Below are 72089 nucleotides of genomic sequence, written 5' to 3'. Positions count from 1 at the left end.
AAAGCATCTTAAAACTAGAAGTATTTAGAAAAATAATAATTTAGAATACAGATATAAGTCAATAAATGGTACACAATTAAAATCAACATAGTATTCTTCAGGTATTTCAATTTGAAAATAGTAAATTAATACACTCATATGTCATATTAAATATATCTATATCATTTAAGTATTCAATTGCAAACGCATGAATTCTCCATATTGGCAAGTGTGTACTGTAGTTTGTTGTAGATACATTTACATAGAAGAGTTTACAGAGAAATCGGGTATAAAGTTACGCCTTGGCGTAGTGACAGACACACATAGGTTTTATGGTTTGTACATATTATTTTTATTATATTTAGTAACAATTAAACGTAGTTACACAAAAAGCCACCAGTCCACATTTTAAAAAAAAGATTAGATCTTGGTGTTATTGGGTGAAGTAAGGTCAATTATTATATTTTCTGCTAAAAACATCCAGGCCGCTTTCCTACAAAAAACTTTAGTAATTACCTCCTGATAATAATGTTAATTACAAAAACGGCACTTTTCAATTTGCAGAAAGCACCCACAGCACTAGAACAATCTTACTTTATGGATGATGATGGGAAGATTAATGCCTCAAGAAATCTAGTTTGAACAAATTAAAGTGGATTAATTTTTTTGATTTTATAAATGCATTATTTTAAAAATACCAGTAATAAAAAAAATATGTTTAATACAAAATTATATACATTCAATGTTTGAATGAGGTATCATTCAATATTAGATCTGGCTGTTTCCTGCAAAATGCATATTTTAGGATGTGTGGTCAGAATTAAAAAAATCGACGAAATTTCTAAAACACAAAGTTAAATTATTTTTTAAGTTATTAAAAACCCTAATATATATATTGAAAATATGTTCAATACTTATTTATACAACATACATCCGAGTTTTATACCCGTATTCACTCATACTTAAGGTGAGGAAAGTACATTCTATTGTCTTCACCTTCGGGTTATTCTCTGCATCTGAGATTAGAATGTACTTTCCTCACCTTAAGTATCGTCTCTTAATACAAGTATTAATAAGGCTGCCTGTTTTCTGCAAAATGCTCATGTTACGTTGTGTAGTCAGCCAGACTTTCAAAATTATTATAACTTGTCAAATACACAAAACATTTTTTTTTGTATTATAAAAAACTGAATGAATGCAATGTTCACCATTTTTCAAAGTAAAAACCATTCTAACTGTTGTAAAGATTTGATTATTTCGTCTTTTCACAAAAGTGCTATTATCTTAGTTACACCTTTCTATGGCCGGCTGCTTTTTGCATAACTACATTCAATTGACATGCTGTGTTTTAACTTATGACTCATTGCCGTTTTTGCTAAAAAGGGTCATATATAAAAATATGACTTGTGCAAATAACTGCCTTTTTCTTATGACGGCCGTTTGCTGAAATACAAGTTTCATCAGAATTAAAATAAGTAAAAAAACAAACCTTTAAAACCGTAACTGAGTTTTGCGCGTTAGTTTTAACTCTTAATTCAGTAGAAAAGCGCACATGTTGTTAGTTTTTGTGTTCCCATGTGCGTTGTAAAATAAAAACCTCAAAACCGAGTGCGGATTTTTTGTAGAATTTACTCCGGCAAGCTACTTTAGGCAATGCCACGAAAGAAATAAACCCCCCCTCAAATTCTAGTATCCAAATTTAGAAAAACGACCTATTACTTACAAATTCTCAATATCCCTATATTCCTCGCGTTGCTCCCACGCCAATTAAGAGCAGAGACAACAAAAAAATACGTTTAAGTCGTTTTTTAGAAGTGCTCGTGCACACCCTAAAGTTGTAAATAGTGCATTGTCCTATAATATCATGTAATATGAGTACAGAATTACAGAATACAAAATGGTTACATCTGAATTAAAAACATAAATTAAGATACGGCGTTATTAACAATAATCATACCCCGTAGCTTGTTTACTTGTATATCAAAATATTTTACAATAGAAAAGTGACTTAAGTCAAAATTACTAGCGACAAAAAGAAAAAAATGCTTTCTTCTTCTTCTTCGTCACTTAAGATAACTACATATTGAATTATGCAATTGAGTATTTTTTATTGTTATTATAAAACAAAAGTTTTAATTGAGCACCTAGAGAATTTCAAAAAAACTATAAAATATAAACATTTATGTACTTCAAGTTTTTTTTCTCATAGTATATGGTACCCATACGTCCTAGACCAGTGGTTATTAACCGGTGGTCGGTGAATCACTGGTGGTTCCTGAAAGCACCCGAAGTGGTCCGCGAAGTAATTATATAATTCTCTCAAGACAACAGATCTAAATAGGTGCGAAGGTTTTCACGGTGTTTACCTCAAGGTTTACCCTGAAGATAGCTCCTGCAATGGTAGCCGAAATGTCGAAACAAATCAGTATCACCCAAAAAAAATCAAAATAGATTTATTATCAAAAAAATTGATAAAAAATCTAATTGAATTAAAAAAAACAATTATGGAGATTAATAAATTATAAAACAGGTGTAAAAATTACTTTCTAAGCTGAAACACATGCAAATTTATGTTCGGGCTTAAAAATCAGCACATGGATAGTGTGCTGAATAGAAATGTTAAAAAAAAGATAATGGTACTTTAAACTTTTGAAAATTTATTAATTGAAAATAAATTTGTACATAAATTTTATTCCTAAGAAATAAAAACGTTCAAAAAACATGTCTTCTTTTGTATACTTTTCAATGTGATGAGTTCCGCTTTTAATATCACAGATATTTCTAAAACAGGTATAAAAGACACGACAAATCTTTATTGTACGTAATACCAAAATGGCAAAGGATATTATATTTACAGTTAGCTGAACAGCATAATACGAACATTGTCTATGGGAGCATATTGGATTTCATACATTACTCTTCATAACTGTTGTTTTATTTTTGACAGATAAGCTTTCTATAAAGTGAACCCTTCACGAGAAAGGGCAAAAAATGAAATTGCATCCAATGTGCCAAGTTATCGCTGCGCAAGAGGAACAAAGGAGGATTTATTGAATGGTGTCAGATAAGCACAAAAGGACGCCAGTTTATTTTCATTTGGTGCGCAATATTACAGTGGCGAGGTTAGAAAGTTTAACGCAAATTAATATTTTAGGGAGAATCGAACGCAGATATCTATATATATTTAAATCATCTTTCGGCAGCCATGAAAAACTCCACGAGTGCCAACATTAAAAAAAATAATATTTGCAATTGGCTGCTGCACATCGATAGAAACGAGGTCGTAAATCCTTTTAAAGTTCGAGTTTCATATCTTTATTTGCTTATTATATCTGTGACTCGGATCTATAAGAGTCGATGTTGTTAATCATAATATTACAGGAGAGTAATTATTTAGCCATATTATTGTAGCGTTATACTGAATCGTTTGACTTCTTTGATAACAGATGTTTATAGCACGTGTATGTGCATATAAAATAGTGAAATACCCAAGTTTTTTGACTAACATCGACCCTCTACTAAATGGTAACAAGAAAAATACTCGTATGAAATCTTGACATTGGCCTTTCAAGACCCAAACCACAGATATATCTTTATATTTTTTTGATTATTTAATTTAGTATTCACGGTTATTTGGTCATTTTATTTATTACTTCAATTATTTTAATTTCTTACTTTATTTATTTTATAAGGCAATTCAACAAAGATTCATACTGAAAACATACAATTTAAGGGTATTCGTCGATACAAGTTTACATGCATATTATATATCTTTAATTATACACAATAACACAATAAAAAATAATTTGTACGTGTGTACTTAGTAACTAGGATTTATTCTTAATAGATTATTCGTCAAAAAAGCTTGAAGAGTATCATGAAAAACGACAATTCAACCATATCTCATTTCAATTATGTTTTAGCATTATTTTATTTTGCTTTCAATAATTCTTTTATTTTGTATATTTTAATATGTCTGTAACTAAATTACGATAATTTATATAGTTTTTATTTTTATTGATATTCTTTATTCTTTTATTCTTATTCTTTATTATTTATACTTCATTTTTCTAGATTGTTATTCTATTCCATCACATGTTATTAAAATTTAATTTATTTTGCTGCGTATTTTATTATTATTGTTTTTTATGGCTAAACACAGCCTAAAACGAAATAATAAGTTTTCTGAATCTGTAATCATTTAACAAATGTAATTTTAAATGAATAAATAAATTTATATCACCAGAACTTTTTGCCTATGGCGTAGTGACACACATGCAATTGAAGTTAGTTGAAATTTTTTTGACTAATGAGTGCAAAATATGCAATCACTACTTAGGTAAAACGCGCATAAACTGGTAGAATAACAGCCCCATTTCAACTGATTTTACGATGATTTTGAAAATGATTGTTAAATTCAAAATAAAAAAAACAGATTGATGCTAAATTTATGTTTTCGGTATGTAATTTATGATTATAGTCAGGTGTATCGAATGCTCAAAGGCACTCACAAATGTGTAATTTTTATATATTATAAAGAAATTCCAGAGTCCTACCAGCAGGATTTTGCGACCTAGCGGTAGGACGCAGATTTTTTCGTTTTAAATATAAGGATTACTAAACCTGCTGGCAGGATGTAGATCTGAAAAAAAAGTAGTGCGTCTCTTCCTCTCTCAAGTATTTTTTACATGTGGACAGTACAATATTGTCTTGTCCCAGCTCCGTGAACAGCCTCAAACGCGCGGGACAGAACGCCGGGACAAGGCGAAAATTCGGCGGCAGGTCACACGTGAGCACTGCGAAAATGAATGCCCGACGGTGCTAATTACGAGCGAGTTCACAAATTACTATTTATTTTATTAAAATATTTTGGAATTGTTGAAGAACGAACTAAACAGCAAAAAGCAAGTCTTAAAATTAGTCTTTAACACTCCTGGCTACCGTACTCTACACACATCTAACGGTTTATTTCATGTACCATCCGCTCGTACAAACTAGGCCCAGAACTCTCCACTTGTTCGCTTCGCTAGAAAGTATATTTCAAACTTTCATTGTATTGGCCCTTTTGAATTGAAATGACTTTTAGAATGCGAGCTCTAAAATTAATTCCTAATGCTAGTCTTTAAATCTGGTGATATTTCACATTGTTTATGTTCGTTTACCTACCCGACTCTATTTAAACATTATTCTAACATGTTTAATTTTGCAATTTAATAATGTTTACAAATAATAACTTATGCACTATAATTTTTCGGGAGCAAAATTGATACTTATTTACATATACACACACCCTCAACTTTACTTTCACACTAATACATAGCCTAATACACACTAAAAGACCCTCACCCACCCTCTTTCTCTCTCTCTCACACAAATAATTGTATACCTACTTGTTTACGTCTAATGTATTTTTGTGGATATCTGTTATTTGTTTCATTTTCCGTTTTTTCATTTGTACAAGTGTTAATGCTAAATTGCTGTTGATATTTTAAATAAATAAATAAAACAATTCTGCCTCTATTTTAGGTAGAAAAAATGTGCGGGAGCGACACGTTCACATCGAGAAAATCGCTTTTGTCACAAGGTCTTGTCTGTGCGTGCTCACACAAGGACAATAATCACTGTTCCGCGAAGACAACCTGCCCGTCTATCTCCGTGGCAATGTCTCGGAAATATAGTACGAGGTTGTCAATTTTTTCAAAGTTCGAGATTAGCAATTAGCGAAAAATGACAAATCTGCTTTCCTTCCATTCTTTTACTTTTATTTGCTTTTTTAAGTCTTGATGTTTTTATCTTTTTTCATTGTGTATTTTTGTATTATTTAATTTAGTGATAACTCTTATTTGGCATATTATTTAGTACTCCTATTTCGTACTATAGTATAGAGTGAGCTTCTAGAAACCACCTATCAACTATCATTTCAATTATGTTTGTACATATATTATTTTTCTATTGATTTCAATGATACTATAATTTTGTATATTTTATTATTTATGAATCTAAAGTTGTATAAATTATATTTTAATATTTATATCCGATTATCTTTTTAAAATTTTATTCTTTCAAATTTTATTATACCTTGTTTTTCTGGATGGTTATTTTATTGCATCACATGTCATTATAATTTAATCTAATTAATTTTCATCATCATTCCCTTTCCGCACCTAATAGTGCATAGGGAACTGTATTGGTACACCAATCGCGGCGTATCGTGATCATTTTTGTTACATGAAAGTAAGATGATTAGTCTTACGCTTCAGGTACCAATCCAGGGACAATAAAATATTCTGGTGTGAAAACAACCCTTAAAATAAATATTTCAAATCAACCATGTCGGGAATCGAACCCGAGACCTCTTGAATGGTAGGCAAACGCGCTGCCCATTACACCACGAGGCCGAATTTATTTTACCATTCTAGTATTTTTTGTTGTTAAATATTATGGCTTGACACGGGTACCGCCTAAAAATCCTTAATAAGTGCATTAATATATAAACGAGTGTAATTTTGAATGAATAAATAATTCAATTGTGAATCAGAAATTTTATGATTTTAACATAGATTTCTTAAAAGACAAGCCTTGGAATAAAGATCGATTTTTTTCGTAGGTAAACAAGAATAAAATAATTTTAAAAAAAATATATATTTCACGAGGCGTCTCATTCGTATTATCGTCCCAAGTGCATGTCCGGTGGATTTCTTCACAGACCATTGCTCCCTTCTGCTGTGGTAGAAAGGGGTAGGAGCGGAGGGAGAAGAGAAATCGCATCCCTTTACCTAGTTGAAGGTTTTCTGTAGGAAGTTAGTATCTACTAGGTACCTTTTATGGCACTATCACTATAGTTTCGGTTTCACGCCCCATTATGGGATTGTCAAAATATCCGATATTGGCCATGTGAATTGATGCGAAAAGTGTTTGGTATTAAATTCGTAGCATAGGGCATAATAGGCAAACACATGTTACGTAATGTCGGTACCAACATTAAGGGGTATGGGCAGTTTAGGGTATTTTGTATTGACTTTATGGGGTTTCGAAAGGACTAGCAATTCGCAATAAACCGTTTATGTTATACAATTTTATTGCATTTAAACAACCCTTCATTTCAGGTATTATTTTATTATTTGTATTTTTATTGAATTAAGTAAATATATTTTTTGCTTGTTTTGAGAAGATACTTACTCTTTAACTCCTTACTATGATATCGAGGTTTTACTGATATAATGCATCATTAAAACAAGTTACGGGATAATCGCATTTAAAGTTTTTTATTCTTTCAACGCATTAATTTTCCGATTTTTTTATTTTTCTTAAGCTTTAAAAGAGTAATCTTTATTTTAGGTATATAAAAAAATTTGAAATAAAAAGCTTCCATCTATATTTTAAAATATTTGAAATATACAAAGACTGTTATGCATTCTGTCAGTATAGCCTCGATAAAACATATTTCAAATATTTTTTAATATAGGTGCAAGATATTGATTTAAAATTATACTTTGCCTAGAATAAAGATTACTCTTTTAAAGCTTTAAAAAAAATTAATAAAAGGAAATTATAGGAGAAATAATGCGTTGAAATAATAAAAAAGCTTTAAAGGCGATTATCCCGGAACTGGTTTTAATGACTTAATGCATTATGTCAGTAAAGTCTCGATATTTATATATTTTAAATATCTTAAAGTCATCAGTTTTAATTCAATGATAATAAACATACTTGTAAGCATGTGGTTTTTATGCATATGGACAACTTGCCCACCACATACCGCACACCGCATCTGAGGACATAAGTCTCCTTGGCGGTGCCCACATACACGGAAATACTGCTCGAAGGCGTTCTCTATAATCTGGTAGCCTTAGCATATTTGTGTTGAATGACGGTAATCTAGATGTACATAATATGCATTTCATTGGATTGAAAAAAGAGGGAAGTGAATTCTTCACTGACTGGGATTAAATTGATTGGACATGATCAATTCGCCGAAATGATTACAAAAAACTTTTTAAAAGCCTTGCAATGTTTTTTTGGAAGCCACCAGATCTGTATATCCGACAAGACCTATAACAGGGCCACGGATAGTAGCGAGAAGCTCCATTTGGTTATCATAAAGAGGAGGAAAGGGACCACAGGATGTATTCAGAAAATTGATTAGGATATTCGCAGCAGCTCGAAGGCGAATCAACAATATTAAAAACAAATAATTTGTCATTAAATTTACCACGACCTGATAAAAACTGCGTAGTCCAGTGATCGGGGATATCCCAAAAAGATTTTAAGCGCATCTAGACATTCGTATTTTATATAAATCATATTTAGTCATCGTATAAATCATATAAAAATCGGCCTCGTGGTCCAATGGTCGACGCGTTTGTCTACCATGCAAGAGGTCTCGGGTTCGATTCCCGTCATTGTTGAAATGAAATATTTATATGAAAAAGTGTTTTTACAATATAATATTTCATAGTCTCAAGACTGGTATCAAGATACGCGGCAATCGGTGGACCAATCCAGTGGAGATTATTTCATGTTAGGTGTTTTTATTATTTTAGGTTTTTTATATTGCAAGGCTTGCTAAAAAATGATTTACGATACGAATGTTCATGGATGCAGAGAACGAGGAAGACCGAGAAAGACATTGCACAACTAAATTCAACAATTACCCATTAATATTATTGTTTAGTTGTAAACCTTTTAAAATCATTTTAAAGTTGCTAGAATTCCACTCGTCCATGCATTGTGTAGCTGCAAAACTTGGTGATGGTAACTTACATTCGTATTATTTAAATTACATTAACATAAAATTCATTATAACTAAAGCTTCAACTGTATACTTTCACAATACTTTTATAATCAACTATGAGCTCGTCCAGAGTACTTTCATATCTTCAGTTTAGAATTCAGAAGGATTTTAGCTGGTTTGATATTCTTGCTCAAAATAATATCTAACAGTATATATGCTCATAATATCCTTGCTCAGATTAACCTTAATGTACCTCACCCTAACTTGCGTACCAATGCTGTCTTTGCTGTGGGAAATTATAAAATTGACATCGGATTCTTTTCCCCTCTGCCGAGGATCCTCAGAACAGTGAATGAAATATCATTAAACGGTACGGTATGTGTTCCTACAGCAAGGGCAAGTATTCAAGAAGCAAGCGGTGTTGTCACTCCTGACTCGCGATGACACACAGATTTTTCCATAATTATACCTTTTGTTAATTTAAATAGATTTTATTATTGTTTAGATTAAGTGTTATTATATATGATAATGCCAATCTGTTAGGGTTTTCATAAGCCCGTTGCTTGGCTTAAAAAAAAAAACTGTAACATGGTCTATATTTTCTACTGCCCACGCGCTGCAGGACATGTTATCTAGATTCTATTCATAAACTATTATTTATGAATTAAAAACTTTTCTTATTATTTTTTTTGTACGGTTTAAACGGGTGCTAAATTTCCAAACGTGCTTGCGCTCTGTAGCAGCAAGATGTGTTGTAATCTACCTCCTATGAAATTATTAAAAATAAATGATTTGAAATGAGCAATTAGGATCCCAACCGCTTATTCCTCTGAAGCTGCAAGACCTGTCGGGGTGATTATTGTATGGCGCCCTTGAGGCGAATTTTTACAAAAATTGCGCTCTACAAATTATCCTAAACAAATGTCGTAATAATCGGAGTGCGTGCATGAGAATATGTATGAATGTAGAGGAAGCGAGGTCAATATTCGCATCGTTAATTTTTTTATCCGTTCTTCCTCCGTCCATTCGCTCTACATGTCAAAACCAACGTAGAACTCCTTTCTCGATTTTGTTCAAAATGCTTATCTGAGCCTAAGATAATGCGGATGTCATGTTATCGATTTTAGAGTCCATTTGCTTAAATTGACTAATATTCTTACAGCAAAACAAACACCTAATTCAATTGCGTATTATAGTAATACAAATACATCTACTATATTAGCAATTACGTATGTATATAGTATGAAATGACATGATTGTACAGTGTGTCTAATATCCAGAATTACCGATACACATTTGTAAAGTCGACAGTAAAATCAATCAATACGTTACCAGTACAAAAAGTATCTACACGCACACACATTAGATACAAGAGTTTCGATGGACATTCAAAAAAGTTCACCCCAGTAGTTATGTCCCTCGTAATTACATATTCTGTTGGATTCGTCCACTTTTCTAGGCCTGGGAAAATTGCCAAAACGCCATTAGGGCAGTTTTCTTTCGGATATTTTAGGCTGGATTGGTGGGTCATTATTGACATATCGGATTCTGATGTACAAAATGGACTGGACTAGTATCGATGAAGTTTGGACACGTACCTACTCGTACAACTATGTACTGAATAATTATACTGCGCAGAAGATACAAAAATAGTCATAAAATATCGTATTTTTTTATTTGTTTACTGATGTATACGTATATTTACCTACGCCAATAAGGGTATAAATATTTTCTTTTCTTTTTTCAGACATTTTCTTTGTTTTTTTATTGTTTTTGAACTACTTTCATTTCATTTTAAACTTTATTTTCCATTTTACGAAATGAAATTACTATTAGTAGCAAAATTCATGCTGTGAATTATATTATTCAGAAGATGCACCAGGGCCCCGATTACAATGGGAAATTAACATTTATCTTCAATTTTATCTACAAAGTAAAATTAAGTTTTCTGTATGAAAAGCGGAATATGCATACAGTTTTTTTCTTCTAAACATGTTCAATTATAGGTTTCCGACGAAGATACTTAAAATGTTTATGCAAATATGCTCATTTTCGTACACAAATATCCGTCTTTCTTTATAGACAGTCGAAGATAGCTCTGTTGACTTCCTATTTTAACCGGGGCCCAGAACGGCTTCAGTATAGCCATTGACAAGGTTTGCAAATCTAATTTCTTTCAAAAACTTATTCGACTAGGAACAAGAAATTTTTCATCAAAATATTTCATTGGTTATTTATATATTAGAAAAATAGCAGTTTAAACTAATTCCCGTATCTCCTTTAGTTTTTTAGCAACAAGTGGCGTACTCCAAAGATCGCATTTAGGATCTATTTTATTTTTATTCTGGATAAATGATATTGTTCAAATTTTTATCTAACATATTTACTTTTTGCTGATGACCTCAAATTTTATCGAGTTGTATTACTGATGATTGCAATACCTTACAGATGAATTTCAACAAAATTCATGAGTGGTACAATAAAAATAACCTGTTTCTCAATGTAGATAAATGCCAGGTTATTTACTATTTTAAAAGTAAGAAACCTTTAATTTTTAACTATTTTTTAACCGCGCAACAATTGAAAGAGTTAATTTTATTAGGAGTCAATGCATAATTTTCGATGATAAACAAACATATTGACAATATGTCAAATAAGGCGCTAAGTATGTTGGGATTTATCTGTAAGGTTACTAGCAAATTTAAAAGTATCACACTAATCAAGTCACTTTGTTGTTCCCTGGTTAGAAGTCGACTAGGATATATTTCTCCAGTCTGGTCGTTCCATTATAGTGTATATTCAGATTCACTTGAGGGCGTCCAGAAGAAAGTTCGATAATACATAAATTTTAAACTACACATTCCAGTATTTATTATTATTTGATTATTTGCAAATCTTTTAAAACTTTCCGATAGCAGAATTCTAACAGATCTAATATTACTTTGGAACGTAATCAATTCATTAATTAATTGTCTAGATTTGCTGTAGTTGGTGCGTTTTTAAGTACCTCGGCTGGTATTCTGAACGGAATTGCGTGCAAGGAGATCGCTCTGTTAGCGTGTATTTAGTACGTAAATACGCGTTAGAAATGCGTTTTTTACGAGCGAGAGTTTTCAGAATACCACCCCTGGTTGACATACCCACCACAGATTTCCTTATTGTTCTGCAAGTTCCAGGACCAACTATTACATGCACTCGCCTATCCCTAGGCTCCACAGATATGGTAATCAGTATGAGGATAAGGCTGCTATATTTAGTTTGGGACTTTATAGTTATAAAATGAGTCTGATTTCTTCATTTTTCTCACAATATAATTCTTAAACTGTTCTCTATGTTTGAAAATGTTTTTCTCTTTAGCTTTTTCATATTTATGTACTCGTATATATTTTAGTAAACAACTTGTTACTATTGTTACAGTTATGCAATTTTATCATTTTTATTATGTTAATTTTAATTGATTTTTTCCGCATAAATATTTTAAATGTGTATTGAAATACATACGTGAGCCAACCTTCCTTACGCACGTAGATGCTCATAAGATCACCGACATGGTATGGGTTGCTAGTTGCTATAAATTGTCCATAAAATAACCCACAAATACAAAATTATATATTTATAAAGGTTGCCTACTAGCGGACTATACAAGAAATATATATTCGAGAAATCCCAGAAAAGGGGGACTATAATTAAATAAATAAATACAGCATAAAGTTTTTAAGGCTAGAAGGTGAGATAAATACAAACAAAATATAGGAACATTGCTATTAGCTGATCCTTGCCCTTGTCTTTATCGTCTAGCTCAATCAAAAGCAACTAAGACCCCACTAGGAGAAGTTGCCTAGGAGTAGGCAAATAAATAAAGGAATGACTTAAGTAAAATTCTAACTTGGAGCTTGAGCTTAAGCTTGGCAATAGCCGGTCTGGCAACATTGCATGTGCGCGCGGCAAAATAACGGAGCTAATTGACATACAATACCCACTACCTACCCAAATTAATTAATTCAATATAATATTATATGAAAGGCAATAATAAAATAAAGTCGCTTATGTAAAAATGAATAATAAATTAATATGTATGTATCTCTAGTTGTCTGTAATGAATTGTTCCTGAATATTTTTTATTTTTTTAAAATTACAGTGCATATCCAAACATTAAAATGAGTGTATTACATGTACAGGTGGCCCTCGACTTTCGCATTAATCATTAATTCTTCTTTTGCATTAATCGCTATTTTGTACATTTTAAAGATGATGTTTTTTTACAGATTTTTATCGATAATGCAAACATTGTTCGCTTCTATGCAGTTGTTCCCGCGGTCAAATAGTGATAGCTATGTTTAAACTATATTATACGAGGAAAACAATGGATCAGGCCATCAAGGAAACAGACAGGGAAGGTATTCTTGAAGAACTTTAATATATTACGGTACACTGTAAGCCATATTTGAGACTCATGGGCTGAAATAAACCTTTATATGCATAAATAAATACGAAAAAAATAGAAGTGTCAATAATGAATGGTTCGCAAGACGATTGTCTAACATCGGACCTTAAACCTTTTTTAAAACCCAAATTAAAAGTAAAATAATAAGTTAACTGTGAAAAAAAAATATTCTTCACATTTATTTTATTATTATTGTTTATTTTATTATTAATTCGTACAATTTTTGCAATTTTATTTTCATTTTTACAATAATTTAAATTCAATTTAATAATTTATTTTGCTAATTTTATATAAATATGTATTTAGTTAGTGTTTACATGTAATTGATGAAAAATAAGTATTGTTTATTTTTTTTGTTTCAATATTAATGTGTATTATGTTTTTTTTTTTCATTGTTTGTAAAACAAATAAATAAATAAAATACATGCAGTAAAGATTTTCAATTAAAAAATAGTCGTTATTTTTAGCAAACAATAAAGTGTCATGGGTCTGAAAAATAATATTTTTGTCAATTTGCTTTTTTGCTATCGAGATCGGGTCCCACCAAATAAGGTAGATCAATTAGGTTTCCGTAGTCCAAAAAAGTTGGAGACCGCTGATGTATAGAACTTTTATAATTCTGATGGATCTTCGACAGCGTAGGCATAAACTGTTTTACCTTGCGGCATCCAGAACCAATCGCCTCATAATATCGAGCCATTGCTCAAGGATCTCTGGCCATTATGTTGTCCCAATTGCACGTCTAAAACATGTTGTATTATTTGTATTGTTATTTTGGTGCAATAAAAACAAAATTGATTTCGAATTTCATCAAAAATATTGGTTTATAGATCTTTTAAATATGTTTATATAACGGGTTTGTAGTTAACGGAATGGGTAGGAATCTACACGTGGGATTTTGATGTTGTTAAGCTCAAGTAACATGAAACTTAATACTTTACTGCTCTTTAAATTTATTATTTAATAAATAAACACATATATCTAAGATTAGAATTGGCAAGAAAAGGTAATTTTTTTTTAATATCCCGAATAAAAATAATATATATATATATAGGTACCTAGTAAAACCTAGATTAAATTAAATATAAATAAAATTACTTGTAGATAGATTTATTTCAATTAAAAAAAAATGTGTTATAAATAATCGCCATTTCGTAGTAATTTATTTAATAAAAGATTATAAAATTTTAAACAAAAAAAGTAATTATTGAGAATTACTTTCGGGCTTCATTTGGTCGGTGCCCCGGCCCTAGTTATGTTGGCCCACCTGTATTTACACCTGATGTTGGGTAATTTAGAATAGCTGAAACTATTAGTGTTCTCATAATATTAAACTCTTATGTGGTAAAAATTACAAAGTGTTTTATTTTTTTTAATGTTTTGAATATGTCTTAATCGGGTCATAAGCCCTATAAATGCCTAGACTTCCATAATCCCTTCTCAAATAGGTATTTCCTATCTGTTGCAACAAATTTAGATCTAAATAACTCCTTAGGGAGGAAATCCAGCCAGTCCGCAAACATTTGGAGATATTTAAAACATTGTTGAATTAATCGGAAAAATTTCAACTACTTTGATGTGATATATAATTTTGTTTTAAAAAAACTATTGGGTTGCTTCATGTAAATCTGTTGGCGATAAGTTTTTTTTTTACGTAGTTAACAAAAATCTTGTACACATATTCTACTTTTCATACAGAAAACTATATTTTACTTTGTAGATAAAATTGAAGAAAAATGTCAACTTCCCATTGTAATCGGGGCCCTGGTGCGGTGTGCGGTATGTGGTGGACAAGCTGTTATTATTATTTTGATGACATGTCATTAGTATTCCCTCTTCCGCACCCAATGGTAAATAGGGCACTAAATTTGTAAACCAAATGCAGAGAATTCCTATCATATTACATGAAGGTGAGGTGATCAATATCACGCTTTAGGCGGCAGTCCAGGAACAATGAAATATTGCTGTTTAAACAACCTAAAAAATCAATATTAAGTCTACTCTGCAGGGAGTCGAACTGACAATCGCATGAATGGTAGGCGAATGAACTTACCACTTCATAACAAGGCGGACTTGTATCTATGTTTATGATTTTTATTTGAAAGCAGCCAACAAGTCGAAAACACATATTTGCAGGTTTTCTGGTTCTATTTTATTTATTTATTTTTTTTTGTCTTAAAATAGTACAAACGTAATAAATGAATGTTCTTATATAAACTTATATCAAATTATTATTAAAAGATGTACTAATTATAAACATTTCTAAGCAATAAACGTACACTTAAAAAGAAAACTTCTGTAAAGCTAACACGAATAAGATTACTTTTTAAAAACTAACTTATCTGCTAAACACATGTTTTTTTTAACTGACATTTAAATGAAATAATATTTTTTTGCTCTCTTATTTCTAATGGTATTTCCTAATAATATAACTGTACAGCTCGGTGCATCAACGAGTTCTGTGTATTTGTTTTCCTACGAAATAGTAGTCTTTCTTATTTCGCAAAAAGAAATGTATTCTTCATCCGCCTAGACACTGAGTTTTTTTCTAGTAAATGTATGCAAAATTTGAAAAATGAAACAGTTTGAAAAAGTTTTTTATACACGTTATAGATGTATAAAAAATCAATAGATAAGTCAAATGTCCGCCCACTTTATACTTTTTGTTCGCCAGCAGAATTTATGGTCAGTTTGTTGTCCTGTAAGTGTCGCCGATAATGTCCTGCGGTATAAAGCACGCACTTTGTAGTAATTTCTCCCCTCGATATCGACCCGCGATGGCCAGCGATAAGCTCTCCTCAACTCCTCGCCATTCACCTTTCCCACCCCCTTTCCCAACCCTCCCCAACTCCGCCCCCTCGCAACTACTCGCCAAACTACCCCCGAATTAGGCCACTGAATGAATTAAGAAGCAATTAATTTCTGAGTAGGCACCTTCGCTCACAATTTACTGAGGGAAATAAATTGTATCATTGTGGTATAATGTAGTACATATGTATATTATTTTACTAATAGAACGTACTTATTTGTAATCATTTTATGTAAACTAGAATTGCATTAAGCCTTCGCTCCTTGGTGTAACAAATTTGTCCAGGGCCGCAATTACAAACGCTATCTTCATCGGTCGAGACGGTATATTTAACATTTTTACTACCTGTACCTTCCTCGGTATCGCGAATTTTGGTCTACCGACATGTCGATACGCGTTTTCATTGCGTCATCATCTATCATATGATCTAATTCAACCAATAAGAGACGCTGAAACATTACTCCGCGTTCGATGCTAAATTAAAAATTAAAATATTTCTCTTTCGTATTTTAAAAAGACCTTTAAGAAAAAAAGTAGCAGCCCCAGAACGTTTTTTTTTATAAATCGTAATTAAAGCAAAAATTAACTTTTGAAATTAAATTGTGAATCCAGTTTCAAAGGTCATCAATATAAACTTTTTTAAAAATGCCTTACAGATCTCAGAGTGATTTCCTATTTAAGCAATTCACAGTGATTGGTATCAGAAAGCAATATTTATTGCAGGCAGTGGTGGTTATTTATACTAACAGAGACGCGCACCCATCAGCCTCTCTGAAATTCGAAGTTTCAAAAGCGATCTGATTTTTTGACAAATAGTTAGAAATTCTTTAGCACAAACTAAAACAAAAAAGATAATAATAGGAGATAATTAAAAAGGGAGAATTGAAATAATTTTGCCGTAGAAACATATTCATTTTTCAAAAATGGTTTCCTTCGCAATTAATTGAATAATTTCATAAATCTAATCGATCCAAAATTAATTAATACGTTATTAATATGACTGTCCTTTGGAAACTTTAAAAAAGATCTACAACAAACTTTATTAAATTTAGTAAAAAAGTATGGTAAAATGTCAATATTTGTTCAAAATATGACGCGGATATAAATATTTCGACAATGCTCCATCTTGCCCGCTTTCTCTAGCCTCTAGCACCAGTCAGGGTTAGGTTAAGCGCTACTTCTGAAAGTAATGATATTCTGGACTGGTCGTCCTTGGCCCCCAAGATCCTCCCCTCCCCTCCCACGCTAATCCACTGGACCACTATCAAACCACAAATTCCACAACGCAACAATAAAGAAAAAATCGAGCAAGAAACACACCAAGAATTAAAAAGACCAACAGATTTACAATGCGCTCCCAATAAGCATATAAAATAACACGATCTTTTGACAAATACACTCGAAACTACATGGATAATTTTGGTTTTTCTACCTCACAAAATATAAGCCAAAGTTAAAAACGTCTTAAATAACGTTAGAGCTCTCGAAAACAAGTCAAATAAGTACTCGGAATAAAAAGAGTAAGACATACAGTAAGAATGTATCGAAAAATTAAAGTATTTTTTAAATGTACCTTTAGCTATTCAGATTTTTACTGTTTTTCAAAATATAAGCGTGTAAAATAGAATTATTTAATAATGACGGTATTTCATAAAAATGATTGAGCTTATTCTATGATCGTAGAATAGAGGCACGCTGTTAAGATGTTTTTTTTACTAATTTGAATGGTATTTCTGATTTTGTTGACTGCGTGCGGATATAATGATTGAACTTTTTGATGATAAAGCTGGCGACAAATGTTATAAAGTTTGCCGCTGTTTTGAATTTTAAATTCGTTTATGAGCAGGCTTACTAAAAATTGAGGTCAAATGCACGCTGCTCTTGAGTGCATGTGCAGTAGAAATATGTGCATCGAGAAATTACCGTTGCATCAAAGAGTACCTACCTGATTTTAGAGACACGTACGAGGACGGTGCTCGTAGGTGGAATTAGAGGTGTTTATTTACTTATGGGTATGTCGTGGAGAATACTATCATACATTTTCATGACAAAGATAAAATAATTATAGATATTATCTTGGATAGAGTTCAATTGGTATGAGGAAATTAAGTAGTGCACTTAAGTGTTTTTATGGAAAAGTAACTTAAAATACCATTTACTCCATATTTTTTTTACCCCATATTTTAACCGTTTTATTGAGAATACATTGAGTGTCTAAATCTTTGTTGATAAGTAGGTATTAGATTTAGTCTGCTAAAGGATGTATATCAAGATTATTGATAGATCTTCGGCACAGATAAAAAATCTCCCTAAGAGAAAATAATGTAAAAATAAAAAAATACATAAAATGCTCGTGAACTGTCGTTAGTAATTTTAAGTGATCACTATTTTATTTTATTAGTATTTTATATATTTTACAGAAAAAAACAGTCGACAGTGATATAATAACATAAAAAAGATACGGTTTAAAGACGGACCAGCGAAGTTTCTAAATAAAAAGTATACATATTAAATTGTGGTACAACAAAAGGGTGTGTTTATGTTTATTTGTATGAGAGTAAGTGTAGAGGTGTGTTTGTGTGGGATTAAGGGTTCAGGTTTGTGTAAGTGTGCGCATCATTAAATAGCAAGTGGGATTGTATCGCAGACAGAAAGAATGAGTCTTAATTTATTTTTAAATAAATTAAGGGGCGTGTTAAATATATCAATATATGAAAAAAAAGCATTATAGTTAGAGCAAGAATATACTTTACTAAAAATAATAATTTTAAATATTTTGTTCATGTCGAAATGTTCATAGATTTTTGCTATGTATTATTTTTGCGATTCTGGTGATTTTAAAGTAAACTTTTTTAAAAAGTAAGATATTTTTATTAAAACTTTCATAATTTTCAAGTAGTCTTAAATTAATGCTACATATTACAACATTTAAATATAAATAAATATTTGAAAAAACACATGAGACTCACCCTATTCTAAATTCAATACAGTAGAAAATTACGTTTGTTTAAGAATATAAAATTTAATTTTCAGGAACTTGTTTAGAAAATAAAAATGAATGCAAAACGAACTCCCTTTCTAAACAATAGTTTTTACTTAATTAGATAGGTAGAAACGTTATTTTAAATTATGTTTTTACCTACCCCATGCAATTTTATTCTTATTTTATAGAACAATTTTGATAAAAAAATAAGATTTAAAAAAAAAATTCCTTCAAATTTTAAAAACAGAAAAAAAGGCTCATGACGCGTTTTTACTCAAAATTATGACATTGTGGATCAGTTCTTTTTACCACTAAGACAACGTAATATTCTCTGACTTCCTTGCTAATTTGACTTTGATTAATATCAGATTACACCATCAAACCTCAGATCGGTGCATAATAATTCACAGTTAATACCGGCGTAAAATGAAAAGGGGATCTCCCCTTCGGTGCGAGAAGGGCGGACTCTCCACTCTATCTATTTAGGTATTAAGGTACCCTACAGCCTCCCCACAGGACCGCCAATTACACAATAATAATCATATAATATACCCGTTATTTGTAAACTATTCCTTACTCAGGACTGGTATGCAAATTCGACAAGAGGGACACAGAACGCGCGGTATTTGAAACGATCGTATTAATTTATCACTAGTTATTAAAATTTAACAAATACACTTAATCAATTTGATATTCCAATACATCATTTTGTTATATAAAATACAGGGATGCTTTTCTGAATCTTCTCGCGGGGGTAGAGAGTGGTTAGTTTGGGGATTTTTATTCTTTGCATGCGAAGGCCACACCGGTGATTAAACGTCTAATGACGTAAAATAAACAGTTTTATAGTTGACATTTCATACTTTGACATTTTAGAACTTTAAAAAAACGGAAAAAAACGGAAAAAAACTAATACGGCTTGGTCAATTCCAGCTAATGGGGAACTTCAGCTCTACAGGAAATTAGATAAAAAAAATATTTTCTTACGCGCGGTAAAAAAAAATTACGGCAAAGTTTCTTAAAAACGTAGATTTTTATTTTTTGATAGTGTAAAACAAAACACTTAATAATCTCATTAAATGTTTAAGATCGCAATAATGTTCTAAATAAAATTTGTCATGTTTGATTCCATGTTTTCGTATTTATTTGACGTTAATTCATCAGTGTGGCAAAGTACTAAGCAAAGTGTAGTCGCATGCAAAAAATAAAAATCCACAAATGTATTTATTCTCTACCCACGCGAGGAGATTCAGAATAGAACCACAGGAGGTGAAATCCAGTCCTTATCCAGAAAAATTTGGACAAACTCGAAACATTGTTCATTAAACAACTGGTCCAAGAAATATAAAATTTAAAAAATTTTCATGCGAAAAAATTCGGACAGATGAATCTCACCCGCATCCCGCGGCAATAAACGATTTAGCTCTTTAACTTCACAAAAGTCAACAGGAGGAAATAATTGAAATAATATGGATGTTCAAACAAAGTCAGAATGGGGAATGTTACATAGTGTGTAAAGTGTCCGTTTAAACCAGCCAATGGCAGATTACAGGCCCTGTAAATGCCTAGACTTTCAAATTTCCTAATAAAACATGTTTTCCTTGTCTGTTGCAATATATCTCTGTTTAAATCACGTCGGAAGAAACATCTCCTTTTTCTTCTTTAATATCTCCTACTTTTTCCTCTTTTTTTCCTTTTTCTCATTGAGTAATAGTTTTGATTTAAGGAAATTAAAAACAAATGCGTTAATTTCTATTTTTATATATCTTTAGCTTTTTAATCTTTTTTTATTGAATATGTTCTGTAACTTGAATTATAAAAATAAAACTGTTATTTTATTGGTTGGTTGGAAAAAATTTCCATTTGGCAATAAACCCGCCAATGTACAAATAACATTATGTACGAAAAGATAAATAAAATAAAACAAATTAAAAAAATATACTTCGATCTTGATATAGTTTGATTTTCTTTTCGCTTTGGTTTTGTCAAAGGATTTTGAATTAGTGAACAGAATAAGGATGCAACGTCGTCATAAACTAACGTATTATCGTATTTTTTTCATAGCGATAGTTGGAGGATCGACAATCTATGCAGGCTACTTTTTATCCCGAAAAAATGTTTATAATTGCATCTCAGAGGTGAAAATGTTGCCAATCTCTACGATTGCACGGTCTTCCGGAATCTGGCAGCTTTTGTTAATAATCAACACTTCAGAACTACCCTTGGCACAACAGTTCTCGCGAAGGGGAGACTGGAGTCGGGGGCCACAATGAGGGCCGACTTGGAACCGGGGGGCCATCTCTCCGGAACTATTTTGCATTCAAACTAGTTATTGTTATCACGACAAATTGCCATTCAAACCAACCTCAGGAGACTTGTGGTTTTAAAATGCAAATTTCCCTCGGAAGAATCTAGGGGTCTTAGTAGAAATATTATTTAACACGAGGACTTAATTACTTACACTTGGATTAACTCAGAAGAATAGTAGAAAATAGCGGTTAAGTACCTATGCCGTATTTCTTTACTTTATTTTATGTTTTAAAAAAATATATTTATGCTTTGTTAAGTTAGTTCATAATATCTTTTGAACTAATATAAACTTTAAATAATATTAAAATTTGGTATGAAAATTCTTCAATAACACTTTTTTCAAATTAATTTGAAATATTGAAGGTTTTCCATTTCTTTAGGCAACTCATTGTACAGATTTAATCCCCTTTACAATGAGTTTTGGGACTCTGTTTTTCTCCTCATTGGTAATCTTACCTTTTATTTATCCCTAGTTTCGTATGTATGACATTGTTGGTTGCATTTGATTATATATATTTTTTTATTTATCCCCTCAACCATTTTTTTTGTTTATTTTTTTTTTATGGAAATGTTTGCGTTCTTGTGATTTTTACTTTTAAAGAGTTGTAAATAACTGACAATTACAAAATTAGAAAAAAGTTGTGGTGGAGTGAGGTATGAACCTAGAACCTCAGATCTATGAGTCGACACTAGGCGCGGGACCACAAACTGGTTCTTTTAGTTATAACCTCAGAGTAATAATGCGCCAAGCTATAGAGGAGCCCAAACATAAAAAAACATTATGTGACTATTGGGTATTAAGTTAGCTACAGTTCACAGCAAAACAATGGGCCGTACTCAGGTCGAGAATTGCCAAATGGATATTAATTTGCATTGTTCAAACTTTTAAATATTTATTTAGAACATTACAGAAAATCCAATTAATTCTCAACCCATTACAAAATATGCACATCAGATTTATAAAATAGAAAAGAGAAAAAAAATGTAAATTGACCAATTTCGTTATTTTTATACCATGCGCCCGAAGACAGAGATATAATATACAATATAACAGAATAACTGAGTGTTTTCATGGGACTTTCAATAAGCTATTTATAAAACAAAAACAAAACATTAGGGACACGCCAAAAGTAAATATCTAAAGTGTGTAAAAAAATCAATGTTCTAGTGCTATAATCTAAAAAGAAAAAACGGGAATACGTTTGTATGAAGAAAAGTCATAGAGTATTTCCTCTTAAGATAAAACATTATTAAGTATACTTAAAAAACAATGTTTGATTATGTCCAAATGCTTGCAGACTGGCTGGATTTCCTCCCTAGGGAGTTGTTCATATTTAAATTTATTTCAACAGAGAGGGAAAAATTTTTGAGAAGGGAATATGGAAGTCTAGGCATTTACAGGGCTTATGACCTGTCATTGGCTGGTTTAAGTGGCCACTTTACACACTGTGTAACATTCACCATTCTGCCTATGTTTGAACATCCACATTTCCTCAACTCTTCCATCTGTTGACTTTTGTGAAGTAAAAGAGCTGAAACCTTTATCACGTGGGTGAGAATTATTGTTGAATTACTACCTGGTAAAAGAAGAAGTATAAAAATTGAAAAATTGTTTTCAGGCGTTGCCTAGTAGGTGATTTGGTTCAGCCGGATAAATCTCACCCACGTGATAAAGGTTTCAGCTCTTTTACTTCACAAAAGTCAACAGATGGAAGAGTTGAGGAAATGTGGATGTTCAAACATAGGCAGAATGGTGAATGTTACACAGTGTGTAAAGTGGCCACTTAAACCAGCCAATGACAGGTCATAAGCCCTGTAAATGCCTAGACTTCCATATTCCCTTCTCAAAAATTTTTCCCTCTCTGTTGAAATAAATTTAAATACTTAAAAAACTTTGCTTTATAATGCTTTTACGTAACCATAGAAACAGGTTCGGTTTTCTTAAATAAAACCATCGACCTATTAATACACATTATGCACCATGAGCCCTTTAAAATTATAACACTTAACTCATGCCCAAACGATCAGTCATTCCCAATGCGTACTTAGTCGTCCTTTAACTGCCAGCCAGGTTTTGATGTGAGCTTGACATTTAATTCGAAACCAAAATGCCTGATTGTGTCTACGTAAAAAATATTACGTTACTTTTAATTTATAAGTAGTTACCAAGGCACTGGTTTATGATTGAATTCCATAAATTAATATAATAAATATTCAAATTTAGAATTATTTGTGTAAATGTCAAACTCTGCACCCACAGGGGTGCACTGCGGGTTTCAAAAATGTATTAAATGTCAGTTAATATTATTTTAGCATTACCGAAAATCAAATCGGGTAGAAAATATAAGCACCATGTGAAGTTCGTGCGGTAGTAGTACTTTAAAAATCGGTCACAAACACAGAATGATAATTCTGTAGAGAAGCACTATGTGGAAGATAATTCGGCATTTTATGTTTTTTATAGAATTCAACGCCTTTCGTAAAAAAAGGCCTTTGGCAACACTATTGGTGCATATTGACATTATGACATACCGATATAGATATGATAAATTCTTTCTTACCTCAGTTTACTTAATTGCATACATAGTTAGCATACCGATAAGTTAAATGTTGCTCTAAACATTGTGCGATAAGCGTTTATTGCGCAATATTATGACAATTTAATAACAAAATCAATATTGTATTTAAGTGATAGACGTGATTCTAGAAACGCAGTCTCCATCGACGCAATAAGCGTTATTGCTATTATATTATATTCCTTGACAAAATTAAAGTACAATACAATCACAAAGTATTAGCTTAATTTCTAAGGACAGTAATTCTCATGTATGTTTTTAATATCTTTTTGTAGAATTTCAAATTGCATTTATTTACTTAGTTTTAATTTTTTTTTTCATTTGTATTAATCAATATCTTATTTATTAACTCTTTATATTTCTAATTCAATTTTCCCCCTTGAATAATTGACATATTATGTATTTCATGTATATTTAGATGTAACATTATAACTTTAATACAAAGTTGCTTTGACTGTCTAACTAGGGTTAATCTTATACAATAAACAGAAAAAAGTGATTTTTCTTCAATACCTCTCCGCACCTAATGGTGCATAGGGCATTGTATTGGTACTCCAATCGCAGTGTATCTTGATCATTTTTGTTACATGACGGTCTTACGCTTGAGGTACCATTCAAGGGACTATGAAATATTCTGGCGTGAAAACATTCTTCTGAATAAATATTCCATTTTAACCATGTCGGAATATGAATCCGAGACCTCTTGCATGGTAGGCAAACGAGCTGACCATTACACCACAAGGCCGAAAAAGGTGGTTACATAGTAAAAATAATAAATATCTGCAAAATTTCAATAACAAAAAATATTAATTTAAACAAGATCGTGTGTTGGCCATTTATCAGCCATCATTAACTCCTCAGACTCTCCCCAACGACCGCAACCAATTTCGCTAAGGAAAACAGTCAACAGAAAACACAGAAAACAGTGGCTTATTTCGTCTGTGGCTCTTACAACATTTCCACGATTCTGGGATTATATTATTGCAGAGTTTTTGTGATTGGGGGAGTACCTTTCGTCTCTGTGCTTAAGAAGTTCTATCCATTTGTCGGGAAATCAGATCGCTATTGGAATTCCGAATCTCATGCTGATGAGAAACTCACAGGCGTGTATCTCTGTTAATATGAGTAACTACCACGGTCTTCAGTAAATATTGCTGTCTGATATCAAACACTGCAAATTAAAATCAATGTTTTATTAGGAATTCTTCGGTAATGCAAAACCCAGTTCTAACATTGTATATGCGTAGATATGTCTATGGCTACTAAGAATAATGTTTATACCGTCACTTCTGACAACGAATATCAATAAATGCATATATCAATGTTTAATTTTGTAATATTTGTATCGCCATAAATTCGCGGAATGTCACCATGATAATACGCTAACCTATCAACGGGGCCGACAAAAGTTCTCACATTAATCACTGAAAAATATGAATGGAATAAATAAACAATAAAAAGTACATTATAAAAAATCATAGAGTAATTATGATTAATGGAACCGGGCGAATAATTCGCCACGTTTGTCTGTGTCCCACTTATTACGAGAACTATCAACTCATCTTTCAAACAACAATAAAAGTGAAACTCGATAGTTTTTTATTCGGATGCAATATGACATGTCATAAAACATTGTGTGTTCGCGTGCCGTATTAATCAACCCTTGTATGGGGGCTGAGGGCACTTTCTGTCTTTTTCGGTTCTTAGATAAATATCCGATGGCGCGAAAATTTATACCGCAAAGAAAAACCATAGACAAACAAATATTATTTTATTAAATTTAAGGTCCGCTACGTTGCGTGCATGCAATTCGTCAATAGGTTATAATTAAATATGTTTATTATAATAAAAATAGATATGAGAAATTTAGAGGCCTATTTTTGCCGTGATAAATATTATGAAAATATTGAGAAAAAGTTTTTTTCTTAAAATTTTATTTCACATAATATTTAACATTTATGTAAACAAAAAATCAGTGTTTAATAGTAAATATAATTTTGTATTGATGCAATACAACAGCAGCTTTATATCATTATACATATATGGAGAAAATAACTTTAATAATCTTCCATAAATCTTAAAATCAATATAAAATATTAAAACATTTCAATTTAAATTTTTAAAAAACACATGATACTCATCCAATCCTGAACTCCATACAGTAAAAAAAGGTTTCTTTTAGAATATAATATCTATATTTAATTTTGGGTGTTGCTATTGTTTTGTAAGTTTGGAGTGTGGAACATAAAGTGTGATGAAAATTATGTGTGTGAAATGAGGTGTGTCTGTTATGGGAGTAGATTTGTTTTTTTATAGTTTATTTTAACCTCAGAGTAATAATTATCTAGAGAAGCCCTTAAGTTCTATTGCATAGAACAAAAGAGTTCCAAATTTTTTGTTTGGTTTTTGGTTTAACGTGCAAAGGGCGGTTTCAGTTAGCGCTCGCAATTCTCAACCCAAGTACCTACAGGCCGTTTTATTTCTGTAATCTGTAACTAAGTTCGTGGTCAATAATCATATAATGTAAATGCCTAGACTTCCATATTCCCTTATTTAAGGTATTCTCCATCCCTGTTGTAATTTGTTAATCTTAATGACTCCCGAGGGGGTGAAATCCAGTCTTTTATCTGCGAACATTTGGACAAACTCAAATATTGTAATGAAACCAACTGGTCCAAGAAGAAGTTTAAAAATTGAAAAAATATTTTTAAGCGTTGCCTAGTATATGAAATAATTCAGTCAGATTAATATTTTCATTACAATAAAGGTTTCGGCTCTTTAACTTCACTAAAATCAACAAATGGAAGAATTGAAGAAATATGGATGTTTAAACATAGGCAAAATGGTGAATGTTACACAGTGTGTAAAGTGGCCACTTAAATCAGCCAATGACAGGTCATAAGCCCTGTAAGTGCCTAGACTTACATATTCCCTTGTTTAAGGTATTCTCCATTCCTGTTGTAATTTGTTAATCATATAATGGTTTATTATATAAATAAAACACGAGTGATACTTTAATCCAAACATTTGGAATATCCAGTGACCGGTTTCATCGCTTTCGCGACATCTTCGAGACCGGTCACTGGATATTCCAAATTCGTGGATTAAAGTATCACTCGTGTTTTATTTATTTAATAAATTACAATGAACTTCCATCAATAATTTTCATTTACAAACTTAAATGTTTTATATAATGGTTTTTTAACCCATTTTGTGTACCTTTGAGATTTGTGGTACCGTGTACAGTTCTGTACCAATTGACCAATATTCCCCTTTCGCAGCATCCGTCCCCCATCACCCCCATGATGGGCGCGCCAGGGCGGCTGCGGGGGGCGGGGGCAAGACAGGGGACCACTAACAGTCACCTCATTGCGATAATTATGTCTTTATGGAGCGTTTTATTCAATAATTTATGTACGCAAAGTAACAATTGACCCCGGTTGCGGAAGGCATTTGTCTGGATAAGGGTTAGGGAAAATGAAAGTATTTATTGCAATTACGATAAGGGAGTTGTTGCCGTATGGGTAAGCAGAGAGGATGGAATGCCACACTCGTGTTTTGGAATGCGATTGGTAGGCACTAGTTTCTTCCACTTATGTACATCAAACATACAAATTTACACCAAGAAGTAAAAATAAGAATAATAATACAATCGTGTAAGAAGATATTAATAATAATAAATATTATTAAGGATAACTTATATAGCGCCATTTTCGTAACATAATACCTCCAGGGCGCTTTAAAAAGTGATTATATAAAGATATAAATTTAATTTTAACTTATAAATTTAAGAAAAATAATGTACTTTGTCCCCACACGCTAAGAATTTATTCAAATGATTTAGAGAACAAGTGGGTTTTAAGTTTCTTCCGAAACATCAATTCAAGAGCATTCTTAAAACATATTATTAAAACTAATTATTAAAATCAAACATCAACAGATGAAAGAATTGAAGGAGTGTAGATGTTCAAATATGGGCAGAACGGTGAATATTACACAGTGTGTAAAGTGGCCACTTAAACCAGCCAATGACAGGTCATAAGTCCCGTAGATACCTAGACTTCTATATTACCTTCTCTAAAATGTTCTTTGTCTCTGTTGTAATATGTTAACTAAAACATATTATTAAAACTAATGAATTAAAAAACAGTTGTAATACCTAAATATGTAAATAAAAATTAATCGCCGTTATTAGCCTCACAAACACTCAAAAATAGCTTAACAGATTTACGTGCGTTTATTGGCAATTCTTTTTTAATTTACGTCCTCAAGGTGTATTAATGATAACATCTTAATATGTTTTTACAAATATAAATTATTATGGGAACTAGACACAGTTTTATCTGCTGTCTTTGGCCCAGGGAATACAAAATATTTTCCAAAAACGCAAAACGTACCGATACAGAAAATTTTATTCTGATAATCTAAACTACTGATGTCTAAAAATAATTTTAATGAATAAATAATAAATAAGTCTAATTTTAATTTTTTTAATGACTTTTGAGTTGCGGAAAACGGGATAACGAAACATCGGTTCTAACAGAAGGTCTGACATGCAATTGTCTTTTTCGCACAGTATCGGGGAGGCATCGCCAGACAGTGACAGGAAAATAATGTTCGAAGACTTGTTTATCAATATTCTCTGTCCTCACAATTTATGTAAAACGAAACAAAAAAATTATAATGTAAACGTACATATTTAATTTAACAATGTTTTGAGTTTGTCCAAATTTTTGCACACAAGAACTGGATTCAACTCCCTGGGGAGCTGTTTATATTAACATATTACAACAGAGATGAAGAACATTTAAGAGAAGGTAATATAGAAGTCTAGGCATCTACAGGGCTTATGACCTGTCAATGGCTGGTTTAAGTGGCCACTTTACACACTGTGTAACATTCACCATCCTGCCTATGTTTGAACATCTATATTCCTTCAATTCTTTCATCTGTTGATGTTTGTGAAGTTAAAGAGCTAAAACCTTTATTTATGCGAGTGAGATTCATCTAATTGAATTATTTCACCTGCATACTAGGCAACGCCTGAAAATGTTATTTTTTTCAATTTCTATACTTCTTCATGGACCAGGTAATTTATACCAAATAATTACACCAGCCATTGACAGGTCATAAGCCCTGTAGATGCCTAGACTTTTATATTACCTTCTCTTAAATGTTCTTCATCTCTGTTGTAATATGTTAATATTTAATTAAGACTAAATACAATAATTGATTTCAAACTTTCGATTGAGTTAATTTTAAATATATACGAGTATGTACTCAAATCTAGCAATAGCAAAGCTTTGCCGGGTTCAGCTCGTAATAAATAAATTAATGAATTAAATTACAAATCTTCCTCATTTTCTTTCCGCACCTAACGGTGCATAGGGCACTGCATTGAAACACCAATCGCAGCGTATCTTGATCATTTTTCTTACACGAAGGTAAGATGATCAGTAGTACGCTTCAGGAACCAGTCCGGGGATTATGAAATATTCTGGCGTAAAAACACATTATTAAATAAATATGTTATATTAACCATGCCGGGAATCGAACTCGAGACCTCTTGCCTGGCAGGCAAACGCGCTGATCACTACACCACGGCCGACGAATATATTACAATTCTTACGACGATAAAATCAAAATAACCTCTCATTCGTCAAACCCTTCAAACATCACTGTGAGTTTTTCTATTTTGCTTACCTACTCTTTTTTTAAAATTGGTTAAGGCAACCCACCCTAACAAAGATGATGAGGTTTTGGGTTACGCATAAGGTATTAATAATATTCTAAATGAAATCATTACATTTGGTTTCACATGTTCGCATTTTTGTCCTTTGATTTTCAGTTTGACCATATATGAAGCAAAGTGTTGTGGCATGCAAAAAAAAAAAACTCCTTTTTTTTTCTCTACTCCGCGATAAGATTTATAATTGGACGAAGTTATGCAGACAGAAGTAAAACTGAGATATTAGCACTTTTGTGAAAACGGTGAATAATCAAATCCACACAACAGAGTGTTTTTTACTTTGAAAAATGATAAATCGTGCAAACCTTCAATCGTTTTTTTTTTATATAATAAAGAATTAAGTTATGAACTTTACTTAGGATTTCTTAAAAGAAGAAGAAGAAGCCGAAATATTAATGTTATTGTGTTGTAAATAACTTCCTATTAGAAAACGGGAATCAAGTTGTAGTAAAGTGGGGTTCTAACCCCGAACCTCTGATCTGTGAGTCTGCGACACTAGCTACGGGACCACAACTCGATTTAAATTTGAACAAGTCACTATCAAGTTGGATTTCATGTTGCTATTCATAAAAATCATGAATAGCCGATAGCTACCTACTTCAAATGCCGATCGATTGCACGATTTTATCGATTGACTTGCAAATGCAATGGGGAACAATAGATCCACAGTCGAATAACAAAAAAACCATCGATAATTCGGCATATCATAGGGGTAATTTATTATTTTCAACTCAGAGGGAGGTCCTTGAGTGCTACCGATATACTTTTCTTCTAAATTTGATTCTAAATTCAAACGAATTCGCAAACAAATGATCTCTGTTTTATAGTCAGCGCGAAATTTAGTACAATTTATTAAGTGACGTTTTAAAACACGTTTCATGTTTTTTTAAATTTTCGCAATAATTTAAGACAATACACGTGTTAAAGATTAGTTTATTAATTGAGTAAGTTAGTGAAGTTTTTTATGGATTATTATTTTTTTTTTTTTCATTTCAACGTCATTGATTGCTGTCAGAAATCGAACTCTATTAGTGTCAAATCGACGAATCTGTGGTAATAGAAAACATTTTACTATTTATTGTGTTTCATAATAATTATGATCACCGATATTATTTATTTATTTATTTAAAATAAAAACTGAACATTTTCGTTTCTTTGATTTACCTAAAATGGGAATCAAGTTGTGGTAGAGCGGGGTTCGAAACTCGGATTTCTGATCAGTGAGTCCTCCACACTAGCCACAGGACCACAACCCGGTATTATCTTCAACATATTACAACAGACACGAAGAACATTTTACAGAAGGGAATATAGAATTCTAGGTATCCACAGGATTTATGGCCTGTCATTGGCTGGTTTAAGTGGTCACTTTACACACGGTGTAACATCCACCATTATGCCTATATTTGAACATCTGTATTTCTTCGACTATTCCATCTGTTGGCGTTTTAGAAGTTAAAGAGCTGAAACCTTTTTTGTTGCGGGTGAGATTCATATGATTGAATTATTTCACCTACAAACTAATAAATAAATATTTTTCAATTTTTATACTTTTTCTTGGACAAGGTGGATTCATCAACAATATTTTGAGTTTGTCCAAATATTCTTATTCTTCTGTAAAGTGTTCTTCGTGTCTGTTGTAATATGTTAAAATTGAGAACTCTCTAGGAGGTTGAATCCAGTCCTTGTCTACAAAAAATTGGACAAACTCGAAACATATTATTATTTTTTACTCGCATTAATTGTTTTAACAAAAAAAACTTTACAATGTTATACCTAGATATAAAAAAATTGTACACTATTTTCGTTTTGCACATTATATATCTTCTCTTCACGACCGTCGAAATAAATCCGACCTTCTCCTATTCAAAATTTTCAACTCACTCTTTGATGCGCCTGAACTACTGAGCTCAATCAAATTAAATATCCCAACCAGAAACCTCAGACAAAACTTACTCTTTCATACCGATAACCTTAGAATTAACTATGGTTTTCATTCCGCTATGCCCAGAAACTCTGCCAACAAACATGCCAGTCTTGATTTCTTTGATAACAAGTTGTCTTATTTCAAACGATCACTGAATCAAATTCAATTATAAACACCTCTCTCCCGCTTCCACTCCCACAAAGTCTACTATATACCATTGAGTCTTTCTACTTTTTAAATAATAATTTGCTATTTATAAATATATACTTAAAAATGCCCATTGGGCGTATTTATAAATAAATATATAATGCCTATTAGGTTGATATATATATTTTTTAATAATGTTTTTTTTCCCCGTTTTAAGCATTTACAAAGTCGAACATCTGCACTTGAGTTAGGAAAAAGTTATTCTGGGATCGCAATTTGGCACCCTCGCAGTTTTTTTTGTCCTGGGAAGGTATGCTAAGACGCTCTAGTTCAGACTTCTTGGGCATTGACCTGCTCAAGGACCCAACTGGTATCTAGTAGGTACCTATTTATCTACCACATACTGAAAGAGTGGGCTAAGTAAATCGCTAAAAGAAAAGTTACCATTTATTTAAAATAATGGTTTAAATTAACCCCGTAAAAAGGATTTATTAATTAATATTATATTTATTTAAATGACTCGTAAACTAATGAGGAAGCTCAATTTTTTATTTATTAATTTTTATTTGTATTAAGACTATTAAACCAAACAAATTACAATAGGGATGGAGAATACCTTAAAGAAGGGAATATAGAAATCTAGGCATTTACAGGGCTTATGAACTGCCAATAGCTAGTTTAAGTGGCCACTTAACTCATTGTTTAACAATCACCATTTTATCTATGTTTGAACATCCATATTTAATTCTTCATCCACTTCAATTCTTCCATTTGTTGATTTTAGTGAAGTAAAAAGGTGAAACTTTTTTTGTTGTGAAGAGATTCTTATTACAATATTTGTTACTACCGAGGGGGTGAAATCCAGTGTTTTGTCTTCAAACATTTGGACAAACTCAAATATTGTATTAAACTAAACGATTTAAAAAAATAAAATGTGTCGTACTATGAGCGCTATGATTTTTAAAGTTATTTATTTCTGAAACAACTCCACGTATGACGTCTCAAGTTCTATTTCGCTTCTTCTTAGTCAGTTCTGCCGATTGGTCCGTCGACAGTAAGTAAACCGAAAATCTTTCACAGCTCTCTTATCATTGGTTGATTCGTATGAACTAGTGATGTCGTTCAAAGTAGTTCGTTTTTATTGAAATATATTTTTCTAACATTTTCAAGTAGCTTTGCCGTATATTTTAATAGTCAAATTTTTACCGCGCGTAAGAAATCATTTTTGTCTATATCCCGTAGGGCTGAAGTTCCTCATTATGAGTATATGAGAAAAACATCGGAAACATTAGAGATTATGCAGGTACTTTTAATTCTAATACCCCTGTTTGCACTCGATAGTGCATAGGGCACTGCATTGGTACAGTAAATGCAGCGTATATCGATCATCTGTTAGTTGAAGGTAAGGCGGTCAGCATTACGCCTCAGGTGCCAGTCCAGGAACATGAAATATTGCAGAACCACCTTATTATTTCATTCTTGTACACCACAACAAAACAGAAAACCTAGGCTAAAGAAAAATCAGTTACAATGTTCAAATTATTTATTTATTTATTAAGGAAATCATACAGTCTTTATATAAAACAAGGTACAAAAGAACAATTAAAAAAAGTAAGACCAATTACAGATTTCACACTAATTTATTATGAATTCAGGAGGAGAGGGGAAAATAATCGAATTCTAAAAAAAAAAATATTAATTAAAAAGTACATATGTACCCATTCCTCATAGCGCTCTTCCAACGCATATCCTTTAAAGGGCTGATTTACGCCAGTCCAATAAAAAACATTAACAGTATTTCAAAAGCCTTTAAGGTTAAAAGAAAGTTTTTTTTTAATGTTTAATTTTCTAGGTATTGCAGGCGTTATAAATATGACTAAAATTAATTAATTTCAGTCATTTTCACGTGGTCAATATAATACGCGGATTAGGATTTAGGGTTTTTTTTATAATAGGTCCTACCTAGATCAATGATGTTTCCAAAATAATCAAATGAAACGACTGTGTACAGTACGATTCAAATAAGAATCTAAATATATATATTGAAAAACTCTCCAAGTCTAACTAGAAAATTAAAATTCAAGATTTAAATAAGTTAAATCTATTAACAATAATTTAGACATAGGTACTCCAAGAAAATAATACAACCTTGTACATCTTTTTTTCAATCTTTCTTTTATTCAAAATCCGCAATTATGCGTACGTTGGATTACCTACGTATTATTGCCATGTTATGATATATAAAAATACCAATGTATGTAAACGTAAATTTCTTTTTCTTGAAAATTCAGGGTTGCCGCTTGTGAAAACGGAGTTTTCAAATGCTTTCAGAGCTGTCTCTCGCGAGAGTTATAACATATTTTTTCAACAATAAATTAATGCAATTTTAAAACATGTATTAGTGTAGATAACTATCCGCGCCCAGGCAAGCGGGGGAGGCTACGAATTAACGAAATAGGAATGTCCCTATCATAATTCGGCGGGGCAATGGCGGCCGCGGTCAGAGGACGGCGGGAGGAACGACGCGGGGAAGGTGGAGCGGGGCACCACTACCACCAAGATAACCCTTCACACACACGCGCCCGCCGCTTGCAATTCGTCGATAGGAGAAAGAGATACCATAGGATTGCATTTTGTTGCGCGCGTAAAAAATATTTTTGTGCGCGCGCGGGGTGCGCGAGGGGGGGAGGCGGGCGGCGGGCACGCAGTCGCGCATCGCGCATCGCGCAGTCAGCGACTGGCGGCCGCGAATGACGGACGTGAGTGCGTAGTGCGAACTTTGCGGTGTGTTTTTCCGATCGCGGTGCATCATAGTTTTTCTCTAGTTTTTATCGCCTGCGTGTTCCCAGAATTGGCGACGCGATGGTGTGATACGAACTGACCGCTACTGAATTACTCACATTGGATTGATCGAAATATATTTGTGGAATAACGGTGAGTTTGCTTGTATATTTTACTATTTTTTAAAAATTTAATTTACCATTTTTTTCTAATGTAATGACTTACGCTTAAAAATTACTAAATGCTATTTAAATTGCAAGGGTACAATTACAAATTCAATTGCAGTACCTACTTATGTTCCTGCAAAAAAATTGAGGAAACTTACAATAGGATAAATGCATGAAGCATGATTTTTCTTATCATTGCCAATTTTAGTATTTTTAATTCTCATAACTAAAATTAAATTAAGAATTGTCGTTTTGAATTGTGCAATTTGTAATATCTGTAGGCATTTCAAAATTGTTTATTGATTTTTTATTTGATTCATTAACAAAATATTAAAACTAATTAAAATTAAACTTACAGGTATAATTTACGCCCCATTTGTGTTTAAATTTACTCAAATCACGTTGTCTTTTATGTGGAAATTGAAAAAAAACAGTTGAAAAAGAGACAAAAAATGGGCATCGTTCTTTAATTGCACTGAAAGTTAGTTAGGGGGGTTAGGCACGCAATTCATGCAAATTAAACAACTTCCGGTTTCAGTGTTTTAGTATCAGAAATAAAGGGGGTTGTAATTTGTAAAAAATAGCAAAAGGATGCCTCTGTAACAATTGAAAACAAAAACCAATGAAATAATTTTGCAAATATCAACTAATGTGAATCAGTTTAATTTATTTTTTCATAGCTTTTTCGTTGTGTTTTCTAATTTATTTGATTTTTTGATATCACTATTATTATTTAATTGTTTAAGCATCATTCAATGAAAAAAAAGACATGTAAAAAAGGAGGTCCTGCCTAAACACATGAATTTTTTTAGCTAGTCGGGACCTGAAGCAAACAATCTCTGTTAATTTTAAAACTGTGAAATAAATAAATTTTATTTTAAGAATTCATGAAAAATTCCTTTACCTATGCTTTATTGAAATTTTTGTTCAGAAATTAAAATCTACACTTCATTATTAATATTACTGATTGTTACACTAACGTATTTCTTAGAAAAGGCTTGATTAATTTGATTTCAAATTAAGATTTGACGTTCTCCAAATAATTGTTTCATGGAGATCTACTTGAAATCTATAAAAATAGTTCCAATGAAATAAAATTACTTCATCTGAATTTTCTTGCTTACTATCAAGATTTGTTGATTTAATTTTTAAGGTTGCTCTCGTAAATATCTCATACCTAATATGTCAAGAATATTAATTTATACATTTAACCCTTTTAAGGACGAGGATTTTTTTTTCTTTTATGAACACTTTTTAATACTAAAAATTTACCATTACGTAATTCCACGCACTGTTTATTCCATTGTGGCACACCACATACCAAAGAATAAATCTTTCGGGGATAAAATATAGTAATCGCAATCATATTTACTTTTAAAAAAGGAGTGAGGACACTGTTTCGCGAGTGTCCACTGTTACCATGCGGCCATCCTCGTACTTAGGAAACTAGATGTATTTACAATTAAGTACAATAGTTTCGCAAATAAATCAATTTTCTTGAAATGGGCGTGTCTTTTAAAAAATATATATTTTTTTAAATGGGCGTGTTCTTTAAAATAAATAATTTTTAATATTTCTGAATATTTTTTTAATTTTATTTTATTGTATTTTAAAATTGAAATAGTTCATCAGTACGTACTTAACTGGAGTATAAGGTATAGAAACCCAGATAAATATGTTAATACATAATATGTGATACCCTCGTGTATACAATATGCTCCCACAAGAAATATTATGTTTAGCTGGAAACAAATTTAAAATTTGTACAAAAGAGTGGTTTTAAGAATAGGACGAGCCGGTTGAAGTAGCAATAAAGAGTGTTTTGTCAGGGTGTCGTATGTTTGAACATGTTACAAAGTTCATATATTATTTCACTAGATTCTATTATGTTTCTATCCTTTTTGGAGTTTTTTTTCAAACTTTTTTCCATGTATTTTTTTTCAGTTTCATGCACTTTGCCAGTTTTTATTATTTTCACTTCCATCATTTTTGTAAGATTTTCATATTTTAAAATATTATTCATGTTTTATAGGATTTCCATATTCAAATCATCTCTAGACATTACTGAGACTAAACGTATTTAGTCTTTCGTCTTTTATCAAAATAATTTATTGCTGCCTACCGCAGAACAGGTATTTACTTTTTTTAATAATTTAATTTGTTTATTTTTTATTTAATTCGTTTGCTTATGATTTAATTTTACTGAATGGTATTAAATACCCTTTTCACTGTTTCGTCAACATAACATATTGTATTATTTACTATAATAAACGCCGAATTTCGGCACTGAACTGAAATAATGTATGTGATAGTAATAATTATTTACAAAACTATAATTTTTGTTGGGATTGTGATTGCTATCGCTTTTTTAGGGGCGTAATCTGTGATTATCTATACTTAGATATTGTTCCTTCATGATGACTTTATGCTATCCATTAAATTGTTAATTCACAACCATAATTAAAGCATATAAATAAATGTTATATTTGTCAAGCCTGGGTGTACTGTGTTGTAATTCACCGATGTGATTGGCCATCCTGGCCTGTTGTGGCGCAAAAAAGTAAAAAAAAAAAATATTACCGGATTTCATTACATAGGGTGTTTAAACGTAAAATTTTGATATTACAGAACTCAGAACTATTTATGTTCATATTCAAAAAAAATAATTTAACGAACATCAATTCAAAAGACTAGAAATAATGCTAGTTTGTCTGAATCTTATACCTATACTTATTGCAGTTTTTTAATCCTAATTTATTTCAGAAAGAAACTGTTTTTGAGCTTTTAATTTTTTTATTTTTAGAAATAACTCTTCTTCTCAGATTAAAAATTAATAAAATATTATTCGTTGTGAAATGTCGTTGGAAAAATAAACCCAAACCCCAACTATTTACTTAAGCATAAGGTAATCTGAATGACTGAGAAAAAATATCCATCGTAGCCTTGACAATGAAGAACTATCATTTTTCTATTTTATCTATTACTTACTATTCATTTTTCAATCGATTTGATAAGAAATACTTCTTATCACTTTGCAAATCATAAGTCGGTGTACCTACCTATTACCTATACAATGTAGTTACTAGTTACATAGGGACCAGGAGTGATATTCCAAACGCTTTAGCGGCCGTAGAAAACACTTTTATCTCGCGGTTCAGAATCACGAAATCACCGCAGAACTCGTATTCTAATGGGTTAAAATAATAAGTTAAATTTTTTCTTTGATATTATCTACAGAGTAAATTTAAGTTTTCTTTATGAAAAAAAAATTGTTTCCATTTTTTTTCTAAACATGTTTAATTACAGGTTACAGAAGAATATACTTCTGATTTTTATACAAATAAACCCATTTTCGTACATAAATATTGATGTTACTTTATACCGTCTCGATATGTACAGATGAAGATATCGTTTGTAATCGCGGCACTGGTACCTACATACAAATATTTCAATGTATATTAATAATTATAAATGGCTTTGAAAATTGATTTCATATTATTCAGAAAATAACATATGTTTGTGACATGAACATTTCAAATAACATGGTGGAAATAGCGCTCAAACATTTATTTATGTGTATATGATTTAAAAAATATATATTAATTTAATTTACATCTGAAAATATTTTTGCAAAAAATTCTCTTTCCGTACCTAATATGCACTGCATTGGTACATCGATCGCAGCTTATCTTGATCATTTTTGTTACATTAAGTTAAGATATCAGTCTTACGTTTTAGGTGCCAGTCCAGGGACTATGAAATGTTTTAGTGTATAAACATCGCTTTAAATAAATAGTTCATGCCACCCATGTCGGGAATCGAACCCGAAACTTATTGCATGGTGGGCAAACGCACTGACACCACGAGGTGGCAAATATGACTTTTCTCAATGCAATAAAATCATGCAATTTACAAAACACAAAACTGAACTGCCAAAGTATAAAAAACATTATATTATGATAATAATAATTGTTTTTTTTTATTTTAAAGCAGTAACCCGCTAAGCCTCTATTTTGAGGCTTGTCAGCAGGTGGAATAGAAGGGATATAGAAGTAGGTAATAAATAAAATACACCACAACACCCAGACCAATTGAGAAAGAAAAAAATTTGGACTTTTTCTTGCAACTGGCGGGAATCGAACCCGCAACGCCAGTTTCACTGTTGGCCGTCTTACCAACTGCGCCACGGCGCCTGTCAAATATAAGTAATATCACTAAAATAAAAATAAAATTCTGCCACGATTCACGCAAGATTCCCACTTTCTTATCACGTATCTAACAAAAATGTTATTTAATTTTCTAATATACTTTTAAATTAAATTATTTATTTATTTTCAGAAACTTTTGATGGGGATCACTCCCGTAACTCAAACTTAAATAAATAACCAAAATATTAATTTATTTATCCAACGGTAGATAATGTTAAAAACACGTTTCAAATATGGGCTTGTAAAACTAGTAAGATCAGTAAAAACGCACATACATATTTGGAATATAATTCTTATCGAAATAATTGAGTTTTTTGTCATTAAAAAATTAGTAAAAAATACGAATTTTGACACTCATTAACTGAAAATCTGGCTAAGCTAAAAAGTAGTCTAAGCATTTATACGTATATGGATTTACCATTGAATGGCAAAACGCTTTAACACTGGAACTTGTTTGTTTGTTTGTTTGTTTGAACATCCATATTTATTCTATTCATTTATTAGATTTTTTTTAAATCTTATATTTTTAATCTAAGATTGAATAAAAACTTAATGTAAAAAAGCTCAAGCCTCAATTATTTAATACATGTGAGATTCATCTGAATAGTTTCACCTAAACAAAGTCTGTATAAAAATATTTCTCGCTATGTCATAAATTTCACAACATTTTCAGAACCAGATACATTCTTGACAGTCGATGTACATTTTTCAATAATTGTTATTTTCCTACTTGACAAATTCGGCTTTGAAATTTCCGGATGAAAAGGATTGAATTGCATTCAGGTACAGCTTTTCGCCTTTCAAAAGTAATTCATTGGATATTCTCAAATCGCTTTTAAATGCACTCCAAATGATGTGGTCCTCTGATTAGTGTGCCTCGAATCCTATGGCTCAATCAAAATCTCTTTTTATTATATTTCTCATGTACCGAAAATTCAATTAAGCTCACCACTCGATGGAAATTATTGATTATTTCGCTTTTATTAACAGATCCTCCCCAACCAAACACTCGTAAGTGTTCATAGTCGGTAAGTCTACAGTATTTTCTTAACTAATTCGGCCATCGAGAATCTTAAGATATTTCTTTCAGTTGGTTAAACAAATAGGAATAAATAAAATGAATTTTCTTTTAAAACTACGCACTTTCGTTGTTTGCATATGCGATAATTGATTACCTACATAAATAATGATTGATAAAAATTCTCAATTCCTTTACGAGGGAAACTAAACCTTTTCTTTCTTCTTCAGCCTTTTTCTCTCCACTGCTGAATAAAGGCCTCTTCCAAACGTCTCCATTACTTCCTATCACCCGCTTTTATCATCCATGTTTTACCGGCTGTAGAGGCAATGTCATCGACCCATCTTTTCTGTGGCCTTCCAACACTTCTTTTGTTTGCCCATGGTCTCCACTTTATTATTCTGGATGTCCACCTGCCATCATTTTGCCTCGCCAAGTGTCCTGCCTACTGCTATTTCAATTTCGCTGCACGATACATGCCTTTTTTTTAGCCGCTCATAATTATCTGGATCCATCTTTCTTTTACAACTTTCATAATCCTATGAAATCATTCTTATTCTTACTTTTGATATTCGTCACCGTAGGCCTTGTTTTATGTGTGAAAAGTTTACATTAGCATTCTTTATAACAATATTTTTAATGATATGTGTACCATTTACATACATTATTATCTTTTACACTTACTATAATTTAATTTTTATTATTAATCTTTAATATTTATTTGTTAATACCATTTTGTTTTTGTAAAAAAAATCTACAATTTGATTTTTAATCATTCTTATTTACTTAATATACTTACTGTTTAACATGTTTTTTGCAATGCATATTTGTATACCTTACTATTAATGTTACATTAAATTAATATTTTTTTATTTCGCAAAGTTTTACTTTTGATTTTGCATTGCAGTATGCTTTTTTGGTTTCTAAATGTCTTTAAAAAATTTAGTTGTGTTGTTGTTTATTTTTAAAATTATAACTATGTTTGTAGTTTGTACTTATCTGTATTATTTTTGAAAATGGCCCTATGGCGTAAAGTAAAATTAAATACATATGCCATAATCGTGTTTTTGTTCGTCAACCCTTGCGGGCCAGCACGCATTTTTCCGCCTTTGTATTTGTTCGCAATTGAACAAAAAAATCGACTATCACGAATCTTCACCAGTTTACTTAGGAGTAGCAGAATTTTATTGTATTACCTTAATTGTGTTAGTTTCGTATTTGAAAAAAGTTTTATAGTTAATTAGTTTTAAATTTTGTAGTAAAATAATTTTAAAAGCATCGTAAAAAACATATTTTCTAAAATGAGTATCTATATTATAGATTTCGAATTAAATGAATTTATTTTATTTTATTTTTTCAATTAGATGAGATGTTCTTTTCTTCAGAAAAAATAGTTTGCTGAGATAATCCAGCCTTATTTTGATTTTAATTTACTATTATGTAGGTATGTGTTAAAAATCTATTGTGGTACGCGCATGAGGAAAATACATTTTCTGAGCCGTAGTAACATGTTGTACGAAGTTATAGGTAAAGTTAGTACCTAGATAAGACTCTGTTGTATTTTTTTGTTTATCTAGGCTTGCGTAGCGTGAATGAAGATATTTCAAATTGTGGTTAAATGCTCGATCGCACGCGAATAGGCGATACCAAAGCTAAATATCGCGGCAGTACCTACGCGCACCTAGATATTTTTGTTTTTCTCAAACATCCATAGGGCGCGTACACCCTTGTCGCAATATACTCATACCAAGAGTTTATTTTCCATTCTTGTCAACTTGGCATAACTTATTAAAAAGGTGCACAATTTTCAATCTTAATAAAGCTTAATGTCGTTCAAATAAATATTATTTAGGCTCTTATAAAATAGTAATCAGTTATCATCATCGTTTCGGAAAATTTCTGAAAGAAACTGAAATATATTCTTATCAACATACTGAAATAAATCCTGAAAGATCCTGATTCCGAAAAATGGGGATTGCAGAAGGTTTATTACCTTGGCGCTGATAGAAAATCTTTAAAATGTATTGAAGAAAAATACAACCGCTAATAATCGAATTTAAACTAAAATAATTGCTATCACTAATACATATCTCGATACTGTTGTTAGTCAGTAAGAATCTGGAATTATACCTAATACCCACAAACTTAATATCTAGGCTTTCTTTCAGTTATAATATCGGAGATTGAAAGAAAAATATGTTTACATTGTGTATGCTACGTTGTGTAAATAAATAATTACGTTATGTAAATAAATAACATCTTTGCGATTTCCAAATAATTTCAACGTACCAAATGGCATACTGAACAATTCCAGCGAAACTACGTTTTTAAGGCATAATTTTTTTTAACAGCTCCCTAAAGAAATTAAGAAAATGAAATATATAAATAAAATTATAGAAAAACCTTGCAAAAAAACAGCTTGATGATAATATGTATAAAGAACTAATGAAAAATGACAATGTATTATATTTTCATTATAAAAAATACTTATAACCCTTGTACCTCTATTAACTCAGTGTAAGTCCCTCTTTAAGCGCAAGAGTTTGTCTCTTTTTTGGAAAGTAACAGCATAAAAAAAAACTAAATACTAAACATACATAATGTAATAAAAACTGTAATTAATGTTACTTGATTATATGGAATATCATATTAAATAAATCATTTTACCCTTTATGAATGATTAATAATTTCAATAATATTGACAATAAGATATTAAGAATAAATTTTGCAATATAACACCTTTATGTATGCAAATTCTGCTTTAAAAATGTGTAAATCTTTAATGCCTTCTGTAATTTGTAGTTTAAAAAAAACATTTTGGTCAATATCATAATTTCTGCTCAATACGATTTTGTCAATTTACAAAAAGAAAAATCTTTATCCATAAATTAAAATTGAATGTATCATTTATTTTAAGCAATGGCTTATATTTACTTGTTTTAATTTTCTATTGATGTCATTATCTAAAACACATAATATTCATTATTAATTTTACAACAAAAGTACTTTTTGACGGCTTACTATTTATTTAATTACCCATCGGATGCGGAACATCGAGGTATAATTTCATAGTTAGTGCTCCAAATATGAAGAAAAAAAACCTAATATGTACTGTAACTTGGAGACGGGTTGAAGTCCCGTGAGTAGGGTCGCAGACTCCGCATCAGAAGGTCCGAGGTTCAAACCCCGCTCTATCACTAAACGTTTCCCATTTTCTAACGCGGTTATCATTTGCTGTGTATAGTACAGTGCTATTTTGGTATGATATTTAAACGTTAACCAATTTGTTTTATTTTGCAGAATTGTGAAAACCTCAAGATGGGGAGCAGCGAAGGACAGACCTACTGCCTTCGGTGGAACAACCACAAGACGAACCTGGTGGAGATCTTAGACATCCTCATCAAGATGGAGTACTACGTGGACTGCACAATAGTGGTAGACGAGCACGTGCAGTTCAAGGCGCATAGGGTCATCCTGGCGGCCAACTCGCCCTACTTCCAGACCATCCTCATGGATGTGCCCATGGACCACTGCAGCATCCTGTTCCCGGGAGTCAAGGAGTTCGAGATGCGGGCGCTGCTGGAGTACATGTACACGGGGGAAGTCAACGTCACCCAGTCGCAGATCCCGCGCATCATGCGCATAGCCGAGCAACTCGAGGTATGATTTCTCTCTAAAAATAGTTAAGAGTTTTATTTACTTATCTATTTATTTATGTATTGAATTATACCAAAACCACGTACAGCATTATTCCAAAAATAATTAGGTTCTTTATAACGGACCTAAACTGTATACCTAAATAATTGTACACAACATTTCACTGGGAAACATACAAGTCGATGACATTACATTAGCCGAAAATGCTGACATACGCAAATATGTTATTATACCAGACAACAACAACACCACCACAAAAAAGCAAAGACAAACACAGGTCAGACAAAAATACTATACAGTGGACTTAAGGTGATTCTAAACGAAGATATGAAACTAATCATTGATAGATTGCGCTTTTATAATTTTTTATCGAAAAATTTCATTTTTACGTTTATTTTCAATGGAAATTTTACAAAACTTCGTTTGCGGAAACTTTACACTGTATTAATTGTAACAAATGCCATAACAATATAATTTAAGTCCTTTTCACAAAGTGGTGAACAAAACAAAAAATAAGATAAGTTTTTTTGTTACAATTTGTTACAATTAATACAGTGTAAAGTTTCCGCAAACCAAGTTTTGTAAAATTTCCATTGAAAATAAACGTAAAAATGACATTTTTCGATAAAAAATTATAAAAGCGCAATCTTTCAATGATTAGTTTCATATTTTCGTTTAGAGTCACCTTAAACACTACAGCAACTCACTTTACCTCTTGAAAAATTATATTGGAGACAAATTTAAAATCAACTTGTTAAAGCACGACGTGATGACTATACTAACCAGCCGAGACGTAACTAGATTAGACCTTATAATATTTCTTATATAACCTTTACGGGTTTAAAAAAAATATTTATTAAGAGCGGTTTTTTACAAATGTAATGATAACAAGTTTTCATACAAAAATTCAGGTTTAAAAATGAGCACATACAAAATGGCTCGCAGTTGGCATTTTGACGTCACGCGTTCCTAACATTGTGTACAAATATAGCGCGAGAACGTTATACGTGCCGTTTGTCCCATAGGGCGCAAAACGACTTATTTTAGGGTATTATTATAATTGATATTTTATAAAGCGCCATTTTCGTAATGTAAAACCTCAAGGGCGCTTTCTAAAGTGATTCTATAGAAAAATTAATTTAATTGAAACTTTTTTTTTTAATTAAAAAAAAACTATTTATTTTGTTATCACATGCTACGGATTTATTCTAATGATTTCAAATGGTAATTCTAAATTTACATATTTTAAACAATTGTAGAAAATTTATTTGACGTCGCACGAAAATAAAAAAAAAATTGCGTATTTAAAAAAAAAATAATAAAAAATGTGAAACGCCTCTATTGCAACTCGGAAATCGGAATTAAAGAATCTGAAAAATTTACGAAATTCCGTTAAATCGTGTGTCATACACGATTATCACTTTTTAAAAATATTTTTTATACAAAATTAATTTTTGAGTCCTCACTAGGGAAACCGGTTCTAAGGAGGTCCGTAATATTGATTTTTTTTATGTGCTACAGTTTTTTTTTTTAAATTTAATTTTTATTCATATTTTTTCTAAACATATTCAACGATTAACTTACGTATTTTGTCGCAACAAATCGGGCAACCGATCAAAACTTTAGGCCCTTCGTATATTGGACCTATTCCTATAACAAACAAATGTTTTTAGTGTTTTTGTGCCATTTTGTTTCTTCAATAAATAAATTATGGTTCACTAACAATACATGCGACATTGGAATAAAAATTACAATTTGTTAAGTTTAGATATTGTCATGCAACATGCACATAGAAATAAATTTAAAAAAAATGTTTTTTCGTATTATGAAATGACCAAGCTTATTACAATAACAAACTTATTACGATACAACAAGAATTATTACAAATTTGTTATATCAACTTAATTTCATAAATTTGGTAATTCAGCAGAATTCCGGTCATCCAGATTGATCCGTATCGTTATCAGGAAATAAAAAATAAAATTAACTGAGTGATTCCGATTCCCCTTATTGTTTCAAATGCATTAAAAATGGCACTCGTTACTCCGGATAATTGGAATTTTCCTTCATTCCCTTTCCGCACCTAATGGTGCATAGGACAATGCATCGGTACACCAATCGCAGCGCATCTTGTCCATTTTTTGTTACCCGAAGATAAGATGATCAGTCTTACGCTTCAGGTACCAGTCCGGGGACTATGAAATATTCTGGTGTAAAAACACCCTTTAAATAAATATTTTATATCAATTATGACGGGAATCGAACCTGAGACCTCTAGCTTGGTAGGCAAACGCGCTGACTATTACACCACGAGGCCAACACTGGAATTTTACTGTACATATTCCTCTTATTAAATAGTTTGTCTCTGGGCGTAGGAAGAATATAGTTTTACAAGGCAATAATTTATTTATTTATTTAGAATACAAACAAGTAATAAAAATAACAAGAAAAATAATAGTTACTTTTCTAACCGACAGGTCAAGGGGTTGTTTGACATGACGGAGCTACGCCAGCGCTTCCGGGAGGAGCCCGAGGGCGCGCGCTCCCCTCCTCGCGTCGCGCTCGCCGCCCCGGCGCACTCATCCTGCTCCCCGCCGCCGCCCCCCTGGAGCCTGCCGCCGGCGCCGCCCGCCCTCAGCGCCTCCTACGAGGCGGCCTCCGACATGAACCCGCTCAAGCGCAAGAAGCTGTCCAGCATCAGCTCCATGCTGCTGTCGCGCGACACGCCCATCCTGCGCAACGTGCTGGCGCAGAGCAGCGCGGCCGACTCCTCGCAGCCGCCGGCGGGACTACAGTGCCAGCCCGTGCCGCCGCCCCCCGCCGCCGCCGCGCGCCCCGAGCGCCCCCACTCGGCCCGGCTGCACTCGAACGGCTCCGCTCACGATTCTTACAAGGTACGATGGAATCCGTCATTTCCTCAGGAAAATCCTTTAATCAGTCATATTTATACGTTTCTCGTTTTTGTGAAACATTTGACAAAAATTTTAATAGTTTATAATCTAATTCTCCTAAGAATGTACTACGATCCGCGCAGATTAACTCCCAGTACCCTCTCTATAATTAATATTTTTTATTCGAAAAGGAGGGAAAAAGGCAATGCATTCCAACAGAATACTAGAAAGTGACTGACTGTCGCTGCGTAATTGGTATGTCTCAAATTCATACGAGGTTGAAACACGGCCATTTTTAGGAAATCTAGACTGTATAATATATTGAACACTTCATATACTTAGTACAATAGTTACAAAAATGAACTAACAAATGGAGAACAGAAATATTGTCTTTTTTTGTTCTTTATTTCTCGGCATCAAATGAAATGCAATTTTACACTCCGACTTCCTTAATTCATCCTCTACCGCTCCTCTAATTAAATAAAGAAAGGTAGGTTATATTCTGATGACGAATACCAAAACTTATAGACTGTTCAAATTTTCAGCATCATCGCGCGGATTTGTCCGAGGAAGCGCACTCACCATACACGGATAAGTCCTACGATGACGACAGCATGAACAGGTCCCTGCATCCCTCGTCCCCCCCGCAGAGCTTCCCCAGCGACCTGCGCTGCGGCATCGCGCCCTACGTGCCCCAACAGAAGCCGGAGTGGAAGCGCTACAAGCAGTACACGCGCACGGACATCATGTCGGCCATCGAGTGCGTGCGGAACGGCATGAGCGCTCTGCAGGCGTCCCGCAAGTTCGGCGTGCCCTCCCGCACCCTGTACGACAAAGTAAAGAAGCTCGGCATCACCACCAGCCGGCCCATGAACAGGAGCGTCAAGCGGGAGTCCAACGGGAGCCCCGGCTGGCTCGGCGGCCGCGAGGAGGAGCCTCTGCACCCGGCGGCGGCGCTGCTGGACGCCGGCTTCCTGCAACAGGCGCTGGAGGCGCGAGCTGACCTGGGCGGGCGGGAGGCGCTCCACGCCATGGCGCTGGCGGCCGCCGCGCACGCTGCCGCCGCGGGACTGGGCCCCGCGTCCCCGCCGCGTCCTCCGTCCCCTGGCGTGCTCAAGTACGTGCGCCGGGCCAGCCCCAGCCCCCCGCGGCCCTCGCGCCCCAACGGGCTCCACCCGGAGGAGCCGGACGACGAGGACCGAGTGGAGGACTTGTCCTGCCGCAAGCCTGACCGCGATCCCCCCGGTGTTATTGTGCCCCCCATGAACCAGGTATCCGCCATAATTAAGAAAGAGGACGTTTTGCGCGACTACAGAGACGACGCTCGGAGGGGGTTATCTATTGACTGCGGGGATAGAGACTGACCGCACCGCGGTTCTATTGTAACAATATGTAAAATATATACTAAATAATCATTGTTAATTTGCGTTAGACTCTCCGTCGAAGCGTGGCGTCGGAAGTTCCGAAGTGCTCACCTAGCAGACTGAGGATTCAGTGCAATATTACGAGAGAAATTTTAACATCCGTACTATATTTTGTTATCGGTATTAGATTAAGGCTACGTCGGATAATATTATCTTATAGAATAAATTAGATTTTTTTAAATCCTAGATTCTCGTATCGTAAGTGCTCTAGAATGATTCGGCGTCGGTCCCTGTATTGAAATTGTAAGAATAGTGAGACCCGCGAATGTTCCTCTAGAAGCGACGAGAAACGAAACTATAAGACTGATGATTTTGTATCTATAATTTAAACATTTACTATAAACTATAATAACCTTAATGTAAGCGGAGGCGATGGAAACTACGGGATAATCGCCAGACTGATATGCCCATACTATTTTATACAATCTAGCTTAGTAAAAGACACTAACTGTAAATGGGGCAATGCCAATGGGATTCAATAATTGTGTGACTTACTTACATAAAGGTTTAATGATCCCAAATTTGAGTACAAACAAAATACTGGTATTTATTATTATTTTTTACAATATTTGTCTGTTTTTGTTGTTATTGTGTTTTATTTCAATTGGGTAAAGATAACACATATTATTATTTAAATGACGCATGTTCTTATTTTATAGTTCTAGTGGAAAAATGCAATCCATTAAGTACCTTTATAGGTACTTACTGTATATGTTTGCAAATAAATTTGTACATTAATTTAATAGAGTTTTAATGTTTTTCAATATCGTAGAGTTATTCGGTTTCGCAAAAAGAAAAACTGAACAGAGGTGCCTACAGAATAATGTGTACATTAAGACAAATCTATTTTCAGTAAACTGTTTCTGAAATATTTCGCTTGTTTTTGTTTAGTACGAAAAAAAATTCTTTGTTTGTGTGATACAAAAATTATTATTCTGAAGTTTATGTTTAAGATTTCAAAAAATGTTGTTACATGAGATGTATTATAAATTTAAAGAAAACAACAGATAATATTTTATAATTTTTTGTATTCAATACGCCAGATTTTTGTTCAATAGAAAATAATTTTTATTTGGGATGAGGGGAAATGTTTCGGGCGTAATACATATATATTTAAGTCGTAGAATAAGTATGAAAATGTAATAAATTATTTATAACACCTATATTATATTGAAATATTTAAGTGTTGCTGTTTCACATTACAAATAAGAATCGTCAGCAAAGCACTTTCATGTTTAAGAGATAAGGATGTGTAACTAATCAAAGTTAAGATAAGTATGAAAAGCACAGTGTTCTATGGTGTTAGGTTTGGTTGGGCACTCGTGTGGAAGTGTTCGGTTGATGTAGCAGACTACAGGAATGTTATTAAAGGAAGGTCTTGTGATGATGAGTAAAGTAGCCATGTTTGACTTTGTTAATTAGTGGCCGCACATGCAGATTTCTTCACACAGCTGTGATTTTAATAGACTGATTATTTATGCAATATCACTTGTTACCTCACAATAGACTGACCTATATTTATATTCCCCAAGAACAGCAACCGTATTTTACTCTCAGAGGCCTGTTCTTGGAGGACATAATCTAGTCCGTAGTTACAGACAGCAGAGTGGCTTACTTTTGATACACAAACCCCTAAAATGGCTACACACACAATCTGCTTTTGATGATGTCTAAACTAAAGTTTCCCGCAATTACTTTTATGAGCTTATACAATTGACATTATTATATTACTTCTGGAAATGTTAATACACTTTGTGTTTTTGTGCAGCTGCCAGACAGTGTTAAATGTTGTATTCTTTAAATATATATTTTAAACACCCTTTTTAAACACATTGGTCAATATTACTACTAAATAGTTTAATTTTAACATAATATTTTCTCAATCGTCAATGAGTATTTTATTTGTAACATGCATTAAATAGAAGACTGAATATATTTAAGATAGTTATTACATCTTGTTGATATTTGAATCACCCAACTTATTATGTGCCTTTAGCTTTGTTTTACGTTATTAGGACATTCCATTAGTTGTATTTTGTTGGTTCATATAATTTACTGAAACTGGTACAATGTTTTGATATAAGTTCTCATTATTACCTGAGTGGATTAGTGTCACAAAATTGAATTGCTGTTTGTCTTGATGTTTGTTGAGTCTTCATGCCTAGTTAATAACACAAACTGAATGTGCCTGTATTTTCACATGATTGATATGTCATTTTAAGTAACTTTATTATGCATCCATAGATATTTATTAGCTGTAAGATATCTGTTTATTCAGTATGACAAGCATATATATTTACATAAGACTATGTTATTTTCATTAATAAAAAATCTTTTGTTTTTAAAATCCCTTGTTTTATTTTGGTATTAACCATTGAATCAGTTGATTGAGAGATTTCCTGGATAATTCATTTACAAATAAATACTTACTCAAATCAGTGGAGGATCCACAAAATCTCTCTCGGTTCATTGTCCTTCCAAGTCAGGTTTGCATCCCGTACATCCTGACAAACTGTCAGCCGTGATCATTCAGGACTACGGGAATCTGATGCCTCATAAAGTAAATAAATGGACAAATTAATTGCTTTCCCATAAAAAGAAATCTAATTACAAACACAAAAAGTCAAATAACTGCAAATATCTGATCAATTTAACAAAGCGTCGAATTATTAATATACATATTCAGATTGTGATGATGAAAAATGATAATTAATATACAGGAGAACTCTGTTTATCCAAAATCCAGTCATTTAGATTGCCAAGTACCCGGATCGTTAAAAGAATATAAAAAATAAAGGAGATGTCATAATAACAAATAAATAGTTTCTTCGTCAAAGCGATAAACTTTGCTGGACATGTTAAAGGTGTTTAAATAAGTTTTTATGTGATTCCAATTTGCTGTATTATTTCAAAAAAGTGATATAAGAGTAAATTTTACATTTTCTTTAAAAAATTGCCTAAATTCGATACTTAATCCAATTATCTGGATTTCCACATATCTGGATAACGTCTGGCACTCATTAATTCGCATGATCGGAGTTTTACAGTATTAAATAAGGCTGTTGACATAATTTTACATCACCTTCTATAATAATAATAATTATGGATAACTTATATAGCGCCATTTTCGTAATATAATACCTCAAGGGCGCTTTACAAAGTGATTATATAAAGATATAAATTTAATTTTCACTTTAACTTTTTAATTTAAGAAAAATAATGTACTTTTTCATACTACTTTTCCACCACATACTTAGAATTTATTCAAATGATTTAGAGAACAAGTGGGTTTTAAGTTTCTTCCAAAACATCACTTCACTCTCACAGTTTCGGATTTCTGATGGGAGAGCATTCCATGCCATAGGGCCTGCGACCGCAAATGCACGTTCGCCGAATTTAGTGCGCTGTTTGCGTAGAGGTATAATAACTTTTCCTTTCCACGTAGATGTAGCTGATCTAAGCGTAAGACGTCTGTCAGGAGTTCCCTGAGATATTCTGGAGCAGAGTTGTGCAGTGACTTATACATAAGCCAACAGAGTTTGTATTCCACCCTCTGTGGAAAACGTAGCCAGTGCAATTCCCGAAGTAGTGGAGTGATATAACCGAATTTACAGATTCCGAAAATAAGTCTCGCTGCGGCATTCAATACAGCCTGTAGGTGAGTCATTTTATTCATCGGTAGACCTGCGTAGATACCATTACAATAATCGACTCTAGACACTACAAACGCATTTATTAATTGACGGGCGGCATCAACTGGCAAATTTTTGCGTATGCATTTAATCTGTCTCAGCTGGTAAAAGCATGAACTTATAGTTCTACTAATTTGTGCGTCAAGAGAAAGGTCAGAATTAAGGATGACTCCCAGTAGCTTAACGGTGGGTAAAGCGGTACTCCTCACATCGGGTAGTGCCGTATACTGAATCAAATTCTGTCGTCTGGCTGAAGCCATCCATAGTTGTTCCGTTTTAGATGGATTAAGTGTTAGTCTATTTTCAGCCATCCAGTTTCCTATTTTCTCAATGCATCCATTAATCAAATATGTCTTTGGTGTACAGGAGATAGAGGAGTGGTCCGAGTACTGATCCTTGGGGTACTCCAGTAGACACCTTAAAGTTGGATGAGCTATTACCCTTGAACACAACTGCATATTCTCTTTCATTAAGATATGAACTGAACCACATATGTGCCTGATCACGGATACCATAAGTTTTTTCCAGATGTTCAAGCAAAATGTTATGGTCTACAGTATCAAATGCAGCACTCATGTCCAAAAGAGCCAACAACACTAGATTACCAGAGTCTACCGCCGTTATAATGTCAGACAGCACTCTTATCACTCCTGTCTCTGTGGAATGAAAACGTCGGTATGCCGATTGCCTTACCGAAAATAATGAATTCTGCTCGATATAATTAACAAGCCTATGAGAAACTATTTTTTCTAATATTTTTGATACGATGGGAAGATTTGAAATAGGGCGAAAATTGTAAAGATCTTATACATCTAATTGTGAACCTTTTAAAAGTGGAGTTACATTCGCTTTCTTTATGGCTTTTGGAACAATGCTGTGCCCCATGGAAGTATTGAATAAGTCTGTTAAAAATGGAGCTAATGCGTTAATGCATTTTTTCAAAAGCCATGTTGGAATCGGATCCAGTATACATTGTTTGTTGGGTAATGCCGCAACATTCCTTTTTATCTCATTTATAGATGTTGGTTTAAATTTACTTAATTTTTGGGAGGCGTCAGCTGAAAAAAACGTTTTTTTCCCTGAACTAGATGCCAGTCTGATTTTTTTAACCTTATTTGTAAAGAAGTTGGCGAAATAAGTAGCAGTAGCGCCTGTATTCGGTGTTTCTGTTATACAGTCATCACAAACAGATTGAAGGCTTCGCCAGAGTTGTTTTGGAGACTTTCTCTGTTCAGTGATTTTCTTGCACCAGAAACTTGATGTTTTTCCTTTTATAAATGTCCTGTAAGAGGCTTGCATTTCTAACCATATTGATCGGTCTGAAGTTGACAGTGTATTTCTGTATTTACGTTCAAGACGTCTTAACTCTTTTTTTTTGCGTTGACAATTTTCGTCAAACCATGCATCAGATTTCCTTTTTCGAATAGTCTTCGTAGTAAGTGGTGCATGTTTGTCTATTAGGTTAGATAGTACCTCATTATACAACCTAACCAATTGATCAACGTCGTTTGAGCGACGGTCAATATTCGGACCGACCAACGATGTCAAAAGTTTAAAGTTAAAATTTTCTAAATTTAATTTTCTTCATGGCCTTGATGTGAGTGTTTTGTAAATTGCTGTTGGTTTTTGTACGTTAATTTTACAGTGCACTAATCTCTAATTCTATATCACGTACCCATGCAAAAAAAAAAAAAATTACAATTTAAAAGTAAAAAATGTATTTCTCTCCTTACCTTATCTGCCTTTATTTGCATAGGGCACTGCATTGATACACCATATTGTAAACAAACAAAAAAATATTACTTGAAAGCAGGATGATCAGTTCCTTTATTTAGATGCCAGTCTAAGCAAACTAAAGAAATACTGCAGTTCCAATTGTTTAAAAAAATATATTTTATTCCAGAAATCAAACCCACGACCTAACCCATAATAATCACTATACCATGTAGTCTAAAAATATATAAAGTAGGTGTTAGTACTAATTAAAAATTTGAATCGCGTATGGACCCATGGCTAGTAGTGTCACAGGCTCACGAATCAAATGTCTGAGGTTCGCACCTCATTCTACCACAAATTCAATTTCATAATAGTGATTTATTTAGGACTTGTTGAAAGTGGCACAAGAAATTTAAATATTTGGGTTAAATATAAGAATGTTATTTTTTTTTATTTAAACAAAAAACATACAATTAAGGGTTTAGTGTGATTAAAAGCAAAAAAATTGTATGATTGTTTCAATATAAAATGCTATTACGTATTTCAAAATCGCTTGATTAAATAAATTTAAAAAAATTGATGTAACATAAAAACAATCATTTTTCAAAGTACTTAATTTTCTAAATAAACGTAGGAATATGAAATATTATAATTATTTCTCGACTGGCAGATTATGCCTCTTGAAATTCAAATTAAACTTAGGTATCTTCATTGGTATTTATTTACAGACTTTAAAAATTGCTAGATAATAAATTGAACATGAATGTTATCGTAAAATACTACTTCTCAGTTTCGATATCCAGTGGTGCAATTATTATCAAATAGAATGGTACTTTATTTATAATATTACACAATAATGAATGCAATTACATAAATATATATATACATACATTGTATTGTTTTCAAAAGCCAGATTGAAAATCTATTTGTAACAAAATAATGATCTTGCCAATACTTGAAATACCTACCGACATCATAATATTTAATGTCCTTTTCTGATTTTTTGACTTTATTACTCGACAAATGATATTTCAATCAGAAAATGTGAATACTCATAATGAAAATATTAAAAATATATTACTACCATCACGTCATTTCCCTGTTAAAGTAAGCATAGAGATTGGAATTTGGAACGTCACATGCGTCTATCGTGAGATAGATGCCTAACTTCTTTAACGTTCATACATTTTTTTCCCTTCACTTTCATTTTTTTCTGTCATTTCCATGTTTCTTTTTATTTGTACATATATAAGCGTCTTGACTAAAGTCTAATTTTGAAAAAAATAGTTCAATATATTTAATTCTTTGAATGCTTACTTAATAAAAAAATGGGAGAAGAGATTTTTCTAATTAAAAGGACCAGCCACCATCATTTAAATTTAATCTGTATTAGAAATAGCCGAACTCATCAAATTTAGGTTATTATAGTATTACTACCGAATTGCATTTTAAGAGGATTTAAAAAAATAATTTTAATATATTTTTTGAATCATGAAGAAATAAATTGTGAAAGTCAATAGCCGATATAACGTTAATATTGATTGCAAATAAAACCCAAATGTAAAAAGACCACAGAGGAGATGGACAAACGACATCGTCGGATTCGTGGGACATGGATGAAACAAAGTATTAGAGTGCCCAGGACAGAAGATCATGAAAACATTTGGAAGAGGCCTATAACCAACAGTGGAGAGAAGCAGGCTGATAAAAAGAAGAAGAATACAACCCTCCTTAGGTACAGCGCAATTTAAAAAAAAACACCGGTTAAAAGTATTTTTACTTCTGGTAACCCTGGTAAATCATACGATGTTTTGCTTTGACAGGATTGGCTAAATTTTTCTCATCTGACGTGCGGCCTACGTTTTCTATTTTTGACACAAACAAAAACATGGAAAGCAGTGAGAAATTGGCCTCCAAACAAAATTCGGACATGGAGTTCGATAACTCACAGCCGTTCAATAACTACGATCTGTACAGTTTGAATGAAATCGTCGGATTAGAAGGTTGCTTTAAGCATTGTTGTTTTCCTCAATTTTCCTAACCTATAAAATGTATTGCGTCAGAAATAAAATTGCTCTATTTTACAGATTTCTTGCTTGATAATGATCCCATGAACACTTTGATGTTTGACGACGATGTCATGATGAACTTGGAAGAAGATAAATGTATAGTAAATCCAATGTCACCTACTTTGAGTACTCAATCTGTGCAAGTCACAAATTCTCCATCGCCGCGATTACCGCTGTATAAAAAAGATGATGCATTTAATTTTATGATTGACGGACCCGAAAATTCTTCAGACTTAACACCGATCAATCATTTTTCCCCGAAAATGTCTCCAGGAAGTCAGACACATTCTCCTAATTTGTATTCAGTTAATCAAGAACACGTTACGTTACCGCATATGAACTCCTTAAAGATGTCTCTATCTCGTCAGTCGTCGCCTAATATGTCGCCATCATCTTTAAACTCCCCTAAAATGTCTCCATCTTTTGTGCACTCACCCAAGATGTCGCCTAGTTCTCATAGTTCGCTATCGCCAGTTTCACAAGCGAGTTCTCCGCATCCGGACTTACAAGCGCTTTCTTCGGGTAGATCGCAGAATAGTGCTTCCTTTTCTCCGACAGTTTCTGCCACGAATGAGTTACAGTCCAAACATGGATTGTCTTCTTCGATTCGTTTATTGACTCGCGTTTCTACTCCAGGCCAAGTTGGAATATCACAATCATTCACTGCGCATCTCCAGAATCCCCCGAAACCTAATACCGTGTCGGGTCCTAAGAAACCGAACGTGGGGCAAAATTACATCGTGAATAATTCCCCCGTTGCGCGGCAGAATAATATACTTTTACAAGGACAAGTAACAAACCCCACGTATATAAACTTTAAGTCGGTTCCTTTGCAACCCAAGGCACCCCAGCTCAGTGACGGGAGCGTGAGGAACCCTTCGATACCGACGGGAGGGCAACTGCTCGTATCGGATGTGAACAAGGGGATGCCCCCGATGTTAGTGCAGCAGGGATCAGACGGAAGGTTGGCTCCCTTGGTACTGCAGGCTAAGATTGTTAAGCCCAATGAACAACAGCCGCAGACGCTCATGTATACCAGTTCACCCGTGCAAGGTATTTTTAATAATTTTTTTTAAATTCAAATGTTCATAATATTTATTTGATTACATTCCCGGCATTATATATCGTACATCGGCACTTAGAAAGAGTCTGTCGGTCATTTCATCAAACTTGACATTCTAGAGCGTCGTCTCTGTTGCACGATTCGAAATTGAATCAGAGCAGAGCTGTTAAAGTTTCCATACTTATAATTGTAAGCATTATAAATATTAAATAACATTATAAATAACTGTTAGCATTTTTATAACCGATGACTTATGAGATGTCAAACGTTAGGGAAGTGGTCGTTTATTTTTGTTTGATTTACAAATGAATACGGTATTTTTAGATTTACAAATTGTTAGGAACAAAAAAAAACCTAATTAGAGGGTGATAATGGAGAGTTACGGAAAACACCTCACAATTAAAAGAGGTGGGTACATTAATGTTCAATCAATTTTGGAAATCCCAAATAAGCAATTATTCAAAAAAGTCCCCTTTAAAGCAATCAAAATAAATTAAATTCGGAAATTATTAGATCAGGTAAAAAAAATTGTATGTAAACATGATGAACCGTCTGGGTCTTAGTAACGACATATGAGCTGAAATTGAATTAATAGACATCTCATAAGTCATCAGTTATAAAAATGCTTGCAGTTATTTAATTATCAAAACTTCTGATAGTTCATTTTATTGTTAGTTTGATAGTTTATTTTATTGATAGTTAATTTAAAATTTTACCAACCGTCCTCAAAAACGCTTAACAACCACTGGCGAACATTACACGTGACATGTGTATGACAAAGACGAAGCTCTACAAAGCCAAATATAGCCGAAGGTCTCTTTCTAAAGGCCGACGTACGATATATATTGCCGGGTACTGTAAGTACATAGGTATTCGGATTATTTTTATTAATATGACTTTGATGCCTTTTTTCCATGAGTTCTCTATCAGAAATTCTTATGTCTACAAACATTTAGACAAACTCAAATATTGTAACATATTTTTGTTTAAATTGTATCACCTGCACCAAACTCACATAATTTTAGTTGTCTGAGAAATTTCTGATGAAATTCCAATATCAGCATCATATAAATTTTTATTTTTAAGCATGTCAAAGAGTGATGGATTTATTTCTGATATAGTTTTTGTTTAAATTTGATCAGTGTATGTGGCACAAATGCTTTAAATGAAGACACGAGTGGATAAAAGTGTTATGTGACAAAAACAAAAAGCTGAGATATTTGGGATTAAAGTTTAGTAAAGTTAAACGCCAGTCCAATTATTTAGTTTAACACTTTTATTTGCTCTCAGAATTGGTTTTCTGCTACTTTTTGCGAATGGGCTTTCTAAAATTGATCGATATTATGTTCTCTATATTGTTCAGGGGTTGCTAGTTCATATTCAAATCAATCTCTTCATGTGGTACAATAAATACTCCGCTAATTTATTTTACTTCAGATTAATAACATTTATTACAAAAAGCGGTTAAAACCTGGATTTATTACCTGTATTTATGGATGTAGTTTTACTTCATTGCTTTACAAACTTGTTTATTTCACTTCTATACTCGTGACTTTTGATTGTATACTATTTATTATATTTAAAAAATGCTTCTAATGGCGTTTATAACTGCAGCAATAGTTATCAAAACAAAACAAATTAAGTACCCCATTTTACAGGCATCAGTACTTCTCAAGCTGGCCAACATGCACAGACATCATTGCCTATCCACACGCTGGTGAACACCAGCAATGGAACTATCCTAGCTACGGGTATCCCACTCATGCTGGATTCGGATAAAGTGCCTATCTGCCGTATGCTCGGCTTGACTAATGACGGGAAACCCAGAGAAGTAAAAAGAAGTGCACACAACGCCATCGAGAGAAGATACCGCACAAGCATCAATGACAAAATCGTAGAACTTAAGAACATGCTAGTTGGAGAAGATGCTAAGGTTGGTAAATTACATTTTTAAAATTCAACTCTTGCAGCTGTCGTGATTCTCTTCTGTAAAAATACTAAAATATACCTCCGTCTATTTATTGTCCAGTCATATTGCAATAGATTTATGTCTCAACAGAGAGTTTTTTGTTTTTCTTTTCACACTTTAAAGCAATGCCGAAGTGTCATAAATATTTAGATTTTTTTATTTATTATTTCTTTCACAATGTATGTATGATTTTTTTTACATTATAGATAATGTTCCCATGTATTTTATATCATTTTTAAACACGTCTTATTAAACACAATAAAATCATAATAATCATCACTGTATTTAAAAATCTTAACATATTTTCTTTCGTTAAAACAAGGAAAAAGGCTAATTTGGGGTCATTCCGTGTGGATCCGTTGACGAAAAGGTTTTCTTAAGACCCAAGTTAACAGTAGAAAACTTTTTCATCTCATATTTATGCGTTATTCAATAGTAATGACTATTGTAAAAAAAAAATTCTTGCGATTGGAGTGACTACACAAGTATGTTTTTTTTTTTTGCTTTGTATTTAGTAATATATAGAAAACTATAATTGGCCTATAATTTTGGTTTATTTGCAAATTTGTATTGTTGTTGTAACGGCTGTTGTTTTCTTGAAATAAATAATCTCAAATAGACATTAAACATAATAAAATAAAATAAAACTTATGAATAAAAACACTTTTGTGTTTAAAGAAAATCTCTTACATTTAGCATTATGTACATACTGAAGTAATATAAGACTTTGTTTAGCCTCCCATCAGTCTGACGATGTTAGTCGCGATGAAACTTAGTCACTGAAGAAAAGTTCCTGAACATAAATTAGTCAAAAACATAAAAAGTTATTTTATTAATATTATGTATTTAGTATTCTACTTATATTTGGACATCTTCTAGTTTCCCACCACTGCGTTTTCTTCTGCATTCATGATCTTAATTTGTTTAATTTATCCATCAGTTGATTATATTTAGAAATTTTGAATGAGTTATTAATGACACAGTAAAGACGTGCTTGGATTGTGATTGTGTATTCCTTTTCATGAATATTATAAGTTTTATAGGCAAAATTGTTTCCTACTGTGTATCATTTACATTTATCCAAATCGCAACATAATCTTTCATAATATATTGTACAATAAATTCTAAAAGCTTATTACCCATTTTTTTTCTGTGCTTTTCTTTTAATAAAATGGTAAACTCTAATCAGTCAATTTTATTGATTGCAGCTAAACAAATCTGCCATTTTGAGAAAGACCATAGATTATATAAGATATTTGCAAAACCAGAATGCGAGATTAAAACAGAAAGTGACCGCTCTGGAAATGGCGGCTCAACAGAATAAAGGATTGACGGATCTTCAAGTTGGTAACACAACTCCCCCAACTAGTGATATATCCTCCCCATCACTGTCACCCAACCCTCTTGACAGTGACATGCCATCTTCACCTGAGTTTGGAAAGGTAATTTTATACCTATATAATATCATGTCCATACAAAAGTTACAAATCTGCCATTTTCACAACAATGAATTTATACACAGAACATCAAAATTTGGATACGCACTTCATAACAAATTGATTTATTTACAAGGCACATCAACAAATCCGGAAATAACATTGAAAATATAAATTCAATATTTACAGTGAATTTTTACAATTTTAATTTGTTATATAACAGGTCCGTGGTTCGATCCCACTCTACCCCAACTTGATTCCCATTTTCTAATAGTGAGTTATGTACAACTCGTTGAAAATGGCCCTCAAAATTAAATATTTGGGTAAATCATAAGAATGCATAAGAATGCAATTATTTATTTAAAAAAAAAAAAGCTATCAGTAGAGACCGGAAAACAGCGGTGTTATTATTTGTGAAAAGTGGTGTTATTTTTTAAAACTGGCGGTTTTATTTTTTAAAACCAATTAGAGTTGATAATAAAAGTCTAAGGCGTTTTTTTTTTCCATTAAAAATATTTATTTTACAATAATACAATATTAAAAACTCAGTTCATATTCATACAAAAACATATTCATATAAACTACATATTATAAACTAACTCGTAATATATTTTTTCAAAAACTGAATTTAAAAAATTAAGCAAATATTACATAAAACGCAGAATATATATGTATGCAATGCACATGCAAAAGATGGTCACCCAAAACCACCTTTAACGTCTCAACACATTTAGTCATGTAACATGCTGAATCTGTCACTACACTCTTCACATTTTTAAACTCAATATTGTAGTCTTTCAGGGCATTTATTATAGCCCTGACACAATTTGTAGCGTTGGCTGACTAAAAATTTTACCCCTGCCACAAACAGGTTTATCTCTTCAGAACTTGTATTAATTCTAAATAATATTGCGAACACACAACGGCCTGAAGAATCGGTAGTTTCGGCGCAAAACAAATATTTTTTTTTGTTTTGTAAAACTTCTTTCACTTTGCAAACTCTGTCGGCAGCTACAATTCCGAGATACTTCTCTCTTGATGTTTTTGTGCACGGAAAATCTCCAGCACCTGAAAAAAAAAAACAATTGTACATCGAGAAAGGAAAACTGTATTTTTGACAATTTTTTAAGTCTACTGTCAAATGTTTTCATTTGGCATTAATCTTGAAATTATAATAGTTTGTAAAAGTAGTGGCTTTGGAAATTGTTTTGATCAGTGCAGTTTACAAAACAAATTCACTGCGTACTAAAATTACAGGTATAATGTTGAATGTCGTATTTTTACCTCTTTATAAATATGTGTCAAAAACAGTTAGGTTATCAAAATCGGTAAAATAACATTAACAATAAATGTTATGCTCAGAATAAAGTAAATAAAAATAAATCAAATACCTTGCATATATTTGTCAATCCAGGCTCTGACATGCGGATCATCGAGTAACCTTTATCAAAAATAACGACTGAAACCTTTATCAAAGCCAAAGGTATATTGGCTTTGATAAAGGTTTCAGTCGTGTCTTTAGCCAATTCCGTAACAGCATCCTGTCTTCTGGTAACATCTTTTATTTATAAGATTGCTTTGAAGTGCAAGCTGAGTTCTTTTCGACATTTTTCGTATGTTTCACACCATGAATATGTTTTTCACAAGAATCCTTTCGTTCCCAAGATACCGTCATATTCAAATATGACAGTTATGAAAACAAATATGGCCTCCAATTCGAATCAAGCCAAGATTCCATAGAATGACGCAGAGAAACGAGCGTGAAGTTAGCAACTTATAATATTTTATGGCTGTTCAAAGCTTGTTATTTTCCAAAAACACCAAATTTCGCATTATTCGCGTAAAAATGACGAATTTTGCATTATTTTTTGTATTATCGCGATTGCAAAATTTTCCAGTCTCTAGCTATCAGTGTAAAAAAAACAAGCTTTCATTCATAATTTTTGGCTTTAAAAATGAGCACATACAAAACTGCTCGCAGTTGGAATCTTATCACTTTGACGTCATCAGCGGAGTGCAAACATTGCATACAAGTATGGCAAAGTAACATAACCTGTAATGTACGTTAATGTAAAAACCGTTTGGATGCCTTTTTGAAGGAAGAAGAACATAGACAAAAAACAGTACACAAGATATTGGCGCACTAGCGAAGGCTTCTCGCCTTTTACAAATAATAATAATGTGCTTTTTGTCCTATAAGGCGCGAAATGTCTCATTCTTAGGATGCAATTTTAAATCATTGTTTATGAAAATGTAATTGAGTCGTTTATTTCCAAAACCCGCTATTTCTCTATGGCTGCCCTAGGGAGATAACTGATTTTGGAAATAGATGACTCAATTGTAACCTATTCATAATGTGCTAGCTAGTATTTAAAATGTCACCAATGATATTAAGTTTTTGGATACCATATTTTTTAATGTTTTATAAATTTTATCATTATCATTAACTATGGAGTTTTATCAAGAAATATCAACAAAAAACATCAATATTACCATATTTTTTATTGCTTAGTCTGTGAGTAACTTGTTTTATAATTTTCTATATTTTTTTGGATTAGAATTTGCTGACTGTTATTGTCCTATTGTAGTCAAATTCGGCATTTTTAATGAGTTTTTGACACATTTTTCGATATGATTTATATTGTTTGAGTTGATTTTACGAGGATCAGTTTTAATATGTTGATGCATTTGGTTTCTTTTATAAATGCTCTTCATGATCCCAGGTGTGATCCACTGTTTCATTTGTGATTGTTTACTAGATTTTGGCTTAATAGATTGAGAATAATTTTCAGTATGGATTTATAAAACTTCATTAAAAATTTCTAATGCTTTATTTAAGTCGCAAGTACTCAATACTCCTATCCAAGGTTTCGGACTTCTCTTTCACAAAGTTTTTATAAGAAATTATTTTAGTTTGCTTAGGTGAAACCATTTTTTTCTTATAGGTTAGCAACGACTCATATTCAGAGCGTATTATGGCGGGAATGGGAGACCATACCAGATTGGCAATGTGCGCTTTTATGGTGGGACTTCTCACCTTTAATCCGTTTGGCCGAGTCTTCAAAGCTGGTCTACCTCAAATAGAAGAAGAGTTTATTTCTAGAAAAATGCTCAATGCACAAGAATTCGGTAAGTTAAAAACTTTTATAATCAAACTAGTGTTGTAGTATGATGGTTTAGTGTGTATTCTGACTAATTAAATGACTCTGGATTAAAAAGATGAACGCGGATTAAGTATGAAGTATTTATTATAAAACGTTACACACTAGATCACAATACATTAATCAAAAGGAAAGGGAAATAAAAAAATAAAGTGGGGCGAGAGCTTCATGTGGACGCAAACAATGGACTGGAAGAAATGCTGCGAGCTATGATAGCTCGTGTATGAAGAAGTACATTGTACGGTGTGAAGTTAAGTCCGTGCCAGCATTGCCAATAGAAGAGCGCTTCAGTATTGGCAACCTGACAGTGTTCATTGAGGTGCGTCTGATTCATCCACGATGTTAAAAAAAAAAATAGATCTAGAAAATTATGTTTTTCCAACCTGGATGTCGTGAAGCTTGTTCTATGTTACCAGTTCCAAATTTGCATCAATAGACAGGAGTGGGATGTGCACGCTCATTTTTTATTCGCGTGCAGATCTCAGTTCAAATATTTGTTAAAAAATATGACGTATTCTGATTTTTCTGAATTTGACCACAGATTTCACTCAATTTGTGTATACTACCAATATTCATTTGGTCAGATCTTGTTCAAGATCTTAACCAGTTTCTGGCGCATGTAATACGGCTTAAGGTGAAACATTTGAAGAATAGTGTAAAATTATACGACTAACATAACGTATTTTATTACTATTAATGATTTGAAATAAAATTTCCCTAAAGGAATTTTAATTGCTCTTATTAAAAAATGTTAAGTGTACCATATTTTTAATGCCCAAATAGTATTTATAAAACTAGTATATTTTTGAAGATGAAACAAATTGGTGGACATGGATGCCGACAGTGTTCTTATGGACCTTGAATTTCCTGGTCCTCGGAGCGTGCTTGGTGAAGATGCTGGTTTATGGCGATCCCATTCTCCAAACTAAATCACTACAGGCAGATAGTTTTTGGCGCCACAGAAGAAAAGCTGATCACTACATAGACAAGGTACTGCTGTCACAATATTTTTGCCACAGGATATAATATATATAATTTGATGTTTTTCATACCCAGTGTTAGGTTTTGAAAACTCCTCAAGATTAGGCAGATGAAGAATACATTTCTGTTGTAAAACAGAACCAAACGAGAATTTTCGACTCGATGGCTACTCTCAGGTAAAAATCCTAAAAAAGAAAAACGAGAGGAGATAGTCCGGCGTATTTGCCTACCATACTTGAGGTCCCGGGTCTGATTCCTGGAAAGGTCGACATGAAAACGTAAGCTCGATCACTTTGCCTTCATATATCAGATGATACACTATATCCTGCATTTGGTGTAGGTATAAATGCCGTGCCCTATGTACCATCTGGTATGGATAGGTACATGATTAATGTTTGGTTTAAAGTATTAAATATGGGGTTAATTTACTTGGATTAATAACTTTGACAGGCGCCGTGGCACAGTTGGTTGGATGGCTAACTAAGAAACTGGCGTCGCGGGTTTGATTCCCGCCGATAGGGAAATCTCATGTTTTTTAAAAATATTTTTAATTGATAAGAGTCTATGAAATACTGTTGAGTAAAAATTAAAATAAAAATTGTACTTAATAGCAGTATAAAAAATATTTTTAAATTATGATTTTAAATTCCTGCAAAACAGTCCATTGCATTGGCTACTCCACTAATACATCACGATTCGGTTAAATTTGTAACTAAGTTTGTGACTTTAAATTTTGATATATTTTTTATAACTTCCTTCCATGTCCTCTCTTTTCCACGTGCTGACAAGCCTCTAAAAGGTTATTAGCAGGTTATTCCTTTAAAAAAGAAAAGAAAAAAAATGTTTTCTTCTCTCCCGTAATCTTGATATTTTGCAGATTCTTAGCTTGCATTAACCAGGAGCTCAATCACAGATGGCTATCGACATGCTAAAAAACGTGCTAAGTATTTGAGCGATCACCACGAACAATCATGAACACGCTGAAGTTATCGCGGTCGCGTTGCAAAACGAAATTCAACTTCGGTCAGTTCAAGAGGATTGGTTGAATCTCGCACACGCCTTCTTTCAATTTTTCTCGAGTGCCGTATTGCATTTAGCCGGCGGTCGGCAAGCCAAATGTTAAGAAAAGCAGTCGCCATAGTAATTGTTTGTAACTTGAAAACGAAATAACAAACCGGCACGAGATTACACGCGTGTTGACTTTTTTGATTTGACGTTTGACCACGGACTACGGATACGGAACTTATCTATGGCGTTTTGCAACGCGACCGCGATAACTTCAGCGTGTTCATGATTGTTCGTGGTGATCGCTCAAATACTTAGCACGTTTTTTAGCATGTCGATAGCCATCTGTGATTGAGCTCCAGACAGTGTTATTCATATATATTGAAATATTCAAGCTTCTTTCATAATTGCAATTAAGCCTGTCTTCCTAAAGTGTTGCTGTTAACCTCTACAGGGCGACATAAATAACGGCAGGATAGAGTTACGGAAGTGTTTGCTCGAGGTCGGGAGACCGATCCGATCTAGCAGACTCCACAACATGACCGGAACTGTTTGGGGAATAGTGAGACAAGTCATGCAGAGAGCTCCGGGAGGCAGGTGGCTAGTACGGCGCAGTGGAGACTTCTGGCATAACAGGTAAATTAGTTTCTTCAATAATAAAAAATATTTTACCGTGTTCATAATTTCTTCTTAACATTAACACATTTGCGGACACTTCTTTTACTATTTATTATTCTTTTACAATTTTTGTGTTTTTTTTTTACTGGTCCTGTGCCTAGGGAAACATTTTCCTTTTTTTTAAACATGCCCTAAATACATATTAAACATAATAAAATCATATAAAAACTTACACACAAAACACTTCAATTTCACTTCCGATTGGACTCAAGTCGATGGTTTGAAGCCAATCCTACTTGATTAACATACTGTGACACTTTTGTTTTTTATAGGGACACAATATCTCCTCCTACCACAAAATTACTTAAGTTTCACGTATGCTTCAGCTTTCACTAACTATGTCTTTTGAACTGATGACTATACTGCTCTGTTAAGGCTAAAAGTCGTATCGGCTAAATTGAACATTTTACAGTACATGACTGTTTTGTGCTTGGCCAATCTGAAATATATATTTTTTTAATTGAAACATTTTTTACAAGAGAATATCTCATATTTGAGAAGCAGAAATGACTTGCTGGCTTAGTAAATATGTGAGGCCATCGAATACTTATTACAAAAGAAAAAAAAAAGCAAAATGTTTTTTTTTTCAGTTACGACTTTTAGGCTAAGCAGGACAGTATAGTTGTCATTTCCTAAATGAGAGACACGATTTTGACAGTTATAGCCGGCATAACTGCAAACATGATAAAAAAACACTACATAACTTTCTTTTATAATGCGTGACTGACAAAAAACCAATATTCAATATCAATTTAATGTTGTTTGCTATTTCATTTGTTATTATTATTATTTTAATAAGCTACTGTTGCTGGTGTATAATATTCCTTTATTATTTACAAAACCGTTACGTCAAAAAAAATAATGCGTGACTGTTTTAGAATTGAAAATTATTGTTTTTGACATAACAGTTTTGTAAATAATAAAGGAATATTATACACCAGCAACAGTAGCTTATTAAAATAATAACAAATGAAATAGCAAACAACATTAAATTGATATTGAATATTGGTTTTTTGTCACATTATATCGATCTAAAAAGACATTCTGATTCCCTTTATTTATTTATTTATTTATTTATTGTGGATAACTTATATAGCGCCATTTTCGTAACAAAATACCTCAAGGGCGCTTTACATGGTGATTCTACTGTTAAGTTAATTTAATTGAAGCTTTAAATTTGTAATTTGATTAAAATAATTTATTTTGTTGTCACGTGCTACGGATTTATTCAAATGATTTAGAGAACAAGTGGGTTTTAAGTTTTTTCCGAAACATCACTTCACTTTCACAGCCTCGCACCTCTGCTGGGAGAGCATTCCATGCCATAGGGCCTGCGACCGCAAATGCGCGCTCACCAAATTTAGTGCGCTGTTTGCGTAGAGGTATAATAACTTTTCCTCTCGCCGTAGACGTAGCTGATCTAAGCGTGAGACGCCTGTCAGCTAGTTCATCTGGAATGCATAGTTCCCTTAGATATTCCGGAGCCGAGTTGTGCAGTGACTTATACATAAGCCAACAGAGTTTGTATTCGACCCTCTGTGGAAAACGTAGCCAGTGTAGTTCCCGAAGTAGTGGAGTGATATGACTGAACTTAGAGATTCCGAAAATAAGTCTCGCTGCGGCATTCAATACAGATTGTAGGCGAGTCATTTTGTTCATTGGTAGACCTGCATAGATACCATTACAATAATCGACTCTAGACACTACAAACGCATTTATTAATTGACGGGCGGCATCAACCGGCAAATTTTTGCGTATGCATTTAATTTGTCTCAGCTGGTAGAAGCATGAACTTATCGTTCTACTAATTTGAGCGTCAAGAGATAGGTCAGAATTGAGTAAAACTCCCAGTAGTTTAACGGTGGGTAAAACGGCACTCCCTACATTGGGTAGAGCCGTATCCTGGATCAAATTCTGTCGTCTGGCTGAAGCCACCCACAGTTGTTCAGTTTTTGATGGGTTTAATGTTAGTCTGTTTTCAGCCATCCAGTTTCCTATTTTCTTGATGCATCCATCAATTAAATTGACAAGCACACTTCTCTCGCCTGGTTTGCAATAAAAATAAATCTGCGTATCATCTGCATAGCAGTGCGACCACAATCCACATTCTTTGATAATGTTCTCTATATCTTTAGTGTAAAGGAGATAGAGAAGTGGTCCGAGTACTGACCCTTGAGGCACTCCTGTAGACACCCGAAAGTTGGTTGAGCTTTTACTTTATATAATGTTACTTAAATTTATTTTTGATTTCAGTGATCGTCGGCGGTTAGGTGTGCACTGGGCCACAGAACTGTCCATGGTGTATCATCGCCTCTGGCAACTGGAGACAGTAACCTCAGAGGCAGAGGGAACTCCTGGGCCCCCATTAGTGGTGCTGCTGGGAGCCCTGAATCTGGCTGACGCTGGAGGGAATTCTGTACATTTGGCTGATGTGTTTGTTACCACTGCCCTCGCCATTAGAAACAGAACCAAGCCGTTTATTCACGTACTTTGCAGGTTCAGTTTTTGTAATAGTTAAAAAAAAACTCAATTAATTAAGTTAGTTGTTGGCGTAATTTAACTTTTCCAAATAAATGTAGCCCATTTTTGAAGTTATTGATACTACGTGTTGAGACTAGCTCTTGTGGCAGCTTATTCCACCAACAACCCTATTGCCCAGGAAATACTTCCATGAGTTTAGGTTGAATCGAGTTTTCTTGTTTCAATTTAAACATGGAATCTAATTTTCTCTTAAATTTTCAGTTGCCGAGTAAATAATACAATCATATTACCAACTATGTTATATTTTTCATACGGGCAATTAGCACTATATAAACAAACATCAATAAATCCCCTACCATTACAATATTTATAGTTTTGACTCTTGTATTCAACATACAATGTTTCCTTTATTCATATCTGTGATTTTGCTTTCAGTTATTACTTGAATCAAGCAAAGCTCGTGTGTTCAGAGCTCTGTGGAGAAATTCCAGCACGTTTCCGTTGGCTCTTCACTCCTTATGGACAGCGATTCTTCATCACTCAAGAATGGAGTTATAATTCCGATGATCCCGAGATGTCTATGTTTAGCCAACTTCCCAATAAGACAGATCCACTGGCTTACGCAATGAGGGTAAATTCATTGAACATTTATATTGTGTTTTTTTGGTTTTTACTTTGCGGAATAACTGTAAATGCGTGGCTTCGTGTTTTAGGTTTATCATTTTGAGTTATTAAAACGAAGTCTTCAGACATTGTTATGTGCTGACGGAAGGAGTTCCCACACCCTCGATGTCCTGCAAATGCTAAAATTAGTTACTGATAATGTTGCTCCCATTGGTCCTCAAAACATAGGTAAGTTTTATTAAAAAAATCCTTTCTAATTCTACTTGTCTTGCCTTCGTGATCAATAGACTGGATTTAAATGATTATTTTAAACATCTACAGGTCGTAGAAATCACTTTGGTATTGGCTGTAAACATAAGTTGTGTTTTATTTTTCCAAATTCAATAATCAGCACCAAAAGTAAAACAAAATGGGAAAGGTTATACATTATTGACTAATTTGTTGGTGTTAATAAAAGTTGTCTCTGTTTTTTTCCAAATGAAGAGAACAAGAAGACAACAAAAAAAATTACAACAAATTAGTCAATTCCGTATTCTCCTTCATTATTTTACAACAAATTAGTCAATAATTTATAGCATCTTTACTGTACACTGTTAAATATCGCAAGCAGCTTTGGCAGCTTTATTCCCTCTAACTATATACAATCTAACTAAATAGAAAAAATAGTTATAAAAGTAATATTAAAAAACCGTCTACTTTTCCCACTGTCCAATTATTATTTTTATTTTTTTTTAAAGGGTTTTAAATATAAAATCATTTTTTCAAAAGAATTGTTAACTTCAAACCCATAAAGACAAAATAAATAGTAGTGTTAATTCCAAAATTAAAAACAACTACAGCACATCATTATACTTACAAAGGAATATTTTTCTTTAATGAAATGAACAATGAAAATAAAAAGTGCAATCAGGAATACAACATACGTACATAGAATCAGACCAGAAGTGAAAGACTGATTATCTTGCCTTCATGTAATAAAAATAGTCAAGATGTACTGCGGTGGTGTATTAATGCAGTGCCCAGTGATAGTGAACTTGAAGACGGACTCGGATAATCTCGAAGGATGGGAGAAGGCAGATTTCTCTCTTATGGAGGTTTTTATTACCCTCGGCTTACAGAGCATTTCCCGTCACTCCGTTATGTGCAGAAATGGAATTGTATCTATTGGTTTTCTTTATAATTTATAGGATGTTGGGATCCTGTCATGGAGTGGTGGTGCAATGTGGTGGAGATCGCCTCTCACTGGCTCTTGGGTGATGACAAAGCGGCGAGTATTCTACTTGACAGGATAAAGCATCTCCCCCCAGCGTTGAGTATGACCGAGAATCCGTTACCTAAGTAAGTTTATACTAAAATAAAGAACATTTTATCTATGTAATATTTGACATTGTTTAAAATCACCAAGGAAAGTAATTATGTTGAACTGAATGTTGACATTTATGGTAACAGAGAGGGAAAACATTTTTGAGGTGGGATTATTATTATTAATTTTAAGCGAGCAGCTTAAAGCTGATATGCTTAAATCTATTTAAACTATGGAAGTCTAACATATTCCATTGGCTGATTTGAGTGGCCACTTTACATACTGCTAACACTCAGCATTCTGCCTATGTTTAACTCATACCCACCGGAGATGGGATTCTCAGACCCTATAAATACGAAAACTATTAAGGAAAAAAGTAAGGATCGATAACGATCTCTCAAAACCTTTCCATACGTATAATGGCATACGACAGGGGGAAGCACTAGCATGTCTCCTGTTCAATATAGCCTTGGAAAAGGTGATCAGGGACTCAAAAATAGAAACTATGGGCAATATCTTCTTCAAGTCAGTTCAGCTGCTCGCCTACGCGGACGAAATCGACATCATCGTAAGATCTCTCTTAGCCACCCGCGAAGGTCTGAAAATATTTTCTAATTTTTATGCTTCTTTTTTACCAGTATGTCCAAATGTTTGTAGACTAGGCTGGATTTCAGTCCCTGTTAAATATAAATATATTGCAACAGAGCTATAAGGAACAGAGTTTTAAAGGATTACTGGCTGAGTTATATTTTGTTTCGTATGTGTCTGTATGTTGCTGGTGATTTGTTATTGTTCCAAAATAAATTTAAAAAATATTTAGTTGAGATCCTTCCAAATTATTGTATTGGACATTGTTTTTTTTAAGAGCCGTGTTATCTGCGATGCTGTGTCGTGAGGCTTTGTGTCACCTGGGTTCTGGCGGAGGGCGTCCGGAAGAACGAGCTCTTCTGTGCTGTGACACGGCTGGCCGTCAGCTCTCTGACACATTGGCGTACTACGCGTGCCGAGACCCAACGCCTATCATACTGGTAAGAAGACTTAGCCACACACATTTATTCAGCATGAAAAAGTTCAGTACTATGGAAAACTGTGGATAAAAAATGTTTTCCCACACATAAAAATTAGAGCTTCCAATCTTATGATGAACTTTCTCAAAAATATATTTAAAAATTCACAAAAATGATTTTAGTAAAAATGAACTGCTAGAAAAGAATACAATAGAAATAACATACGGATAAATAAGACATGTGTCAGGCCAATCATTACATGGGATAGAAACAAGAGCTGACACAACCAGGATGAAGAATCTGCTTAGAACATCGAAATGAAACCCTTAAGGGCAATCACAGGGAGAACATTTAGAGATCGAATCCGCAATGAAAAAAAAAGACAGACTCGTGGCACCAAAATCTCAACAGAATGGACAACTCCAGCATCCCTTACTGCATTTTTGTATGCCCCCTACTATAGAACCCTTAATGAGTGTTTTCGATTCGATGGCCTCTCTCAGGTTAAAATCCTGAAAAAAGAAATCGAGATAAGTCTGCCTCAGAGTGTAGTGGTTGGTGCGTTCACCTACCTTGCTTGAGGTTCCAGGTTTGATTCCTGGAAGGCAATTAGATTCGGAAGATATGGAAGCCATACCTTCAGGTCTTCTTACCCTTCAGGTGCTAGTTCAGGAACAATGGAGTATTGTGGTTCAACCAACTTTTAAAATTTTTCAATTTACTCTGCCAGGAACTGAACCCAGAACTTCAAGTATGGTAGGCGAACGTGTCAATCACTACATAACGAGGCATACTTATTTCCATTCGAATTTCCTTATTTTATAATTTTTACCTGAGAGCAGCCATCAGGCCGAAAATACTCTTCCAGGGTTCTGGATCTATTGCCCTTGCATAACTGAATTTTTCTCCCATCTGGACACAGATAAATATATTTATTGTTTTTTTTTTTTTTTTACGGGAAAAAGAAATATTTGCGTTCTTATGATTTACCCAAATATTTAATTTTGAGGGCCATTTTCAACGAGTTGTAAATAACTCACTATTAGAAAATGGAATCAAGTTGGGGTAGAGTGGGATTCGAACCACGGACCTTTGGTCCG

The 72089-nt window shown here is 33.0% G+C and overlaps 2 protein-coding genes across 2 annotated transcripts; both read left to right on the top strand.

The window, feature by feature from the left end:
- The first annotated feature begins 43149 nt into the window (after positions 1-43149).
- On the top strand, positions 43150-50107 carry rib (BTB/POZ domain-containing protein ribbon). Its single transcript, XM_088235811.1, has 3 exons — positions 43150-43492; positions 45967-46383; positions 46926-50107. The coding sequence occupies exons 1-3, from the start codon at positions 43151-43153 to the stop codon at positions 47742-47744; spliced, it is 1578 nt and encodes a 525-aa protein (XP_088091937.1). The 5' UTR covers position 43150; the 3' UTR covers positions 47745-50107.
- A 4932-nt stretch (positions 50108-55039) lies between these two features.
- On the top strand, positions 55040-71192 carry LOC148284659 (sterol regulatory element-binding protein 1-like). The gene is made up of 12 exons (XM_088235960.1): positions 55040-55215; positions 55300-56334; positions 58003-58277; positions 59522-59755; positions 62695-62878; positions 63722-63900; positions 65351-65532; positions 67828-68070; positions 68491-68686; positions 68769-68907; positions 69867-70017; positions 70848-71192. Exons 1-12 carry the CDS (start codon positions 55101-55103, stop codon positions 71077-71079), a joined length of 3165 nt encoding a protein of 1054 aa, XP_088092086.1. The 5' UTR covers positions 55040-55100; the 3' UTR covers positions 71080-71192.
- Positions 71193-72089: the final 897 nt, after the last annotated feature.

The sequence above is a fragment of the Micrasema longulum genome, unplaced genomic scaffold (assembly GCF_059751315.1).
Source record: "Micrasema longulum isolate JH-2025_06_02 unplaced genomic scaffold, ASM5975131v1 h1tg000097l, whole genome shotgun sequence".
In the NCBI taxonomy this organism is placed as follows: Eukaryota; Metazoa; Arthropoda; class Insecta; order Trichoptera; family Brachycentridae; genus Micrasema; species Micrasema longulum.
Note: the sequence above shows the minus strand (reverse complement) of the source record. Positions and strands in the feature narration are given on the sequence as shown.

Coding starts and splice junctions, on each gene's coding strand:
- rib (XM_088235811.1), top strand. CDS start 43,151: ATGGGGAGCAGCGAAGGACAGACCTACTGCCTTCGGTGGAACAACCAC. Junction 43,493..45,966: donor GCATAGCCGAGCAACTCGAG/GTATGATTTCTC, acceptor TCTAACCGACAG/GTCAAGGGGTTGTTTGACAT. Junction 46,384..46,925: donor CCGCTCACGATTCTTACAAG/GTACGATGGAAT, acceptor TCAAATTTTCAG/CATCATCGCGCGGATTTGTC.
- LOC148284659 (XM_088235960.1), top strand. CDS start 55,101: ATGGAAAGCAGTGAGAAATTGGCCTCCAAACAAAATTCGGACATGGAG. Junction 55,216..55,299: donor TGAAATCGTCGGATTAGAAG/GTTGCTTTAAGC, acceptor TCTATTTTACAG/ATTTCTTGCTTGATAATGAT. Junction 70,018..70,847: donor ACCGAGAATCCGTTACCTAA/GTAAGTTTATAC, acceptor GTTTTTTTTAAG/AGCCGTGTTATCTGCGATGC.